The 60,948-nt window shown below is 33.5% G+C and overlaps 7 protein-coding genes across 10 annotated transcripts; 3 read left to right on the top strand and 4 right to left on the bottom strand.

Annotated features, from left to right (window-relative positions):
• Positions 1–839: 839 nt before the first annotated feature.
• LOC133300060 (cytochrome P450 89A2-like) lies at positions 840–3,037 on the bottom strand. The gene has a single exon (XM_061499548.1). The coding sequence runs from the start codon at positions 2,807–2,809 to the stop codon at positions 1,244–1,246; it is 1,566 nt and encodes a 521-aa protein (XP_061355532.1). The 5' UTR covers positions 2,810–3,037; the 3' UTR covers positions 840–1,243.
• A 17,262-nt stretch (positions 3,038–20,299) lies between these two features.
• On the bottom strand, positions 20,300–24,098 carry LOC133300066 (uncharacterized). 2 transcript variants are annotated; one of them, XM_061499554.1, is made up of 5 exons: positions 23,875–24,098; positions 23,474–23,620; positions 20,836–21,089; positions 20,708–20,783; positions 20,300–20,589 (listed from the first exon to the last, which is right to left on the bottom strand). In XM_061499554.1, exons 1-5 carry the CDS (start codon positions 23,983–23,985, stop codon positions 20,485–20,487), a joined length of 693 nt encoding a protein of 230 aa, XP_061355538.1. In that variant the 5' UTR covers positions 23,986–24,098; the 3' UTR covers positions 20,300–20,484. The 2 variants fall into 2 exon arrangements, with proteins under 2 accessions (XP_061355538.1, XP_061355539.1); XM_061499555.1 differs by having other exon boundaries at positions 20,708–20,767; positions 20,850–21,089; positions 23,875–24,081.
• A 1,194-nt stretch (positions 24,099–25,292) lies between these two features.
• Positions 25,293–26,322, bottom strand: LOC133300064 (uncharacterized). The gene is made up of 4 exons (XM_061499551.1): positions 26,245–26,322; positions 25,867–26,054; positions 25,619–25,781; positions 25,293–25,520 (listed from the first exon to the last, which is right to left on the bottom strand). Exons 1-4 carry the CDS (start codon positions 26,320–26,322, stop codon positions 25,293–25,295), a joined length of 657 nt encoding a protein of 218 aa, XP_061355535.1.
• Positions 26,323–29,673: 3,351 nt separating this feature from the next.
• LOC133300070 (succinate dehydrogenase subunit 6, mitochondrial) lies at positions 29,674–33,801 on the top strand. Of its 2 annotated transcripts, none has more exons than XM_061499560.1 (4): positions 29,674–29,807; positions 30,123–30,337; positions 33,091–33,193; positions 33,440–33,801. In XM_061499560.1, exons 2-4 carry the CDS (start codon positions 30,152–30,154, stop codon positions 33,589–33,591), a joined length of 441 nt encoding a protein of 146 aa, XP_061355544.1. In that variant the 5' UTR covers positions 29,674–29,807; positions 30,123–30,151; the 3' UTR covers positions 33,592–33,801. The 2 variants fall into 2 exon arrangements, with proteins under 2 accessions (XP_061355544.1, XP_061355543.1); XM_061499559.1 differs by having other exon boundaries at positions 29,695–29,807; positions 30,114–30,337.
• Positions 33,802–39,128: 5,327 nt separating this feature from the next.
• Positions 39,129–40,600, bottom strand: LOC133300063 (glucan endo-1,3-beta-glucosidase 14-like). Its single transcript, XM_061499550.1, has 2 exons — positions 39,473–40,600; positions 39,129–39,209 (listed from the first exon to the last, which is right to left on the bottom strand). The coding sequence occupies exons 1-2, from the start codon at positions 40,598–40,600 to the stop codon at positions 39,129–39,131; spliced, it is 1,209 nt and encodes a 402-aa protein (XP_061355534.1).
• Positions 40,601–53,393: 12,793 nt separating this feature from the next.
• On the top strand, positions 53,394–55,345 carry LOC133300078 (protein C2-DOMAIN ABA-RELATED 7-like). Of its 2 annotated transcripts, none has more exons than XM_061499569.1 (3): positions 53,394–53,624; positions 54,476–54,575; positions 54,692–55,345. In XM_061499569.1, the coding sequence occupies exons 1-3, from the start codon at positions 53,514–53,516 to the stop codon at positions 54,991–54,993; spliced, it is 513 nt and encodes a 170-aa protein (XP_061355553.1). In that variant the 5' UTR covers positions 53,394–53,513; the 3' UTR covers positions 54,994–55,345. The 2 variants fall into 2 exon arrangements, with proteins under 2 accessions (XP_061355553.1, XP_061355552.1); XM_061499568.1 differs by having other exon boundaries at positions 53,395–53,624; positions 54,476–54,571; positions 54,688–55,288.
• A 317-nt stretch (positions 55,346–55,662) lies between these two features.
• LOC133300077 (uncharacterized) lies at positions 55,663–58,898 on the top strand. Its single transcript, XM_061499567.1, has 7 exons — positions 55,663–56,255; positions 56,556–56,819; positions 57,066–57,582; positions 57,707–57,906; positions 57,988–58,100; positions 58,379–58,519; positions 58,612–58,898. The coding sequence occupies exons 1-7, from the start codon at positions 55,713–55,715 to the stop codon at positions 58,691–58,693; spliced, it is 1,860 nt and encodes a 619-aa protein (XP_061355551.1). The 5' UTR covers positions 55,663–55,712; the 3' UTR covers positions 58,694–58,898.
• The last annotated feature ends 2,050 nt before the right edge of the window (positions 58,899–60,948 follow it).

Below are 60,948 nucleotides of genomic sequence, written 5' to 3'. Positions count from 1 at the left end.
ATCTTTTGGGAGAATTTTGAGAGAAATGGTTGCACAACACGATGTTCAAGTGGCCTTACCATCCTATTTATTAAATAAAAAGTTGATTTTAAACACAAATAATCAAAAATAAAAGACGAGTCTTTGCATTATTCATGTTTTGAACAAAAAGAAAAAAACTCTTACATGAGAGAACATGTTAAGATTTTATGAGGGTTGGTTGCATAGCAATAATATTTACGGAATGAATTATGATAAAAATAATAATCCAATTTTGAGTTTGTGACTATCAAAATTTCGGATTTAACTGAGTCATTACTACACCAATAACTATGGTCTACGGGGAATAATTCTTCAATTAACAGAAATACCTACCTCCCTATTCACACCACCTTTCCCACTTGAACTACAGCTACATCCACAGTGGCATACTTCTAGAGTCCTGAACAAAGATAAAAATTGATAGATTTGGGAAGTATTCTGTTGTTCTGTTCATTTATAAGAGAACGTCTTCATATAGATGAAACAGTACAAAATTGATTCAAGCATTCTTATCTAAAATAATCAATCCGGAATAACCCTACGTCTTTCTAGATGAATATATATGATCTTATCATGTGTCTGTCACTCTGTCGGTCTGTCCCATTATTAATTTGAAACTATAGATCGCTAATAGAATTTAAAAAATTCATAAATATTATATAACGTTCATGAGGTCCAAAAAGAAAACAGCTAACTTGTGAGTGGTCATGATGCGCTAACGCGCGTATTTGTACACATGCTGCTGGGCATCTATAGTATCTCGTTCGGCAGACAAGTGAGGATAACCAGCAGTAACACAGCATAGACGAATTCAGTTCCTTGCCTTTTGTTATTGGCTTTTATAGACACATTTCTATATATTAGAACATTATGGGAACAATATACAGATCTGATAAAGAGTGCAGAAGGGATAATACACTTATATAACTGTAACTTTAGCTTCAACTTCTTAACACCACAACCCAGCACACTTAACAAGTGAGTTCAAACTTAATAAACATATTTACATTGTGATCCTTAAATTCATAATTGACTACATAATTGTATATATGAACTTCACAAAATTATATCAAATTACATATTCATCCCATTTTTTAAATTCAAATACATTAATCCATAGAAGTTTAAATTCAAGAGAATTTTAACAACTAAAGCATCTATCTATCTCTGCCAACTATATGGATTTATTTTCCAACCTATTATCAACAGATAGTTTAGATAATCAGATCCTTGGAGAAATATGAACCTGCAAAGGATTTTTCATGACCACAGTGAATTCCTGTTTTTCAGTCAAATCAACATGACCTCCTTCCGAAACCTTCCAATCAAAACTCCAAACCAAATTGGCCACAAAGTATTCTAAATGGAGCATTGCTACATTATAGCCAGGACAAATCCTCCTCCCTGCTCCAAACGGCATCATCTTGATCTCTTTGCTTCCAGTAATATCAAAAGCCTCAACTTGAGCCTCGTTCTGGTTCAAGAATCTCTCTGGCTTAAACTCCATGGGATCTTCCCAAACCTCAGGGTCCCACCCCATCTCTGCCACCATAAAATTCACAGTCCCATTCTTAGGCACCAAATAACCATTCAAAACAACATCCTCAGTCACAGCATGTGGCAACACAAAGTGCCCCGGTGGGTGACGCCTCAACCCTTCCAAAATCACAGCTTTGAGATACCCCATCTTCTCCAAATCTTCCTCTGTCACTTCCTTATCCTCTCTATCACCCACCACCTCCTTAATCTCCTCCACAAGCTTCTGTTGAACATGAGGGTACTTCACCAAATTCGCCATAATCCACTGCAACGCAGTGGAAGTTGTGTCTGTGCCAGCATTCATAAACTCGGAACATACGGTAACAATTTCCCCTTCATGCAGCTTGCGTTTCTCCTCAGGCAATTCCAAATCCAACAAAGTATCCACATACGAAACGACAGAGTTTGAGTCATCGCTCACTCTACCCTCCTTAGCTTGCTTCCTCGCTCTTATCAACGGAACCAACACATCTTCTAGCTCCTTACGAACCCGAAACAACTCCTCCCAACGTTTGCGGAACAAAATCGCAGTGACTTTTGGCCAGAAATTTAGGATGTTGAATCTGCTAAAGCTGAGAAGTAGTTGGCGCAGGACACGCTCGATGTCTTTGACTTTCTCATCGTCAACTCTTTCACCGAAACACATGAACACGAGCAAGCAGAACATGGCGTATTGAAAGTGGTCGATGACCCGTATGGAATCGCTTGATTCCGAATCAAATTTTAATCGGGTGAGGAGGGTTTCCAGGACCCACTTGCGGGTACTGGAAAAGGATTTGACCCGAGAGTGGTGAAGTATCTCGGAGGTAAGGTTGCGGCGGAGGATGCGCCACGTGGGGCCGTAGGAGGCGGAGCTGATGTTATGTTGTTCGCTGGTGAAGACTTTAGCAGTGGGAAGAGCTTTGGGGCGGTCGGAGAAGAGAGAACCGTTTTGGATTAAAGCGTGGTGGGCGAGGGTTCGATCGCGGATGAATATGGATGGAAGAGAACCAATGCGGAGAGTGATGATGGGACCGTATTTAGCGTGAAGGCCTCGAAGAATAGGTTCTAGTTCTGAGAATGATTTTACGAGCCATGTGATGCTTGTGATGATGGGGATGTGACGAGGGCCAGGTGGGATTTTAATGCTCTTTGTTTTGTTAATGTTGTTGTTGTTGTTGGTGGTGGTGGTGGATGAGTAAAGGGAGAGGATGGCCCTGATGAGCACACAGAAACAGAGAGAGACTAGGATGAAGAACCAGGTTTCCATTTGATAATGTTAACAGATTGCGAGACTGAGCGTGCGATGATGCTCAACTTAGTGTCTTGTAAAAAAGGAAAGAGCAGGAAATAAAAGTAGTTATAAGAAATGGGCAATGAATGTGTCGGGTACAATGGGAAGGCAAAAGTTGACGTCATCGCATGCGAAATCAGGGAATTGGGATTGTGGTGGTGTTGCGGACTTGTGGCAGGGAATTGGGATTGATTGGCATGGAAAAAGAAAAACAACTCCTTCAAAATATCATGGGCGTGTTGACAAATTTGAGCAATACTTGTATTTTGTTACTTCGCCAGCACCACACTAATGAACCTCACCTTATCTTCATTATTTGCCGTTTATTGTAAGTCATTCAATTTGTATACTTTTTTGGGGGGTAATCAATTCTTCAGTTATAGAATTGTCCCGTTTCCTGCATATAGACTATAGAGTAATACGTGGGGCCCATCACCTTTTTTTAAAAAAATGTTAAATTTTTTTTATGTATCTTAGCGGAAGAATACTTTTCTTCTTGATAAAATTAGGAAAAATTATATGTTTTTTTTTTTTTGTAAATAAATTATATGTTATTTTAGAAGATGTAAAATTGTGTCATTCTAAGTAATAGAAAAAGATAGAGCATGAAGGAGGGAGAATAAACAAAAAAATAAAAGTGTAAATTTCACTTCTTTGTGAAAGTGAAATAATACAAATTATATAATTTAGAAAGACAAATATTTTTTCTATAAAATTATTCCCCTTTTTTGTACGAAGATAATTACTTTTTTGGAGTAAGTCTCCCTTATCTTCTCTCCACCTTTAACTCTTTAAGCTATTATTCCAGTTAAAGTTCTTTCTCGCTTTTCAAAAATATATTTGATGGTAGGAGTATTAAATGAAGGGTTTTTTTTTGGTAAATGAAGGGTCTGAACTTTAACTCTACTTGTGAAAGTCTGAATTTATATATTTAATATTAATTATTGAAATTAGATTTAAATTTATATAAAAATTCGTTTAATATAAATATTTTAGACTTTAATTCAAAAGTCCATCCTTAGAATATCTTAGATTTTTGACTTAATATACTAACTTTTATTTTAATTTTGTATTTTTTATATTAGTCATAATAGTTCTCTCTCTCCTTAACCTATTTCATTAGTTAAATAGATTTTTTGAATAATTTGTTCTATATTATGCTATTTGAATATATATTAAATTTATAAATCTTTGTAGAATTATTAGTGATGTTGATTGTATATTCTGTTTGAAAAGATTTTTGTTGTCTTATTTTTTATAAATAAATCAAGTCATATGCTGATAATTATATCACAATAGGTAACAGGTTAAGTCAGACTGATATATTTAAACACATACTTAATCCCTAAGGATAGCTCAGTTGGCAACTGAGCTTCCAAGAGTTTGCTTGAGTCAGGGGTTCAAACTTTGCCTCAAGCAAATTCTTGAAAAATCTTTGGGGCCCATAGGATGTGTCTTCCATTAGTCTCATCATTTCTCTGGTAGCGAGTGCACCAGCTGTTCCAATGAGGGGCTAGCCTTCAGGGTCGTACTTTGAAGACAAGGTGACCGGAGGAAGTTGTATGGAGATACTCCAGGTTATACAAAAAAAAACACAAACTTAACCTTTTAAGATCAAAATTATATGGCATTAACTCTCTTATTTGATATGAATCAAATTTAAATTCTCTCCCCACTTTATTTGACCTTGTTGCCAACTGAGTTTGTATCCTACTACCAAACAAATGTATTTATAAAGCTTATTAACATTGATGTCTCATATCAAATGATAATTATTTAAGTGATGCATGAGAGCTAAATGAGCATATAGCGATAAAAACATGTTTAATCCTCTCGAGTATTATTTTCGAGAGAGATTTAAATCTTAATCATAAATTCTCCTCGAACCAAATTATTTCCTTATGTCGTTTATAAAAAAAAAAAAACATTGACGCCTCACGCATCCTATCAGCGTTATTTTATTTAATACTAGTAATTTGCGTACGTAGTGTCCGTTCCAAATTTAATTCATTTAAGATGTTGCTATGATATCATTTTTTAATGTTACAAGTTACAACGTTACTTCCAAATTTAATTTGTTTATTATACTGTCATTTTTGTAATTTATGATAATAATCACTTTTTCGTTGAATCAAGTCAATCAACTCAAATAATGGAATTATTATTTGGGAGAATAGTTTATCTTCTCCCGCCGTTGACTCACCGAAATCTGTTTCTTATCTTTCGTTTTTTTTTTTTTTTAAATGGTGAGCCACAATTTGTTTTTGTCTGCAAAAAATTCAAAGTCTCTCACAGACATAAAGCCCATTATTTATGATGTAATATGTTTTACTCGGGCGACAGTGACACTCTTTCTTTACGTCATTTGATTCTTTAACTTAAAGACCACTCCTTTATTTTACGTCTCATTTGGCCATTTCTTCTCTTATCTTCTCCACGCTTTGCAAAAGCTCAACATTTATTACGGTGGCGTTTGGTAAAAGAAAAAAAACAAGAGTAAATATTATTTTTATCCTCAGCAAATCTTACGATGCCTATTTTAGTTCCTAACAAATAAAAATATTCATCGTGATTCTTAAGAAATTCAAGATAGACCCATTTAGTTGAAATTTTAGTACTTCACAAATTCAAAAAAGATCGATATTAGTCCCTAAAAAGACTAAAATGGATCCATTTTGAATTTTTTAGGAACCACGATGAACCTTTTTATTTGCTGGGGACTAAATCGGGCGTCGTGAAATTTGCTGAGGACCAAAAAAGATATTTACTCAAAAACATATTTAGAAATTATGATTTCTAAAAATAAAGTAAAAATAAATAAATTTTTTAAAGAATATTATTAAAAATATATATGATATGTAAAAATTATTCTAGAAATATTAGGTTAATTTCTTGATACTATATTTTATTGATTATAAGATATTACCGGTAACATGAATTGAGGTTAATTATATCTCAAAAAATTATCAAATATTTCCATTATATAAAATTTTCAAAATACCACATATTTGATGATATTTTAAGATAGAATTTTTCTTTGTAAATATGAATCAGGAACTTTCTCGAGAAATTTTTTACAATTTTGGTATCGATTGTGAGTAAATCGAATTTTCAATCACAATTTTAAAATCTGTTCTTCTACAAAACTCCACTAATGTCATCTACCTTGATCTTGTTGGGAAATTTGTTCCCTCAAACTCCAATGTCAAGCGGGTCCAGGGGAAGCCCGTGGCGGGGAACCACCACCAATGAGCTAAGGCTACACCAACCGTAGCAAGTGGATCCGACACCATGTCTCAACCCAAAACCTTAAGGCATTGGGTTCATGGGTCCTTTCACTTATATACTCTTCACTTAGCTCATTACCAACCAATGTGGGACTCATCACACTTGAATATCTCAACAATCTCCCCCTCAAGTGTGTAACCCACCATAGGTATGTTCCCCCTCAACCGAGTACCCGAAGCGCAAAGTACTCGACCCGCCTCCTAGCCAATCAATAGGCTAGCTCGAGCCCAATCCGGCTCTGATACCACTGTTGGGAAATTCGTTCTCTCAAACTCCAATGTCAAGCAGGTCCAGGGGAAGCCCGTGGCGGGGAACCACCATCAATGAGCTAAGGCTACACCAACCGTAGCAAGTGGATCCGACACCATGTCTCAACCCAAAATCTTAAGGCATTGGGTTCATGGGTCCTTTCACTTATATACTCTTCACTTAGCTCATTACCAACCAATGTGGGACTCATCACACTTAAATATCTCAACAGACCTTACCTCCACTTAGCGATTGAGACTTCTCAGGCTTAAGCAACGTTTCATCGAAAATCCTCGAGCAAGTATCACCAACAACTAATTGATGGGGTTCTAAAGAGAGTAGCAAAAGCGAGGGGAAAAATTAATTTATTGTATTTTTAATAAAAATTTATGAATTTATTGCTATTTTGAAATTGATTACGCATGTGTTGCAGTGTGTCACGCCCTGATTGGGCTGCAGGGGTCACGCCCAAACCAGGCATGACCAGTGACACCCAGACCAGGCATGATCCACTGCAACCTATAAATACCTCAAATTTTCCATTTTTACCATTTTACTCTCTCTCTTTAACTTCTCTCTAATACGCTTGTGCTATCTACCTTTTGTGGAAAATTGGTTAGCGAAGCTCTGTAAAAAAAGTAAGATTTTAATACCTGCTATCTATAAGTTTAAATTACAGTAATAGATTAGGAATATGTTAATGAATTACAAATTTATTAGTGACTTAGAAAACTGTTAGTGACCAAGAAATATCAAGTGACTTAGAAATTTTGTAGTGACTTAGGAATGTTGTAGTGACCTATGAATTAAGATTATTTACTTACGACCTTTGGACGACCTTTTGCACATAGCATAGAAGTGCCAGGTATAAGCATTGGACCTGCACTTGGTGGAATAGCTTCCTCATTACCAATTGGCTGCCATGGAAATGAATATGTCTGAACCAAGTTACTTGTCAAGAATACATCATCCACATATTGGAAAGGATCCTAACAAACACTTAAAGCAGCAGCTGCAGCGTGAATACACTGGTATTTGAAGGCCTTAAACTTTCCACATTGACAGAACCTCACTGGCAGATTGACAGAATAAGACCTATCCCATCCCTCGTCAACCTCAAATATTGTTTGATCAATGTTAAATGCACGCACATGGTGTCCTGTAGCTAGATGTTCATTGTGCTTCAGCAGTTCAACTACATTTTTTCAATGACAATGTGCAGATTGAAGTTGTGAAGCAGCTGCTTGACCCCTACTAACAAAATAATGAACCAATTTGTTGTATGTGTGCTTAATCAGAGCAGTTATTGGCATATTTCTTGCCCTTTTTAACTCCATGTTTACAGATTCTGCTAAGTTAGTTGCCATATGCCCATATTTGCGTCCTTCAACATCATATGCACGCGTCCACTTTTCCTTAGGGATGACATCAATCCACTCTGCAACCTGAGGACTAGCTTCACGGAATCGTGCAAAACCTCTTTCAAAATCCACCATTGACGGGGTATAACCTGAACAGAATGTTAAATATATAAATTTGAAGTACTGTATGCATAAAAAATGAATTTAAGATTGAGGCAAAAATACCTAAATTCTTTAATATCCTCTTCAACCTCTCATTCCTGAACTTTTGATTAAAATTGCTAGTAATACGACGAAGGCAAAACACGTGATGTGCATTTGGTGGCTGCCAATTACGGTTATTCTCCACAACAGATATTATGCTACGATGTGATCTGAAATGAGGCATATATTTGACATTTGTGTAACATGAGCACGAATTTTAACAAGAAAATAGTCATAGGCCTCACCTTCAATGATGGCAAACGCAAGTGGTAAACATTCGTCATTTCCATCTTGAGCCGTGGCAACCAAATATTTTCTTGTGTACTTGCCATATAAGTGAGTGCCATCAATCTGTATCACTGCTTTGGAAAAATTGAAAGCCTTGCAACACTGTCTAAACATCCAGAAGATACGATGAAATATGCAATTTTCAGGAACAATTTCATGCTCCATATAATAATCATTTGTTTGAATATGATAAAAAGAACCTGGTAAAAAGCGAAACAAGTATTCTCACCACATGGGCAAAAAAGCATACGATTCCTCCCATCATTATACATAATTGCAATTGCTTTCTGTTTCGCATACCGTGCCTTTCTATACGAAACTTTGAATCCATAGTTAGAGGTGATCCTTTCTTGAATTAGTGCAATTGAGACAGATGGTTCTTCCTTTATCATCCCTAGCAACGAAGTCGTGACGTACACATTAAGACTAACATAAGTAGCATTAACATGATTTTTCATCGCACAATAACGTAAAAGCGTACCTAGGACGAGCTTCGCAAAGACTGATACATTTTATACTACTATTCAAGGAAACACGAACACTTGTAAAAACAGGGAGAGTCGTGTCTGACACGCTCCGACACGGTGTCGGACACGCGGTTAACTTTTTCCGACACGTTGGCCATTCCGACACGCGAATTTGACTGTGTCCGACACGGTCAAATGGCATTTTCGTGGTGGAAGCTTTATTAATATATTTTAAATTTTTTTTTAAAAAATTTAAAATATATTAATAAAGCTTCCACCTGATCATATCAATTTTATTTTTTTTGTCTTTTTCCCCTTAAGTAGATAAGAGATCATCTCAGCATCATTATTGTCAATTCCTATCACGCTCTTGTTGTATCTCCTTGTCTCTGATCTCTCTCTAATATGATTTGATCTCTCTATCTGATATTATATCTCTATCTCATCCCAGTTCTTATTTTTTTATTAAAGCTTCCATCTTTATAACGTGTTTATGGGTATTATTAATTTAGTTTCATTTTTTTGTTAAATTATTAAATTTTAAATGAAATATACACTATATAAATTAAAAATATTATTTAATATTAAAACGTGTCCCAACGTGTTGAAATCCATAATTTTTTAGGATTGACATGTCGGAGTGTCGTGTCGTGTCGTGTCATGTGTCGCGTGTCGTATCGGTGCTACATAGCTACTATTTAATTAAAAATGTTATCCGACGATCAAGATAATTCCCGCGAACTCTTTTATTTCATAGAAGTTTATTCTTCTTTCTTACAAAGAAAATAACATTTCATTTGGATTTGTCCCATATCCTATAGAGCTGGAACTATTCTGATTCTGAATTATCCGTCGCTACGCTATTCCCAAGGACTAGCAAAATTGAAATAGCAAAATTCTTCGCCACTTGGATCAAGGACCTCCATATGGCGAATGATATTCACCTTGACTTCGAAGCGGTGTTGTGCATCAAGATGGGCCAAGTTAGTGGCTTGGTCAGATGGTTCAGAGTTTGATGCTAAGAGGCGCTTTCGTATAGAGAGAACACTATCCCCCCTATGACCTCATTTTCTTGATAAGGATAGGGGACGAAAGGGGGAGCTACTTCATTTGGGGCAGGCGCAGGACGTGCCCCTTGTTGGTTAACAGAGGAGGACGTGCCTGCGCTTTGCCCTTCGGAGGATCTCAGGAGCTTCGTCCAAAGAAATGTGGTCATTCAAACAATTGTGATCTCCACCCCATCTGGTAACCTTCTAATTTCCACCAAACACTGATTTTATTGCCCTAACTCGCCACGGGCAACCCTTATCATGGCACAACATTTCATGCTTAACTTTGTAGGCGTGCTCTCAATTACAATTGCATCTTGATGCTCCCTCATGAGGTTGATCTTTAGTGCCATTTGAACCTCCTTTTTGGTTGCAAATTTCTGGTTCACAAATAACTTGTCACCCAATTGCCATGGACCCTATATTGATCCCGATCCCGAAACTGAATCATTAGTACATGATTCTTGTTCGCTCCGATAACTCCAATCAATATGTGTGTAATGTGGAATTCCTTTCCAAAAAGGAATAACAACATCATCACCTGGATATATGAACTAAAACTTGTAAATACATTATTTAAACACCCTAAATCACATACGAGTTATTCATTAAAATACCTTCATGATGTTCTGCTAATTGTGCAGAGCCCATGTCATTAAGTTGCGGGATTTGAGACTCCACCGGGTCATGGTATACTGGGATTTGAGACGCAGGCTTATTACCATCGTCATCTCCTTCTGAAGCACTAGCATCCTCGGCCAAAAGACGTTCTTCCATTGCGATATTTTCATCATCGTAATCGTCATGCATAACCCAAATATGATCATTTTCATCTCCTCCAGAAATGTTAACAACTGGAGAAGCATGAGCAGCAGTTGTTGATGCACGACGTGGATAATTTAAAGCAACTTCCTCACCGGTAAAACAACATCCTCTGCTCCGGCAAAATCCATATACAACTCCAAAAAATATTTCCATGACTAATTGAAATTTTTTTCCATTATCACTCGACTCCTTCATCATCCACCACTTGCAAACTAATATATTGTTCAAGGTGAAGGATCTGTTTACAAAATTTTTTTTATAAATTTTTGAAAATTATACTATGTACTCCCGGGAGAACATAGTGTAACCTAGTGTTCTTTCAGGAGTACATAGTGTAGTTTGTAAATAAAAAGTTTATAAATATAATCCTCCCCGTTGTTCAGATTGCCATATCCTTGTGGTGATACGAGTGATAGATTGGTTACCTTGAAGAGTTAACTTTTGACGAATTCTCTGATACAGTTCATCAATTGTTGAGTTGTGTTTGATACGTGTTGGCCTTTTTTCACCTTCAAAAATTACACATCGTCGGTCTTCCACTTTTCTACCATTGTAATATAACACAACATGAACAGAATCAGAACGTGAACTCATTTTAAAATATAATAACAAATAAAATAAAAAGACTATGAATAAGATAATAATTTTGTATGTAAAAGTAAAAATTGATGGTAGAGAAGAGTTGTGAAGAGTGTGTGAAGTGATAAGGGTTTAAATAGATATATTTTTTACCATTCAAGCCCCAGGCGGGCATCATTTGTGCTTGTGTTACGCCCAAATTGGGCATCACAAGTCACACTCCATTTAAACGTGACCCACGTGAAGGTGGCGTTTACATGGGATGTGATATGTGACGTCCAATTTGAAAGTTAATAAATGTGTAAATAATTTTAAAACAGTAGCAAATTCATAATTTTTTATTTAAATTATAATAAATTAATTTTTTTTTTTGCCCAAAAACGAATATTCATAGCGAGTCATCAAATCAGTGATCGTCGTATCGTATCTACTTTACCATCAATATTTTTTCTTTTTGGAGACACTTTACCATCAAATAGTACTCTTCCCCGTCACCCTCAAAATGTACGACGCTGCTTGCCTTTGTCACACCATTGATGTTTATGTGCACAAAACAAAACTTGGCAAATAAGCATTGGTTTTAAATTTGAACCCTGAATGTTGCATTATGAAACTGCTATTTACAATATTCACATACCACATTAAATCCCCATATTTACTGATGTTGGGTAATTCATTCTACTCTTAATACTAGGCCATAATTGGATGTCTGTCTTGTGAAACCGAAGGAAACTAGAATAGAGAAAATATATCAGTTGTCACACCTTCAAATTTTTAACTTTTGTTTTTGAAACATATATATATATATATATATTTTGGAGTTACCCAACCCTAATTATCTCTTTGAGGCGAGTTGGCTCCCTCCGGTAACCCCACAAGCTTCGACTCTTTTGAGCCGGCTATGAGACTAATCTGGAGTGCGGGGGTCAGTGATGGCTAAAGGTTCAGACCTCTCCCAAGAATGCATTCAGCGGGAATCGAACACATGTCCAACCTCACTAATTAAGCGCCAAGGAACCAACTGAGCTGCACCATTGGTTAAACATATATATTGTTTTACAAAAAATTTCAAATTTTGTTTCTCCACCTTGTTATCTTTTCACTCCTTTCCCTCAAATTCTTATTATTTTTTTAATTGAATACTGTAACGACATTAAATAATGTTAACCAAGATTCTTTTTATTCTGAACAGTGAAGATTCTCTCCCTTTAGAAAAAGAGAACATCAGGGCCGGTCACACACGGTAAAAGTAAGTCTACTGAGGTTAAGGGTGGACTTGAGTGCTTGACTCATGATGCAATATTTTGGTAGATTCAAGGTTAAAGACTTAAAACAGTGAACTTTCTCTTGAGAAACTCAAACAGTCTTATCACAAAGCAATGAATTATTTTAGTTTTTAGTTTTTTTTTATAGAATAAACACCCTTTTTAGTCTCTGTCAATATCTACGAAGTCCTTTTTAGTCCCTGACAATAAAAAAGGACCAAATTGGTCCCTGAAATTACAAAAAAGGGTCATGTTAGTCCTATGTCAACTCCCAAATATGTAGAGTAGCCCTTTTCTTGTACTTTCAGGGACCAATTTGGTGCTTTTTTTATTGCCAGGGACTGAAAAGGATTTCGTAGATATTGCCAGGGACTAAAAATGTATTTACTTTTTTATATCAATTATACTTTTTAATTTTATGATTATGGGCTTATACGAATTTGTTGATTATATTTGAATTTTGAAATTTCAGCGGCAGTGTGCCCAAGAAAGTGTTAGAAAAGGAAATTTTGTTAATGCGACGAAAATACCGAAATCGATATTCTTTTTATTATTTTTGTCCATACTTTTTTTTATAACTTTTTTTAAGTCCAACAAACTTTCCTCGCTGTTGCATCGACAGTTTTATCGTTGGAAAGATGCTTTCTCACGAGGCGTGCATCGGTAATTACTACGAAGCAGCAAGAGGAAAAAGTGAGAAAGAATTAAAAAAAAGAGAATAAATGGGATAATAAAATTGGATTGGAAGGTTTTACCAAAAAAAAAAAAAAATAGATTGGAAGGTTCTTTCTTTCTGACTATCTATAGGAATTTTAGGGTAATGATCTATCTATCATAATCTTATATTATTTGATGGTTTGCTATATATATATATATATATATATATATATATATATATATATATATATATATAGAAAAATTACTCTTATGTTACATGTGATAATTTTCTCTTTTACACATTCTTCGATAACTGTGCCACATTTTTTCTTTTCTTTTTATTTTTCAGATGGTGGAGCCCACAAATTTATCTCTATGACATAAGATAACTTATCTTCTTTAACATAAGATTAATAAAACTCTATATATATATGATATTATCAATTAGATGATTATATTACGCAGTTTTATTTTGAATTTTATATATTTAGCATTTCATTTTATATAATACATCTTTTTATTAAAATATTATTTATATTTATTTGATTCATGTGATACAATGCTTGGAAGTTGATTCACATATTAAACCAGTGATAATTTAGGTTTGCGACTGAATCGATAATCAAGCTGAATTTTGTAACATTGGTTTCTTCATATTCCTCAAAAAACATGTGAATGTGAATACTTGTCAAACACTCCAAGGTGCTGTTTGCATCAAGTGAAGATTTTAGTTGACTCGGAAAATGTAATTATAAGGGATCTACAAGAAAAGTGAATTTGATAAAAGAGTAAAAATAAAGTCGTTTGGTTGGGCAAAATATTACCAAACAAATTGTTTAAAATTTTTGAAACCTATGTTAGGTTGAGAAAAAAATATTGATGGATAAATGGTATAAAATTACTAATATAACTCCATAAAGAAAATGAAACATTCGCGCTTTAGATGAGGGTATTTAGGTCTGCTAGTGGGTTGCCCTTTTGCCATTTAGCCGGCTAAATGCAAAACACCACCCGCAAGTTGTCCCTAAGAAATTCAAAATGGACCAATTTAGTTGAAATCGTGGTTCCTCACAATTTCAAAAAAGGCCCATATTAGTACTCAAAAGGACTAAAATGGATTCATTTTGTATTTCTTAGGACCACGATGGGCCTTTTTATTTGCTAGGGACTAAAACGGACATCATAAAATTTGCTGAGGACCAAAAATAGTTTTTACTCTTTAATTATTTTGCTGTGACAATCTTGTAAATATGAGAATTCATTAATGGCATTTTTGTAAATAACTACATCTTCTTTATAACTTTAAAACTAATCATATTCAAACAAGTTTTATTATTTTTTTACTCTCAAAATCAGTTTTCAAACTTCATTCTCAAAATAGTTTTTAAAAACAAAAAAACAAAAAAAACATTCAAACACACCCTTAAACTCTGGACTAAATGAAATTCCAATGTCAGTGCCATCCCGTGAAGTGGATTTGAGTCAAAATGAACATGTGATACCTTGGTTGGATTATACAATGGATGCCTCTTTACAACATGAATATAGTTCTCATTTTTTACATGAACTATCTGGGGTCATGGAAAATGACCTTCATCTCTCAAATAATTTTACTCTATTTGATAAAAGAAGTAATGGCAATCGGGTGTATACCAATCCAAGACTGATTTGACTTTGTTGCCAAAATTTCTTGAACAAAATGTTGTAGTTTCTAAACAGTTGGAATTTTCTTGCAAAGAGAGTGCCATTAAGATTGAACAATCTTCCAATCAAGTTCCTGATGAAAGTGGTGCTAAAGGACAGATAGTTGCTGAAAAAAATATGGAGCCACCACTAGCCTCTTCCTCTGTTTGCTCTGGCAATAATGCATATAGAGCTTCGGATAATCCTAAAAGTCTAAAACAATAGTTATTGGATGTCACAATCAAGAGTAAAAAAATAGTTATCTCTTGCACAGCTCAGTTTTTCTTTCAAAAGCATCTAGTGCTTTTCATAGCCAGAAATCAAAGAATTCCATGATACAACATGCCTTCACTTTTAAATCGAGAATGTTAGTTGCCTTTTGTAGGCCATGAACATATAAGGAAGAAAAAAAATAAAAATAAAATAAAAAAATTTGTGCGGAAGAAGCAACCTTTATCTACCCTCAATCGTGTTCAACCCATAAATCATACAATAGACAGGTTACAATAGACATGTTACGGGTTTAAAGTCCCTGATCAGATGCATTCTTGATCAATACTTTAGACTTAAAGAACACGAGTCTTCCGATGAAAATGGTTATATATATGTGGCGCCTTATTAATCTAAGATTAAGTCAAATTAGCGCCCTCATCAAATTTCAATCTTATTGGGTAATTTTCTTAATTTTATCCAATCAATCCAATTGATTGGTTTCCCCAATTATAGTCAATTAATCTAATTAATTGGTTTCCTTAATTTTATCCCATCAATCCAATTGATTGGTTTCTCAAATTTCAACTAATTAATCTAATTCATTGTTTCCTTAATTTTAGTCAATCAATCTAATTGATTGTTTTTCAATCAATCTAATTGATTGTTTTCCTTTATTTTCTCCATCTTAATTAAATCTAATTTAATGACTATATTTAAATTCAAATTTTAAATCCAAAATTCAAAATTAGAATTTAAATTAATTTTATTTAAATTTTAATTTTCAATTTTCAATTTTCAAATTCGAAATTCGAATTCAAATTATTTAAATTTAAAATTCAAAATTCAAAATTAGAATTCAAATTAATTTTATAAATTTAACATTTAAATTAATTAAGTTACATCATGGATCAAGTCCAACTTGGCGCATGATGCCACTTACCCTTTCTTGGCGCAATATGTGGGCTTTACCACATATGCTAGAATTCAAGACAATGCTTTGTTATCCCAGAGCTAGTTGAGTTCATTGAATGATCATACTGCTATACCTATTTGGTTACCGTGTGAATTGTCTTTTCATCTCAGTTATCCGTCCCATTGACCTAGGTCAAGGAAAACGTATCAACCCATGTGGTCTAAAGTTAGCTTTTGCTGAAACATGGAATCTTCATTTACGGACTCTAAAGAGAGGGCCATCTCATGACTTCTTTATTATGCATAGATTCTCGAGTCTCGTAAATATCATCCTGATTTCACTGGTCTACGGATAACCTAATCTCTCACAAAGATTGACGAATTCTTTCAGCTTGTCACACTAGCCCTAAGTCCTTAGGGTATGCTCAATAGTATACCTACGAGTCTCCATGTTTTAGGTAGACAAGGTATACAATCAAAGCAAGCCTTCCAAAGCATAGGTCTATATAACAATGTTAGGTCTAAGGAAAGACACACCCAAATAATAAGAGACATTACCTATTGATACTATTTGTGAGATTTCCTTGTAGTGTCTCTTTGTGGGTCAATTCAGTGCGAGCTATTCTCCAATAGGTTCACCCACGAGTCAGCTAAGACATCTCCATATCCATAGCTCACGAGGACTCTACCTTGCATCTCCATGCAAGTAGCTGAATAGTGCTAGTCTTACCCTAGATCACCAATGCCCATTATTGGTATCTCTAGACTAGGAACATATTTCTGGCAATGGGCATGTGGTATCATTAAGCCCTCATGATCGTGATCCCTATCACAGATCCTCAATGTGACACTTGTTCCATTCCAACAGCTTTATCCAATTACTCATATTCAATATTTAAGACATGCAATATGAAACAAGATAAAGAATGTTTTTATTCATAAAATTTATTCAGGACAATAAAGAAGTACATGGGTCCATCTGACTCTCAAATTGTCTGTAGGACACCTATGTACTAACACATAATATCACCACAAGCAAAAAGGGCAAGTATATGATGATGTGGCCATGGAGTTATTGGGCTCGTGTGATGAATTGGTATTGGTGAGTGACTACAACAAGATTCCACATTGTAGGGAAGGGAGTGAGAGTGGAAGTGTAAGGGTAAGACCTTTTTGTGCCACGTGAGGGATGATGGTGTAAGAAGGGCTCGGATCTTGGACGAGGGAGGAAGAGAAATCATGGCAGAAGGCATGGCGGAGAAGGACAGGGGTAGCAGGATTTGGTTGCAGTTTGGGCTATGGATCAATTATTCGAGCGATGCCATAGTTGTTGATGCAAGGGTTGCACGGTGATGTGCAGGTACAAGGTACAAACTTTTTCTGGTCTTTTTCCTTACGGGGAAGATGACCAATTTAGATTTGGGTGTGTTGGGTTATTGGATTTTCAGAAATAAACATACTGAAGAGAAGAAGACAACAACTTAAGTTATATTGTCATGGAAAACTAATACGACGTCGTTTTATATCCTACATGGAATGTGAGTCAAACACTTAATGTTACACGTGAGCATCGAAACTGACGCCGCTCGAGCTCCACTAATAGAAGGACTAACACGAGCCTACTTTGAATTTACGAGGGACCACGAATGGTCTTTTTTTTTTAAGGATTAAAATAGGCATCGTGAAATTTATTAAAGACCCAAAAAGGTATTTACTCTATTTATTAATACTGAAACCATGGTCTCACATGGCTTATGGAAATTCATGAAAGAAAATATACTATATTACTAGCTAGGGTTTTATAAGAGTTATGTTGTAGGAAAAATGAAGTGGTCATGTTATAGAGATTCGTATTTCGTTCCTTAGGTTGTTTTTTTTTTTTTTTTACTTCAAAAAATGTGACGCCCACAAAATATTGTATGTGTAAGAAACTCTCTCTTTTTTCTATTGCATGATAGATACAAACCCCAATATTACTATTACAAAACCAATTGGGAATAATGTTTATTGAAAGACTTACAACCTTTAACATTGTCATGGTTGAGGCACGTCCTTATGCCCGTCTAAATTGAAAATTTCTTTAATATAACGAGAGTATCAAATTCGGTATTTCTTTTTATTAAAAAAAGGAAAAAAATTCTATTTTAACCCGTCCTTTCTTTTATAATTATTTTTAGGGGCCGTTTGGTATACGGATAAATCCGGGAAACTAAAATTTTTAAAATTTTAAATTTACAGATATTATCGTAATAAAAATCATATTTTTAAAAATTGAGATTTTGACGCTGTATTCCCAGTGGGGGAGGATGTAATGTCCCACATCGGTTGGAGAGAGGAACGAAGGATGCCTTATAAGGGTGTGGATACCTCTTCTAGTGTGAGACCTTTTGTGGGGTGTCACAAGAAACAAAATCGTGAGCTCGACGGTGCTTGTGCGCGGGGCAAAGCGGACAATATCATGCTACAGGGTTTGAGGCTGTTACATTTGGTATCAGAGCCTGGCCCTGAACCGATGTGTACAACGGGGACGCTGTATTTCCAGTGGGGAGGATGTAATGTCCCACATCGGTTGGAGAGGGGAACGAAGCATGCCTTATAAGGGTGTGTAGATACCTCTTCTAGTGTGAGGTCTTTTGTGGGGTGTCCCAAGAAACAAAACCGTGAGCTCGACGGTGCTTGTGCGCGGGGCAAAGCGGACAATACCATGCTACAAGGTTTGAGACTGTTACATTATTTTCGAACAAATAAAAAAAAATTTCTCATAGACCAAACGCTCCGATTAAGTCCTAAAATCTTTCCCACTTTAGTATGGATATACCTATAACGCGAGGACCGACTCGATTGCCAAAGCTGCTATCAACCTCCAGGAACCTTTTATCTGTTTGTCTGTGGCTCCTGTTGGTTTAGAATCTCTCTCAGAGATCGACACTACCCTTTTGTAGTTTGTTTTTTTGTGTTTTCTGGGCTTGAGCCCCTTTTAATTACTAAAAAAAACAAAAGGTTTTCTCGTTTAAAGCTAGTTATTATGTATATTATACCGAGGGAAAAGTCATTGGAGATAACTTTAGAGATAAAGTTATCTTCAGTGAGCACAAAACGACGTTGTTTTGAATTTATATGATTAAAAAATTATAATGATAAAGACTAAAATAACACTGCAATATATAATTACAAAAACACCTTGATTTCTGTTCTAAAATGATGTCGTTTTGGGCTCACTGGAGATAACTTATCTCCATTGACCGGAAAAATCCTTTACCTTTATACTAAATGAGAAAATCTTTGGTACAACACACATATATATATATATATATATATTGAAAAGGAAAATTTTAAAACTTAAAATGAATTATACAAAACAAAAGATATGGGTTAAAATGAAATTTTTTTTTTCTCTCTTTTTTATAGAAGAGAGTACCGAGAAGACATACACGTGATTCATATGCTTGCTTAGATTTTGATAAATAAAAGGTGTAGGGCATTTTTGTTTATTTATATTTGCCTAATACTCCTTAATATAAAATGTTTAAATTTCTAATAGAATCATTAAGCTAGTTACTTTGTTTTACTTTTACTGGTAATGGTGCAATTCCTTTCAATTAGGTTTGTTTGGGTAGCTTAATCCGGTTGAGTTGAACAGAATTACAGTGACAGCAAAATTCTTTCTATCAAATTGTTTAATCAAATATATATTTAAGACTTGAAATTGATTATCAGTTAATCCACACACAGTCGTATTTGGATAGTATTTAATTCTAGATTTGGCAGTGCATTTTTTACACTTTTCACATGTAAAAGAAAAAAAAAATACAATTTTAATATTATAAATATATACTCTTAAAATACATAATTATAAAAAAATAAAAAAATAAAAAAATAAAACTTAAGTCTAAATTAGAGCTAAAATTTATGTTTATCTATTAAAAAAACTAAAATTTATGTTCTATTTTTCCTTTTTCCAACATTTCGAAAAGGATAGACAAAATAAAACCTTACGCCGGACGAATGGCTACATGAGTTCAGACCATGAAGAAACCTTTAATTCCATACCCAAAGCAAATGCATATTTAACATTCTGATTCATAAGATCCAAGGGACAAAAACGAGTTTAATAGTTGCTTTAACCTTAAACAATGTATTTATAGTTTCCAGCACTATGCCTTCAGGATCCCTTTTATTACCCCCGATATACTATATAACTAATTACTTCACTTTTATATTTAATCATTAAAACAATATGTGCAAATCACTCATACCGTCTAGCTACATCTAGAGGACCGCCTATATACATTAAGAGTAATTAATTAATAGGTGTTGGTCCAACGTTTGGACAGTCACTTATTGACCTTCTTTTTAGCCTAGTGCGGTTCTTCTACATAAATTCAAAGCAATAAAAAAAAAACCACGCAACAAACAAGCGAAGCACTCAAGCAAAAATCACCCCATTCTATGACGAAGTAAAACACTTTAGCAACAATAACTGCACCCCTCTTCCACAAGTGCCATGAACATAGGCCAAGTTTTCATTTTAAACCATGAAATCATGCAATCCAATGGAATAAACCATTCTCTACAAAACAGAAATTGAACATCAGAACCACTGTTCTTCGCTCAACGATAGCTACCTAAAGGGTCAGCTGTTTTCCCAGATCTAGCATCAGTCCATGCTTTCGCAATTGTTTTCTTCATCTCCTCATCTCCATCATCATACATATTCTGCAATTCATTACATGCATGGCAAAGGTCAAATTGAATGTTCTCAAGTGTACACAAGTAAATGCATAAAATTAAAACAAAGTAGCTTCATCCAACTATTGATAAAACATAATCTGACCTTCATTAGGTCCATGATTCCTGCCATCGGGTCTTTCTCTTTATCCAAATTTGGCTTCAGCTGTAACATCAACAAAAAAGTTACTATTCATCACATGGATTAACAGGGAAAGAAGCTGTCATTTTACTCAGAATTTCACTACCTTGTCTTCTTTGAAGTGCAAATCTAGCCAGTTTCCTTTGGAAGCCTTGACCAATGTGATGATCGCCCTTGTAGGCTTGATCATAACCTTACATTTCTCTGGCACTATCTCCTTGTGCAATTTTGGTATTGCACATCGGTAGTTCTTCCCTTGAATATCATGGAACTTAACATCAAACGACATTGGTTTAAACTCAGATTCAATTTTATTTTCATCAACTCCCTCTAGAGACACGTATATCTGCAAAAGCAACATGAAACACAGTCAACAAGAGAAATTTGCTGCGGTTGACAAAAAAAGTAACTATTAGATGCCATTGTTTGAATTGTTTAAAATAAGATGAAATAAAATAGAACCCAATACCTCCATTTTTCTTTCTTCAATTTAATAGATATGAGACTGAACAACTTGTTTACTAATATCCCAGCTATTCTATCCAGTTCCCAACCAATGAAATGAGAAACCTCCTCTATTCCATCATAAAATATCCAAATAATGGTATAACAATTTATTCCATTCCATTCCATGGAACTCATTTTCATTACCTTCCACTTTCATTAATCATCCAACCTTAAGGGGACCCCAATCCAACCTCGAGTGAAGTGATACTGATATGCATCTAACATATGGAGATTTCTAAGTAAAAGAAGCAAGGAATTAATCATAAATGTGTGAAAATAAGCTCATAAATGCAAGAAATATTGATTATTCCTTCTCAATCATTCTCTCACTCAATTTATGCATTTTGATAGCAGGAAACACCAAAAAGAAGTGAAAGAGAGAAGTTAAAATTGCATAGTCTCGCGGAAAAAATGGCGCGATCCGCGCGGATTTGGCGCTGATCGCGCAGGCGTCATGAATGCAGTCCTTGATTTGTGGAGTCGCGAATTTGGCACTGATCGCGCGGGCGTCATGGATGCATTCCTTGATTTGTGGAGTTTGATTAAAAGTGAAATTTAATCAAATTAATGAGAGGATTATGACCTGATTGATTGGTGGAATTATGAGAAAAATGAAAATTTAATCAGAATTAATTCAAGGATTATGACCTGATTGAGTAGCTGGCTATATAAAGGAAGCAGAAACTCTAAAACAACATCTTTAGCTGGAGAGAATTCTTAAGGCTCATGTTGGAGATCCTTCATCTTCTTCTTCTTTTTCTTTATTGCTTTTATGAATTCTTTTTATTTTAAATTGTCAGACATGAATATGTCTGGCTAGTTTTTTATATTGTGGTAAGGTCACAACCCTTGATGTGAACCCCTTGTATTTTGGTTAAGTTTATGGTTAATTATTCAATTGAATTTATTTTACTCTGTTCTTCATTCCATAATTCTTTTAGAATTCGCGACTCTACTAGGATTGCGAGGGTTAGGGTTCACAATAGGGATATTGGGATTCTAATTCCTGACAAAGGGTAAGATAACTGTTCATGTATGCACTAGGGATAGGCTACATGAACTGCAAATGTGAAAAATTCACTGGGCTTAAAAGATTAACTTGAAAAGAGATTTCTAAGGGATTAGGATTCTAATAGGGTTAATAAGGTTAAGATCACTAAGGGATTAGGGCTTAACTCATTAATTATAGATGGTGAATTATTTGGTCAATTGGGTAATTAAATATAAATATTAATCAATATTACAAGGTGGGGATCGGAAAGGTGTTGGCGTCCTTTACTGCAATAGTTTTTCTTTTAATATTTTTCTCAAATCTCAATCTTTGATTTTAATTTCTTCAAATTTCTCTCTGAATTGTTCACGAAATATTGAACGGTTCACAATTGTCACGATACAATTACTTTAAAAACCTCTTTTGTTCATCCAATTAAGAAAGGGATAGTTAAAATTAAATTTGGTGCCTCAATCCTCGTGGGAAGATATCTTACTCACTTTTTATTACTTGGTACGATCGGTGCACTTGCCGATTTTACGCAACAGATACGCGGAATGATTAGTTCAGTTTTACAAGTGATTAACTACATTAGTTTTACACGACACAAAAAACCTCACCCCGAACACGACCCGATTAATTATTCGTGTCAAAATTCTCAACCCAAACACGACCCGCTTTTTTTTCGGGTTGACACGACACGACACGAATAATCTTATAATGTAACTATGACCCATTATTACACGTGTTAACACGACTCGACCCGACACGAATTTTGGAATACTCACATTCAAAACTTGTATTTAGGCACTGATTTTACATCCAATAAAAGCATATACATCCAATAAGAGTGAAAAGGGTTGTTTGAAACCCTAAGTATATGTTATTTCTTTTATACCACTCACAAAAATGACTATAATAACCTTATACAAAAACTATTTGTGGGTCAGAGCGGGTTAACGGATTGACCCGAACCCGACACGAATTTTTTCGGGTCATTTTTCTTCAACCCGAAGAGTAAACGGGTTGACCCAAATACGAAAATTTCGTGTCGGGTCCGGGTCGGGTTAGTGGGTCGTATCAAGAATTGCCACCCCTAATGAGCTGATGATTAATTGAAACAGAACCAATCGAAATTTGAACTTAGGTAGAGAATACCATGCTGTTTATCAACACTCAGATATCTACTTCTACACCATGACAAGTATCTCCAAGAATTATGTGCTCTTTACCTTTACTTTGTCGTTATCCTGATCCCAACTGAAAGATGCAAGTGTAGAATAATTCCGTGCAGGTGCAGGTGCAGGTGACACCCTAGTTCCAGTTGAAATTGGTGCTGGAATCTGTGACGCTCGTGCAGAGGATGCCTCTGTTGATAACTGCAAAACAAAAAGCAGATAATAATTACTAATAAGCAATTATACAACACAATTGACAAGTAAATAAAACCGCAATAATCCTCTCGTGAAGGAATTAGAAAGCAATAAAAATTCACAAGAAACAAAGCAGATAAGGTTATCAAAAAAGAAAAAGGTAAATTAACAAGAAGTGCTAAAACGAAATAATGCTAAACAAGCCCAGAAATAGTGAAATTTAAAAAACAAAAAGGAAATGAAGAGTGATAACTGAAAACCTTCTCCAAGTTGCGAATCTCAGAGGTGAGGAGAGAGAGTGTTCGAGGTCTTTTCGCGATTCCGTGCAAGTGACGAAGCTCTTCCAAATCCAAAGCCAATTCTTCCGCCATTTTTCACCAAATGAAATCGAAGCGACGATAAGAGGAAAATTTGCTCTTCAACTATGTTTTATATGGCGTTTGGAATATGCTAGAGGAAGCTTTACATTACAGCCTACAGGGGCAATTTGGGGCTCTCACTTTTTTTTTATTAGGGTTTTCCTCTCAACTCATCAGTCATCACAGAAGAATCTGGAGAATACGAGGATAGAAACAATAGGACTTGTTTGAATAGAATGTTGGGCCCAGTATTGGGCTTTGGTTATAGTGTTGAAAAATTCAAGTATTTACATTTTGATTTCCAGCCATTTAACAAATTTTAAAATTGTTACCACCTGCTCCTGATTACTAATGTGTTTTATTCTCAAGATATACGCACATCGTATTTTAGAAAAAATCAAATTCAGAAGTAAATACTAATATATACATAGTGTTCGGTCCGGAGACACAGATATTTAGTCAAAGCTTAGTATATTAATATTGGATTTAACGAAACTCTCAGGTACCCATGAAAGAGATAACTTTGAGGTAAACAGATTACGAGTGGTGTGTGTGCAGTAGAGAGTGTGTTAGGAGTCTCACATTACATTGATTGTGTAAACAACTAATGTGAGATTTATAAGGTCTTGAGTACTTCCACCATTTGAGCTAGCTTTTCGGGTGGTGATCTTATAGATCCCTATCATTTGGTGCTCTATTTAAGAGTCGGGCCGCGAAAAGAGCTAACTAATAGGTGAGTGAAGCCGCCCAAAAGGAAAAAGAGCTACCATCGGGTCAGAGTAAAGGTCATCGTGGATGTCGGCCTTAAAGAGGATGACAATGTTAGAAGTCTCATATTAATTGTGTAGGGGACGAATGTAGAATTTATGACCTTAAGTACTCCTATCCTTTAAACTAATTTTTTGGATGGTGATCCATGGATCCCTATTTATAGGATTTATACCTATGGGTGGTGGAATTTTGAACTTTTGTTAGCTCTTCTGAGGCCCATATCCAAATTCGTAGTTGCTTATTAGGATTCGAAGCAATTAATGACTCTTTTCTTCATTTGCCTTAATTTTCTTTTTCTGCACACTTTTCTTGGGCTTTAGATAATATAATATGATTTGCTCTAATTAATAGCAGATAGTTAAGAGTGTAAAATTTTCATCCCTTCTAGGAAGATGTACGCCCAATTCTGTGATGTAAATTGCTTCTCTTGAGCATGTGTCATCAGAATATTCCAAAAAAAATTCTCTATTTTTTAATACAAATGAAGGGCTAAGCCCCTAAGAAACAGAAACTAAGGAACTGTAAAGGAAGCCCCAGAAGGAGCAAAATTAGCTAGGTAGTGTCTTCAATTCCGTTCCATTATCTTGAGTTTGCGTGATAAGAATATTCTGAAGCTGCTTTTGCAACTGTGCTTTTATTTGGTGGTTAGAAGCAACGTTTCTACACACTCTTTCCTTCTCAGCCAAGAGTTCCAACCTTCTCATCTCAGCAGCAACTATCTCCGAATTACAAGAATTCCTGTTGTTGCTTTTAAGTTCCATGAAAGAGGACCTCAGCTGAAAGCAAGAAAGATAACTCAATTCAAACACCTTGCAATCACCGCATTAACTCGCATTGTTATTCATTTCATGCAAATCAACAAATTTCCAATAACCTTATTTACACCATTCCTCAAACTCTCAACTTCCCTTTCACATTTCACAACAAACTTCTCAGCAATTTCCTTGAACTCCTTCATTTCCATCATCTTCGCTTCGTAAAAGCTATCTCTCCTCTTGCGCAACTCCTCAATCTCCTCCACCTCGTTCTGCAACGACCTAAACAGGCTCAAATCCAACGCCAATCAAACGGTTACACTCAAACAAATAGAACATTCCAGTTTAACACGCTGGTGGTGGATACCTCAATTCTTGCCAAACGGATTCATATTTCACTTCGAGGTTCTCGATTTGAGACTTGAGAGCCAGAATCTTGAAATTTTGCGATGCGATTTTTCGATCGAGCAACGAGCACCTCTGTTCCATGGCCCTGATGTTTGCAAGCTTTGAAGCCAGAATCTGAGACTTATTGGCTTGCAACTCTTTCTCGGCCTGCAAATTGATAACGGAAATTTCATCCGTTTGGTTCCATAGAAAAATGAGGATACGGATCTTAAACTTGTGTGCTCAGAATTTAATGCTAAGAGGAAATTCAAGACCAAATATTAGTTTGTTTTTCATGGTCTTGACTTTGAATTTCTTTGGAGGTAAAGAGGAAGTTAGAGGTTGGATTGAATTGAACCTGGAGTTGAGAGAGACGTTGAATTCGAGTGCGGTCCATATGCTCGAGTCGTTCATGGAATGCTGAGGAAAGAGCCATTGTTGCTGCACACAATCACAGAGCGTATATTTTATTTTTATAGTTTTATGCAATGAATCACCATAATTAAAAGTCAAGATCCTTTCAAAATAAAGGAATATGTTTCCATAATTTTGTCTCGTGTGATACATAAAAATATTGGTATAATTTATCTAATATAATACATAAAAAAGCAAATGGAATGCACTATGAAAAAAAGAGAAAAAAATAAAATAAAACTCACATATTTTTTTTTTATTAACCAACCATATGTATCTTTCACATAAGATAATTCTATTTGGGACGAATTTAAAATTAAGGCTTTAAATCTCTTCCAAAGATAACACGAGTAGAATTGAATAGATACTCTCACCCCTACCTATTCAGTTCTCATGTACCAACACCAACTAAGTTATCTTTATTTGATAAACTCATCCATTTTTTATGTGTACATGAGATAAATTGTAATAGGGAGATATTATAAAATATTAACCGTTGATTTTCACCAATCTAAATAATTAATAAGTATGACCCAATAAGTTATAACCGTTAGATTGACGAAAATTAACAATTAAGATTTGATAGTAAAAGATAATAAGAAAAGAGAGGTAGTAATTAGTAAGTATAAACTCTTTCTTTGTAATATGAAAAATATATTTTTCCTTGAAAATAGCAAAAAGTTCATTAATAGACTTGTGATTTATTCTAGAATCACTTATATTTTTGTGATTTCTTTTATCATTTATATATCTGTAGTTTACAAAAGGTTATATTTTTTTGTCACATGTGTACCTGTGATTTTTTACTTTTCACAAATCATATTGGTATATATGATAAAAAAAACCACACGACATAGATACTGAAACAAACCCCAAAAGCAAACTTTTTCCTTAAAAATAATAACATAAAATGCTAAATGATAATATAAAAGTCTTTTAAACTTAGTTATTTTATTTTAATTGGTCAAAAGCTAGTTACTCCTTATTGTGAATTCATCCTCTAAAATAAAGCTCAAATAGTTCATGAATAGTGCAATTTATTTATAAGCATGTGTAACATCTCTCCTCTCATTGATTGCCATTTGGTAGTTTTACGTGTCTTTATGCAAAGTGTTCATTCAGTCATTGAATATATAAAATCAATTTATGATTCATAATTATAATAATCATACATAAGTATTCATAGTAGCAGCAGCTCTTGATAATAAAAAAATAACAAAAAAATTATAATTCACGATGCCCTTAAATAGGTAATGACAAAAAAATAAAAAATAAAATCAATGAAACCGACTTCGAAAGCTCAACGGGTGCTCATTGCAAAATATGAGTCTTGATTATAAGAGTGATTCTAAGGACTAGGTCAAATTTGAGGGAAAAAAAAATTAAAATATTATTATTTTAATAAATAATTATAAATACGTAGCTGTTTCAAAACTATTTACGAATCTATTGCACTTATTCATGTCCAAATTAAGCGTGACTATTCACGCTCAAATTAAGTGTGACTCCCAAGGCATTCATGCCTAATTTAGGCGTGAATAGTCAAGCCTAATTTGGCCATGACTCGTCTGGTATTGACACGTGACACAAAAAAATCAACTTACGAACCGTAAAATTTTGGAAAGCCATAACTTATGACTTAAGTATTCAAATCAGGTAATTTTTTTTTATTCCACAAAACTTTTTGAGATCTACGCAATGACACCTCATTTGACATATTTTATCTCTCACCAAAACAATTCAAATTTGCAATAATGATATTATAAGAATGCTTAAACCATAAGCCTTCGAATTCCGCGTCTGAGATTTAATATAAAAAAAATAAAGATTCGATTTATGATTTAAATTAAAAAATCATTTTTTTTATTTTTTAATATAAAAAATAAATAAAGATTTGGTTTGTAATTTAAATTAAAAAATTAAAAATATTATTAATAAGGAAAATAAAATAAAAATTTGATTTGTGATTTAAACTCAAAAACCAATTTGAAAGATCCGTATTAATAAAAGAAATAATTAAATAAATATTCTAAATCTTTAAGTAAGAAAAATTTTATTTTTGAAAACCATTTATAAGCTTCCAACGAATCTAGCTATAAAGACTCACCTTTGTTTTGTATCACAGATTTTTTCAAACTTTAGATGGACTAATCTACTTTGGTGCCATCTTTATACTACCTTTATTGCAAATTTGAACTTTGTTTGTGAGAGATAAAATATATCAAATGAGATGTCATTGCATAGATCTCAAAATATTATGTAGAATAAAAAAAATTACCTGATTTAGATACCCGAGTCAAAAGTTATGGCCTTATGAAGTTTTACGGTTAAACTATTAACTTTTTGTACCACGTGTCAACACAAGACGATTCACGCCTAATTTAGGTGTGAATAATCACACCTAATTTGGGCATAAATAAATACAATAGATCCGTAAATAAGTTTGAAACAACAACTCATTTATAATTATTTATTAAAAATGCAATATCTTAATTTTTTTCCCCCAAATTTGAGTCCATTTCAATTTGATCATCTCAAGTTATTACCAATTCGGTTACTGGCTCAATTGTAAATTGTATATTACACAGTCTATCACATTTAATGCCACGTGACAAGCTTTCATAAATTGCTCCAAATTGATGCCACCTAATTGCATTTCTATTTGGGTGCTACTGATTGCATTTGTTAGGCAAAATAATTAAAGAGGATATTAATTTTATAATTTATTATTTAAATCTTAATTTTTAATTTTTTTGGCCCAATATAAATAGGGGTAGAATATTGTAATAATCAATTAGTGTGATTATCAATATTACTACCAATCAATTTCATCGTTAGATTGATTATAGTGATCCAACAAGTATATTTATTTCCATCTTTGTATAATTATGATTCCCCATATTTAATGTGAAAATATTAAAATAAAAAATCATAATTATACTCCTGAAGTATACGAAGGAGTGCGGCTCGTTCGATAAATTCCTACCTCTCTATCTATTTATGAGATGTTTGGATTTTTCAAAACTCCATGGACATGCAGAAGAGAAATGCAAATAAATATTAAATATTATATAAAAGAAATCATAATTATATAAAGATAAAAATAAATATAACTATTAGATCAACATAATCAATCTAACATTAAAATTAATTGATAATAACATTGATAACATGACCTAATTAATTGTCAGAGTATCATTTTTCATATAAATAATACAAATCGCACATCATCCCAAATACGCGTGTTGAACACATTCATGTGTGTCATGCAATACACATGTTTTCATGCACATGGCGCAATTATAATTGCATTGCTTTGTTAAATTATTATGACACAATTTTGTTTAAAAAAAAAAAAATATATGACAAAATTAGTGGATCTGAACCAAAGCATATTGATTGCGGTTTAATTTTCCAAACCTAGGCAGTGTGACACACACTAGTTTCAGAAAACGACTCTGCCAGCCACCGTTCGTCTTCGTCAGCGTTACTTTTCCTGCTCGTTTGGTAACCCATTCTTCTTCTTCTTCTTCAAATTGCTATTAGGAGTTTTCTCAATTGAAGATGTGATCCGTCAATCTGATCGATTTTGTTAAGATATCTGCTATGTGTTCGCTGAATGATTCGAATTCCAAATTATGGACGAATACGGAAGTGGATGTATTATTTATTTTTACAAAGAGTTCAAATTTCAGACAAATGATTTTTATGAGGAAACTATGAAAACCCAGCGTTTTTTTTATTATTGATTGATTTTAATGCTTGATTCAGTGAGTTATGTTTTCTAAGGAATTGAGTTTGATTGGTCACTAGTGACTGCAGAGGGAAACAAGTGAAAGTGGGGGAGGGTGATGGCAGATAACACACAAGGTTCATCATCCCAGTCCTTCTTGGAAGGCTACAAACAATTTTGGTCAGAGAGGTTTTCCTTTTTGGGCAACTATTCAAGGTTCATCAACCGTGATAAGCCTATCCCATCCTGGTCTAGCACTGATGTCGAGGAGTTCATTGCTTCTGATCCTGTTCATGGACCCGTGGTAATAATTCTTTCACTTCGTCGTCTCCATTTGTGTCCTTTGATGTCGTTTTGATTTAAGTTATCATACTTTTGTCATCGGAGAGACGGAGACTGCTGCTATTGTTCATGTTTTATTGCTTTTGTCCTCACATCTATGTAGTGAATCTGGTCCCCTTCTAATGTTTGCAACGTATCCCGAACTTGCACATAAACTATGCTTCCTATAACATTTATGTTTTTAGTGTGGGATGCTCATTTGGGTGTTATTTGCTATAGTTATTATTGTTGTTGATTGGAAGAAAGGCTCTCTCATGTGTGCTTGGTTAATTTTAGATTTAGAGTACATGAACGGCTAGGAGCATTCCACTACTGACTGAGTTTCCCTTTTTTTTTTTTTTCATTTCATAGTGTTAAATGTCTTGCTGCTAGTAATTAGGATAGTATTTGCGTTTCTTAAATTATGGTGATTTCAGAGAGGTCATATTTCCTTCTATATCAAAATTTGATTTAGATCATATGAGGACTGACTATTTTATGATGAAAGAGTACTATCTTTTCCTTCATGAATTCCGCTTCAGGAAATTTTTGGTTTTCAACGAGACTTTTACTTTGTCTGCAGAGTTCAAACTTCAAAGTAGAAGACATACTGTCTCTTCCTTGTATTGGCCCACAATATGATTCCGCTTTCGCTTTGTATCATGCGTCCAATTTTTATGTAATTCTAGATGTCCTTTAGGATTTATGTATCAGTGTGGGATGCTCATTTGGGTATTACTTTGTATTATTATTGTTATTGTGTGTATCTCCTTTGTTGTTTAATCGGCATGTCCTCTTATGTGTGCTTGTTATTTTTAGATTGGAAATTTTCCATCTGGTGCACTTTATCTTTGGATCTGGATCCTAATGTTAGATTTCTTAGTGTTGGGCAATCTTTGTTTTGGTAAAACGGTGTTATTTTAAAGAGGTAATTGGTATGTCCTCTGTCATAATTTATTTGGATTATGAGGTCTGTTGTTTGACAAACACGTTCATGGAGAGTAAATCTTCAAGGAGACTCCTCCTTTGCTCACAAAGTCAGAAGTAGAAGACAGCTTGTTCTTTACATGTATAGGCAAGTCCATAAGAAGATGGTGTAGACTTCTCACTACTTGTGCTTTTGTTGACGAAAAAAATGTCAAATGTAAAACTGAAAAAGCTATTTCCTTTTACCGTTAGTACTCTGTTGCATAGTTAGTTAGGAGGTTGTTTCAGTGCAACTAGTGTAGGAGGGAAGCCATCCGCTATTATATAAGGGGATACACCCTTGTGTTAGGACATCTTTTGGAAAGTTTGTAGTAACTGAGACATTCTCATGTGAACTGGGAAGGGAGCATCTCCCATCTGAAGAGGTTCACCTCTTGTATTCATTCTTTAATAAAGTGTTTCCTTTTCCTTCATTTCCTGTATCTTTCCCTTTTTCCATGTCGTCCATTGTTGTAGCTTTCATCTCCTGAAATCCGGAGCCATAACATAAACTTTGTCAAAAAATTAGTGGGACTAGTTAAGGCGCAAATGCATTAAGATACATGTTTGTTCTTTGCACCATTAGTTGGAAACTTCAGCAATATTTTTCATTCATCAATCCTGGCAATGTTGCTGCATTTTGTTTAGTTTATTTACACCAAGACTGCTCAATAGATGGAAAACATTATTTTTTTCTTGCTTACTGTAGATGTGCTGTTTAGGATATCTTTGGTAGATCTGCTGATATAGTTCAAAATTCCTTATAGAAGCTCTCCCTCGACCTTGGGCGGATGAACTAGGCCATCATACTCACCTAAAATGTGGTGGTAGTCCATATGTCTGTGTATTTTTTTTTAGTACAGTATGTCTGTGTATTTTTGCATTCTCAGCCATGTTATGTCAGGTTGGCCAAGCTGCATGTCTCTTCAGTTGGTTTTGCATCATTGTCTCTGTAATCTTCTGTGTTACTTGCATGAATTTTTAAGTATTTAAAGTCTTTGATGACTTGTAGTGTGGCATCACTGACAATCAATGACAGTGGCAATTTTAGGTATAGACTGATTTAATGGTTTACCACCGTATGAAGCAGAGTTAATGATTTCTGACCTCCTTTGAAGCAGATTTATTAGGATGCTCTATTTTTAATCTGCTCACCTTGATTGGAATTAGTACATGTTTATCAAAAGTTTAGTCCTACTCCTTTCAGTGTAATAGGATTTCTTACATCAACAGAATGTCCTTCGGACGTCATTATAGCTGTTTTCTCTTTTCATCATTCATCAGTTTCGCTAATACGAATTATTGTCATCACTCACTAGACATGACAACAGTTATCTATCTATGGATGGTTGTGATTCTTATAATCCAAAGGGATCAATGAACTGAACATGTTTCCAACACCAATGATGATTGGTGATCCCCCTTGAAAAATCCCCTGATTCTACCCCAAAGAGAAAAAGGAATATTGTATAAAACAAAAATCATAGTGGACAAACTATACTTTTTTTGTTTCATGTGTTATTGTTCTTGCTGGAGCCCAGTCTCTTAATAAATAGCAAATGACAGCAAGTCTAAGTTGCTAACCCTTTCTATATCAATGACTGTTTTTGTAGCTGTCAAATTTTAAGATATTATTTTCACCATCTTTTTGTGAATTTTTTGTAATATAAATAGTTCACCTGCTAGAACATATAGTTGGTCTTGTGTTTTTACTTCAAATTAACTGTCATCTGAAGTGCTGCTTGGGTAATTTCCTGTTTCCCATTTCAGCTGAAAACTGCTAGAGAAGCAGTGCAATTTGGTCTCGCAGGAAGTGCTTTGGGAGCTGCATTTACTGCAGGTTTCGCCTGGAAATATTCAAGAAGTTTACATGGTAATCTAGTGTATTTCATACTATTGAAGCCTTTTTCTACAGCAGTTTGCTTTTGGATAGATCTTAACTTGATTATCATATTGTAAGCAAAAGCAGGCAGTACTCTTTGCTCTTTTTGCCACCTAAATTGTTTTAAACTCTAAAGTAGTGTTATAATATTTTCTATATGTTTTTATATAGGTTTTTTTGTATGAAAGTATTTCATGTACGTTGTTAAGTACTTCATGTTTTTATCGTATTGAACAGGTGCTGGACTGTCTTTTTTAGCTGGAGGTGTATTTGGGTGGACATTTGGGCATGAAATAGCAAATCATGCACTTCAACTTTACAGGGTGGACACATTGGCTGCTGAGGCTAAGTTTCTGGAGTGGTGGAAAAAGAAGACTGTCGGGTATTAAAGTTGTTGGCTTGTGGGAGTTAGTGCTACATTTGTTGTCGTTTCTGAAAAATAAACAATATTTTTCGATGTTGTCAGTGCGATTTATGTTCATTGAATAAGTACTTTGTTGTGACATGGGCCGAAATTTAAACTCATGCATCCCGCAAAACAAATTGCGACTTCATGTTAATGCCATTTTTTTCTCCTTGTATTGTGCTGCTCTTCATTAGTTTGTGATTTTTTAACGGTTGGGCTAGAGATCATAAGAGCTGTCATTTTCATATTGTTCCACCGCTAGGACAATGAAGACGAGATCTTCACTACCATATGACTTCTTCCTCCGAAGTGCATGTGTTTGCTAAATCGGTGCCTCCTACTATATTTTCTTTTGATGTTTAGGGGAGAGGGAATTTATAGGGCGTTCGGTAGGATTTCCGAAAAACTGAATTCTTTTAATTTTCGGATATTATCGTAAATTAAATATTTTCATCATATTTTTTAAAATTGAGACTTCCGGATAAAAAAAATTTCTCCTCTACCAAATGTCCGGTGAGGGTAAATATTATTAGTTCACAAAAGCTGATCATAAGCGATCATATAGTGGTGAAATGAAATTTGTACTGTAGACTGAACGCAGGGAAGCTTACTTGGTTTCTGTTTTATGGTTTCTTCGTTCTCTCTGTCTTTCTGTCTCCGTTAGGAGGCTGCTTTGGTGAATGAAGTGTAATTTTCTTTTTTTTTTGGATACAGAAGTGTAATTTATTCACATGTGATTTTGATAGTTTTATTTCATCCTATTTTATCATACTTCAGATATCATTTTTTATTCATTTTTACCGCTATTTTTATTTTATCAAATTAAAGAAAGTGGATGCGCATAAAATGGCAATAAAATAAAAAATATTTAAATATCAAGTGAAAAAAAATAAAATTTACTGAAACCACGTGTGAGTAACGTGTAATGTAACTGTTTCCTCATTTTTTAATTTTATTTTTTGCTGTAATTCGGATTTTAATTAAAAAGGTTATGGAGATAAATGTAATAGTTTACTGAATTCCTTAGCACTTCTACATCTTTTGTGGAGTTTATACATCTCTATTGATTGCATAAACAAAATTTTACGGATCTATAAATGGACAATGAACCGAGATTTTTTTTAAAATTAAACTGTTTCCCCTGAAACTTAGTGGAGACTTTTCCCTTTTATATGGCTAGCTGAATGATTATAACATCATTAGGGATTATTTCTAGGGATGTTATTTAATTATTCTTGGTAATTTTAAAATGATACCTAGTCCCCGGGGAAGATTTCAAAATATTCATCAGAAACTTGTTTGTGGAGAACTTCCTGTAGAGACAATGCCTAAGATGTATATTGCCTGAATAAGTTTCATAGAAAGAAAGGTGAAGGTTTATAGTTTGAGCAATCTTGATTTCTTATTTTAATCATCTAATCCCATGAAACACATTTCAAGGTGTTTGAATACGATGTATAATACAAAAAAAAGAGTTGGTTTAAGTGGTACATGTTTGATTTCGTTTAAACAAGATCTTGAGTTCAAATTTTGTGAATGCAAAAAATCTCCTTTTGGAAGAGATAATTCAACCATGATGTGGATGTTCTTTCTCGAACATAATTGCCTTCCCTGAAAAATATTTGTGGTTTATAAAAAAAAGAAAAAAGAAAAGAGATGAAAGAGTAAGTTGGTCCCATTTTAAAGAGATGAAAGAAAAAATTAATCGGACTCACTCACTTTTATATAAATGTGACACACAAATTTTTTCTGCACCAAAATAGAAATATTAAACTTATTATTTAAACTGAAATCTTAGTACTTAATCCTTAATATACAATGATCTTGTAACATAAATTCCATGAAAAATAATATGAAAGAACATTTCATGGCGTCCCCATTACGATTCATTTTTTCTTCCTTAATATACAATGATCTTGCAACATAAGTTCCACGAAAATTATGCTTCATTTTTTCTTCCTTTAATATACAATGATCTTGCAACATAAATTCCATGAAAATCACTATGAAAGAACATTTCATGACGACCCCATTACGCTTCATTTTTTCTTCCTTAATATGCAATGATCTTGCAACATAAATTCCATGAAAAACACTAGGAAAGAACATTTCATGGTGTCCCCATTATGCTTCATATTTTCTTCCTTAATATGCAATGATGTTGCAACATAAATTCCATGAAAAACACTATGAAAGAACATTTTATGGCGTCCCCATTATGCTTCATTTTTTCTCTCTTAATATACAATGATCTTGCAACATAAATTCCATGAAAAACACTATGAAAAGAACATTTCATGGCGTCCCATTATGCTTCATTTTTTCTTTATATAATCAGGTTGCATCATGACGTCCGGGGAAAGCCAAATCGACACGTGGAGACCTCCTAGTGATCCACCTAAATCTGGAGAAATACTTTTCAAGACCATCAATATTCATCGAAAGGTTCAAATGAAAGGTAAAATTGAAATACCAAAAACAGGTTAACATCTTAAGGTACGAAACGAAAGAAAAATTCCTACAAATTATGCAGCTGTTTTTAATCAAAGTTTGAAAGGTACTGGACACAAGCTTTTAATGATCATGACATTTTTTTTTTCACCATTGCCCCCCAAAATTCAGCAGGGCCATGTTGAAGTTCGTGCAGGGTGGTGGATTTTGACCTAATGATCTGACTGGTGAGTGGTGACTACAACTCGAGAGACAAAGCACAAATAAGAGAGTAACATATCATAAGCCATTAAGATTGATCCGGATTTTTGGTAGTTTGCATAATGTTATAAGTTCAAATATAAGTGCCACTGTTTGCATATATAAAAAAAAAGTAACATATCATGAGCATGACAATATAACTCACGACACTAAAGGGTCTCTTTTGGAGCAAAGAAGATATGATAGGATAACTTATCATATTTTATTTTTATCTCTTATTTGGTGGCTCAATAGTATATGATTAGCTTATCCTATTATCTCATTTTATCCTATCCAATATGTAACGCCCGGATACTTGCAAGAATTAATGACTGTCCCCACACACTAACACGAGACTTTTCAGTGTGCTTTGTCCTCACTCGCACACTTCCCGGGAAAACTTCCCAGGAGGTCACCCATCCCATAATTGCTCCAAGTCAAGCACGCTTAACTGTGGAGTTCTTCCGATCCGGGCTACCGAAAAGTAGATGCATCTTGTTTGTATAGATAGTACCAATTAATTCTTATAAGCCATTCCTAACTGTGCCGTCCCATACCGGCACAGTCTCTAGAATCTCTCTCTTTCGGGTGTTGATTCGATTCATTCATGACCCCCAAGCTGCAAGATTTGGCATGAGCCGCTCATTGTCCGTGCCCTTTCGCACCGGCGATCACTCCCTGCCCCTTGCCAGCTCTTGGGATATTACATGCCCACCAGCTTCCGCCTGGTTCGTCCTCGAACCACACCATACTGGAAGAGAGGCTATGCTCTGATACCACTTGTAACGCCCGGCCACTTGCAAGAATTAATGACTGTCCCCACACACTAACACGAGACTTTTCAGTGTGCTTTGTCCTCACTCGCACACTTCCCGGGAAAACTTCCCAGGAGGTCACCCATCCCAGAATTGCTCCAAGTCAAGCACGCTTAACTGTGGAGTTTTTCCGATCCGGGCTACCGAAAAGTAGATGCATCTTGTTTGTATAGATAGTACCAATTAATTCTTATAAGCCATTCCTAACTGTACCGTCCCATACCGGCACAGTCTCTGGAATCCCTCTCTTTCGGGTGTTGATTCGATTCATTCATGAACCCCCAAGCTGCAAGATTTGGCATGAGCCGCTCATTGTCCGTGCCCTTTCGCACCGGCGATCACTCCCTGCCCCTTGCCAGCTCTTGGGATGTTACACAATACATGATTTCTTATCCTATGGGGTAGCTGGGTTAGAATTCAATAGGATAGGATACCAATATTAGATACCCAATATATCCTCACATTACCTAATATATCCCCACGCTACCCAATATATTTGTATTTATTGCATTATATTTTGTTTTTTCTTTTTCCTTTCTCCTTCTACATAATCTTATCAGATTGCTAATCAGATACTCATCGAACACAAACATGATATAAGCTTATCAGCCTCATATCATATTTTACCCTTATCAGTTCCATATCATATCCTACCCTTATTCTATTATGTCCACCCAAAGTATCCCTAAATGTATAATAGAGCTATGAATGGATGCGTTAACAATTTAGCAAATGAAATGAGACCCCTTACACTTGGAGTCTAACTTAGGATAGCACTTGTTGAAATCATGAAAAACTCATGGTTGGGACCCTTTATTTGTGATATTTCATATTGGACTTGTAACCAAAATGATTGAAGGCCAAAATGCTGCCACAGCACTTGTCTGAAGGAAGCAGTTTCAAATCAGAAGGTTCAGTTCCACAAGGCTATGATGACAAAAGAAATCTTGGTGGGATTCATTTGCAAATTGCCCTTGTATATATTTTATGCCCCTAAAGAAAAAGAATTAATTTTTATGTCGGGTGGGTCAGCTTGAGAATTTGAGGGGCTCATGTGCACCACCACGTTCATTGATGTCAAAGAGCTAGGCCAATCCCATCAGATTCTGATAAGGCTGAAGTTTAATTGTCTCCTTTAAAATAGAAGGAAAATTAAAATTGATAAAGGCACCTTTGGAAAAGGCACTATGCTGACGGTTATTTGGCCAGAGAATAAAGCAGGACCGTCCTATTGTCCGCTTGAGGATAATAAAAGAAGCAAACAAAGCCTTAACTTTGTGGACTTTAATTTGATTTTCATTATATCATATTTTTATTCAACTTTGTACTATAATAAAATAACTCAAGTTGAGAAAAGCGGCTAACGAGAGAAAGAATGGTAATATCAGGAAATGTATTTTATATACAAATAACAACAGTTATGGATTCCACGTCCCATATTAGAGGGCTTTTCATATCATCCAATAAGGTGAGGCATAAGGCAGACAAGGTTAGCCTCATTACTTTTTGCTCAAGCAGCAACATTTTTTTTTTTTCTAGTCTTCTTTGGATGAATGAAATTAATACTACAAAATCAGCAATGTACAAAACATATTTCCTATTTGACAATTCAGGTATTTAAACAGAAACTAGAATATAATCTTCTGCAACATCTTGTAATAAAAGAATGAGGTGGCTTTCCGTCCTTATCTACCTAAAATAAGCTCAATCTCACGTCATGCCACATGCTTGTTTTGCTGGAATGTGACTAATGGTGGGGTTAGTGAGGTGAAAGTGTAACCACTCAATGAAAGGTGATCTTCTCATTGAATTGCCTTGTCCCTTCGCCGTTTTGCTGATTTTGTTGCCCCATCGTTTGGAAAGTGTGTTGGTCCTAATTTCTGCAAAATAGGGTGCCTTTAATATATCCTCATACTTTAAGGGGTCTCCGTTTAGCAACTTGAAGAATGTAAAATCCCAACAGTTTTGTTTCGTATGTACACATGAATCACTCCACATGATTATAATATTCTTCTCAAACAATGCCACAAAGGATTGAAGTCAGCAAACACACAAACATCCAGTACAACAAGCTTTTGTATTCCTTTGGTGCTGCCTGTTTTTGATTTTAAGAAAAGTAACAAAAAGTATAAAAGAAGATAATTAGATTGACATTGATCAAAGTGTACCACCTACCTACGTAAGAATAGCTAGTATACTTGAACTTTTTTTTGATAAAATATATAATAACAAATGGGACGATTTGTAAATTTTTAAACCAACCCCTTTTAACATTTGATGTATAAGTTCTGCTATAAGGTAATTAACTCCTATAGAGGTGAACAAATGAATAAATAAAGATTATGGTTTTACTTTTACCTTTGTCTTAGTGGCAGAGGAGGTAAGAGAAATTGAAGTAGATGTGGTTGCAAAAGTAGAGAGCCCTACATTGTAAGTCATAGTTTCATCAGGTTGAAAGAGGCCATAGTTCCTTTCTGAGGTTGGTCCAGGTTTCATATCTTCATTAAACAACGCAAAAAGGTATGCTTCCAACCTCATTCTAGGTCTTAGAGGTGTCCCTTCATTTGCCATTTGCCTTCTCAACAAATTCTTGTTATAAGTTGCAGCATTCTGAACTGTGGCACCAACCTCATCAGGGTCTCCTTTAGATGGCCAACCAGTCTCAGAGACCCTAACCTCTATCCCTTTAAAACCCATTCTAGCAATGGCAAATAAAACAGCATCTACCTGAGCATAAAGCATATTATCATAGTGTAAATTGGTATTGGGGTCAACCATTCCTTCACTAGGATTAAACAATGCATAATCCAAAGAAATCCCATTAGGGTCACTCTTGTAAGCAAAATAAGTGTAGGCATTGATCCAAAAGGGTGCATTAGTGCTAGACAAGAAGTTCAAAAACTGGTACATGATCCCAGAGATCTCACTTTTGAAACTACCAGCTGAAGGAGGGTAAGATTCTTCAAGCACTGCTAAGGAACTAGGTGTTGAAACATCGATTTTTGAGTTTAAGCCTAACTGAACTAGAGCATTATGAATGTTAACCACTGCTGGCACAAGATACTGAATAAGAGTGGTGTCATCATCAGTGAACACCTCGTTCCCTACTTGAATCCCAGTGATCTTTGTGTCTGGAAGATACGGTTTGATATGGTCGCTTACCCATTGTAGTGCTTGTTGGGGATCATTTAACTGACTCAGTATTTGGTTTTCAACTGTCACAATGACCTCAACATTTGAATTGGCAAAAGCACTCAGAATCTGCGGATTGGTGTCATAAATTCTAGTTTTTGTTATCTTATAGTTGCTGAAGAGTTCGAGGACCTTGTCTGGTGTCGGCAAATTGTTAGCTACTTGGCCATAGTTGATTCCAAGCGATGCAACACGTCCAAAAAATGCAATATCTGTGATTGCAGAATCAGTGAAATCTGTTAGTACTACCCAGAATGATTCAATGGGAATCACACTTCTTTTTACATTTACCATATCAAGGTATCAAGAAGAAAATGCAGCAACAATATCATGCATAAAAATAAAAATTCACTCCCATTAAACTCTGATTAACAAGGATAAGATAGTACAATCTTAATACGCAGTCTTACCATTGACTGTTTCTCAGATTTAAATTAATGCAGTCTCAAAATATCATAGGAAGAGTTTTATCACTATTCCAATTCTATTAACAATAACACATGCATAAATAGCACACAAAAAAAAGAAAGAAAAACTGAACAAATTGGGCACCTGAAGAGAGAAAAATTGTAAGAAAAATATAGGTGATTGCCCTTCTTATGGTAAATGTTGCCATTGTGACACACTTGAGATTGTATAGTTCAAAAATGGGAGAGAGAGAGAGAGAGAGAGAGGGTGTGTGAGGATAGATATAGAGCTAGTCTATGCAGGGGAATTCCTTTCTTTATTTTGGTTGAAAATTTTGGAGGCAGAGTGAGAGAAGGAAATATGAGAGAGGATTTATGAATAAGTGCTTTGAATTGTCCTAGCAGTGATGGCTTTTTAAATGGCTTGGGTTGTCCTTGTATTTATATTCTTTTGGACTTGGTTGTCTCTTTCCAACCCACGCCAACTTCCAATTTTTCTATTGACTTAAAGTGAGTCACTTTCTTAGAACAAAAGCAAAGAGATATCTTAGTTGGTAAAATACTAGAGGCAAGCCATTGCAATTTGTAGGATCCCAAATTTGAGGTTAGGTGTAATTTAGTTGACCCTTATGAGTAATGACGCGTGATTCTGGATATTACTGATAACGATTTATGCTTATTGTTTATGTTTATGTCATGTTTAAGATAAGATATGTGCACAGAAGAGTTGAACACTTTCTAATATAATACGTATAAAAAATAGTAATTGATTGAGAAATTAGCTTATATGATATTACTGATTACTCTAATGAACTTAATTAGCTTAAGAGCCTCTATACATAAATTCAACTCTCTCATTCAACAAACTTTCTTCTCTTATTCATGTCTTCACTTTTGTCTTCCCCTTGACACGTACGTTTTTCAAGAAGCTTATTTTGAATTATAACAGAATTCAGTCATCCCCCACATTAACCCCTGCAACGGACTCTGACCCAGTGTTTTCAACACGTTTCCAATATGTTCTCGATACAACGATTAATTTACCGATACGATACAATACGTTTTCGATATACGTATTTGATATGTTGAAAAAAAAAAATCGGAGTATCTGTATTTCGTAGGAGTCTAAGTCTACTAACAGAATATTCATGCGTATTCTTGTTTTCACTTTATATCTATCCATTCATCGATCAGCCGGATGCAAATAAGGATTACTAAGAGGAATAGTTATTCCATATATTTTGATATTGAAAATAAAATTTTGGAAATTGACAATCATCATTCTTTTAAAATTTGTACATCAATAATTGAGTTAGATAGCAAATGGAATGTTGAAACCCTCAATGTGGCAGAATCTGAGTGATTTGGAAGACAGAGAGACATAAAAAGAATCCGAACGCTAATTTTCTAAAGAAGTAGAGAAGAGGAAGAAAAATATTGAAATTCTTAGAATAAAACAACCATTTTTTGACGGGTCTAGCAAAAGGACACAATGACTTAGATAAAATATGACTGGTCATACTTTATGTAATTATGAAAAATTACTTTTTTTTTTTTCACTTTACACGTATGAGACTGAGGAGAAAGAAAAAAAAGTAGCTTTTCAAATTTACACAAACTTTGACCAATTATACTTTGTGTAAATCATCTAAAAAGTCACAATTTATATCCTTTTAAATGATAGTCTTTTTTCCTTCTTTTTTTTTTGACAACATTAATGGAGCAAACCGAGTTGTCCTTCTTCGCTACAGGAGACTAGGGCTGTGCATGGGTCAGGTCGGATCAGGTTTTTGTCCGACTCGACCCAACTTGGTTTTTATAGGTCAGGTATTTTGACCTGACCCGCTTTAATTTGATCCAAGTCAGGTCTGACTTGGATTGAATTTTGTTGAACTAGTTCAGAATCAGTTTGGATCTGACCTGACTTGGTTTCTGAAGTGGGTCAAATCTGACCTGACCCGTTTTTGACTTGGTTTTCTCACAAAATTTTGTCGAAATTTTTACGTTGCAAAAGACAAAAATTTCGTCACAAAATAATTTTTTCATCGAAATTTTCACAAAATTTTTTTTTCTATTGAAATTTAGTTTCCGTCAACAGTTTTGACGAAAATGATTTCTTCCATCAAATGTTTTAAACGAAAAAAGAATTTTGTCAAAAAAATTGACGGAATGTTTTTCGTTCAAAATTTCGAAGGGAATGTGTTCTGACCAAAATTTTGACGGAAATTATTTCGAGGGAAATGTTTCATTTGAAACTTTCGACGAAATTTAGATTCTCTAAAGAATTTTGACAGAATATTTTTTTCGTCAAAATGTTTTTTTTGTCAAAAATATTTACAGAATTTTTTTTATAGAAATGTGTTTCGTTGAAAATTTTGATGGAAATTTTTTATCAAAAAACTTGACGAAAATATTTATTTGAAAATTTTCGATGGAAATGTGTTTCGCTCAAAATTTCGATGAAATTTTTTTTTTGTCAAAAAATTTAACGAAAATTTTTTCGTCGAAAACTTTCACCGAAATTTGAAATCTGTAAAGAATTTTGATGAATTTTTTGCCGTCGAAATTTTTTGCAGTCAAAATTTTTTGATGACGAAACTGTTTCCGTCGAAAACTTTCGCCAAAATTTGAAATCTGTAAAGAATTTTGATGAAATTTTTTGCCGTCCAAATTTTTTGATGACGAAAATATTTCCGTCGAAATCTTTTGCTGAAATTTGAAATCTGTAAAGAATTTTGATGAAATTTTTTGTCGTCGATATTTTTTGCCGTCTAAATTTTTTTGATGACGAAAATGTTTCCGTCGAAAACTTTAGCCAAAATTTGAAATCTGTAAAGAATTTTGATGAAATTTTTTGATGACGAAAATATTTCCGTCGAAAACTTTCGCCGAAATTTGAAATATGTAAAGAATTTTAATGAAATTTTTTGCCGTCGAAATTTTTTGATAGAAATGTGTTTCGTCGAAATTTTCAATGAAAACTGTTTTGAGGAAAATGTTTCATTTGAAACTTTCGACGAAATTTAGATTATGTAAAGAATTTAGACAAAATATTTTTTCTGTCAAAATTTCTTATCAAAATATTTTTGTCAAAAAATTTTACGAATTTTTTTTACTGAAATGTGTTCCGTTGAAAATTTTGATGGATATATTCTTTATCAAAAAACTTGAGAAAATATTTAGTCGAAAATTTTTGATAGAAATGTGTTTCGCTAAAAATTTCGACGAAATTTTTTTTTGTCAAAAAGTTTAACGAAAATGTTTCCGTCGAAAACTCTCGCCAAAATTTGAAATCTGTAAAGAATTTTGATGAAATTTTTTTCCGTCAAAGAATTTCGATGAAAATGTGTTTCGTCGAAAGTTTTTATGAATATATTTTTTTGTGAAATATTTTGACGAAATTTAGATTCCGTAAAAATTTTTGACAAAAAAAATATTCCGTCAAATTTTTTTACCGATATATTTTTAGTCACAAATTTTGATGAAAATATTTTTCGTCAAAAATTTTTATGAAAATATTTTCCATAAAAAATTTTGACGTAATTGTTTTACGTTAAATTTTTTTTTAATGCAATTGTGATTTTTTTTTCACATAATGGGTATGGGTCAAGTTTTGGGTCAGTGGGTCAATATTAAAACGAGTCAGGTCTAAAACTGACCCAAATAAAAGTGGGTCAGTATTTAAACCAGTTCAAAAAATATGGATTTTTATGAGTCGGGTCAAGGTCGGATCAAGGGCAGAGCAAGTGAATCAGTTTTTTTGCACACCCTACAGGAGTATGCGTGAGTATTTGACTGGGTTTATATTTGATATTATGCCTATTGATATTTATAAAATTATTGTTTACAGGCTTATATTTGAATTACGCCTATCGATTTTTAAATTTAATATACATAGCAGTTATGAGTTTTTTTTTTAATATTGGAGATTTTAATTTCTACAAAATTTAATATATTGTTTAGACATATTGATCGATGAATTTTTATAAAAATTGATATCATATGACATATTTGGAAGAATTCTATAAATTCTTTATTAAAAGGTATTTTTGTCAAAAATATTTATTTTTATCATATCTAGTATTATACAGTGTATTGCTAAATACTGGATAATATTATCTTATACAATACATTATCTTATATAATATTATACCAAACGTTGGATAATATTAAAATTTAATTAGACCTTATACAATCAGACCTTATACATACTGTCATATCGTATATTATCATACTTTATCCTATCTTGTACACCAAATATGTCCTAACATACAAAATAGTAAAAGATTGAACCTTACATTTCTCTTCTTCAATGAAGAATTAGGTTTCTATTGAAACAAAACTATAGTGGCAAAATAATTGTTGCCGCCTTAATTTGTTAGAAAATTAATTAAATCAAAATCAAATCAATGATTATAAAATAACATCAACTAAGAACCGTTGATTTGATTTTGATCCAATGATAACAAAATAAATAGTAAAAGAAGAAAAGAAAAAATGGTAGTACGTGTAACATCCCCTTAAATTTATCCCATATATATTTATAATTGAACTAATAAATCACAGTTATTGGTTCAATTAGTAGTAAGAAATTTATTTATTTTAATTAAAAGTCTTGAATTTGAGTCTTAAGAACGAAAAATAGTCTTGAAAACCATCTTTCTACGAGTCTATGAGATCAAATCAGGGTAGTCAAATTTTCAATAAATCAATGAAAAAAAATTGAACTAATAAAAAGTATTATTATTTTATGATTTTTTATGTTATCTGAATTTGAACTTTATGATTCTAAACAACATGCAATAGAATTGAAATTAAAGTTACAATTTCAAATCTTAATTAAATGAATTCTGCTATTTATCGTAAAAACTTTCAAATTTTAAGTGAAGCAGATTGAAACATATATGAACCATACATTTAATGCTTTCATCCTTTGTATGGTTATGATTTCCTGCATTTAATATTTTCAAATATATATATGGCAAATATTTGATTGTTGCACGTACAACAGCTGCAGAAATGTAAACTCCTATATATATATATATATATATATATATATATATATATATATATATGGGGAGGGTTCTTTTGATTCCAGAGTAAGACTTTTAAGTCTTACTCCAAATCCCAGCCGTTGATGGACGGAAATCAACGGTTGTCATTAATAGTATAATTAAAAATTAATTAATTAATATAACTTCCTAAATTATAACCGTCGGATGGACGAAAATCAACGGTTAGGATGGAGAGTAAGACTTATAAGTCTTACTCTTGAGTCAAATGATCTCTCTCCTATATATATATATATATATATATATATATATATATATATATACACACACGAGGTAGGATCATTTGACACCAGTGTTAAATTTGAAATTTGACATCTCATCTGAGAGTCATTAGATCAAAAAAGATCAACGACTCTGATTCGTAAGCATGTGTACCATTGATCTTTTTTTGATCTATCGGCTATCAGATGAGTGTCAAAAGATCCTACCTCTCTCACTATATATATATATATATATATATATATATATATATATATATATATATATATATATATATATATATATATCATTCTCTTTTTCTAATGAGATATAGCCATCTTCTTCCTTATTATTACTTCTTTGTTTTTTAGCCTTTCTCAAACAAATAATTTTGTTTAGAGATTATATACGACATATGAAATAAGTTTATAACTTCCTACTTTATTTTAACGGAATATAATCGTGTTATTTACTTCTTAGAGACGTTGTTATAATTGTAATTTGACATTATACTGGTAGCTAATTCAGTGGGGAAAGGGATGGAAAAGAAAACGAGTCATAAAGTTACAGTAGAATAAAGTTATGAGAGCACTTTTGAGAAGAAGACAAACAAAATGTGATACATTGGCAATTAGTTTCTGAATGTTGGAGGATAATTGCTTATGTAATATGACCTAAGAGAGGCACCAAAAGCAGTGTTTGGTGAACGGATAAGGAATAGAGTTCAAGTGAGGGTGATGAGATGTACGTGTTCTTATCTTATATCTTATGCTTTTATTGATGTCTTTATGTTTTGCACAAACAGGAAGGGTTGAACCACATAAAATCTTGTTTAGACTTCATGTCTTGGCAATAAAAGTAAGAGAATAGACTCTTAAACTTTTATTTTTTAAACTTAAGCAGGCCATACACGACTTGTGCTGTCTTTGATCTTATCTACTATATATATTTTTTTAAAAGCAAAACAGATGACAGAACTACTTACATGTGAATTTCTACTTCTTAGTATAAAAATAAAAAAGAAATGTGTTGCCGATTTGTAAGACCTAAATCTTTTTCTTTTTACTACGATAATTTCCCCCCTTCTTTTGAAATGTTATCTTATACGTGAAATCCTCAAATTCCCCCTTAAGTCCTATCGTTCATTAATTTGAATATGCGTAAAAATAAAAACTAAATCATTTAATTTGGAAAGAAATACTTAAAACACTAATTAAGAATAGATTAACACTTCAACTACGCCAATGTTTTAGATTGACTCATAACTTGAATTCAAAGTATATAATTGTAAAAAGTCTAGAATGTAATGCAGCAAGAACATTAAGGGCGTAATATTTAATAATATCAGCCACTCATTTAAAATGAGTTAATATTACCCAATTAAGTATTCTCAATCCACCCATCATAGTCAAGTCGGCAAATATCTTAAAAGAAAAAAAGGGACATTTTTTTTCCTTATTTGGTATCAACTTATGGTGGAGAGGAAGGGTTTTTTTTTTTTTTTTTTTCATTTTTCTTTGTGGGGGCCCTATATTATTCTTTCTCTCATTTTTGGAGGGATTGGGATTGAAAAAAAATCTTTGTCTAGTCATTTTATTGATTTTATTTTTCACTTCATTCTTTTTATATACTTTATTCATTTTATTAGATGAAGGATGATAATAAAATAATTTGATATTTATTTATTTATATTTTCTTTCTTTTTCATTGAATTATACTATATAAGGTAAGTGAAAACATATATATATCTTCTTCTTTATCATTCATATACTTTCATTAAATTCATATTATTTATGAATTATATAAGGTCCCCTTTAAGATCAAACTTAATATTAGAGCTGAAAAGCAAGGAAGAATGAGAAGTGTCCACCTGTGTCTGAGTTGGAACTTGGAAGGTACATTTTCTGGTTGAAATGTCTTAAAATGTTAGATTTTGCATCAGCAGAAAGTAGTGCGATACATGCGTGTCATTGGTAAGAATCCTTGTGTGTTTGGCGGCTTGTTATAACTTTTCTGGGTTCATCTCACAGTTCACTGCATGTATATGCTTTCGGGTCAAGGCCAGAAGCTTCCTATTTCTGGTTTTCTTTGAATGAGTCTTGTTTGGCTTTGGTCCAAAAATATTGCAAGTCAATATGGATCAATACTAAGTATTGATTTTTCTATTCTACGAGAATCTTGTTTTTGTATCAGACAAATCACCCTAACAGAAAGCTATTTGTCTCCGGTTAGCTATTGGCAATAAGGTTGTGGATATGATTGATTTTTCAAAGTACAAACGGATGTGTCAATTCCATGCAAACGAAAGGATTCATAAAGTAAATAAAAAGATATAGTGAATTCCCACAGTACTTTAAAGAATAATTATTTTATAATGTAGTTGTAGAATCGTGCACAATTATATTTCTATCCGAGTTTTAACAAGAACAAATTTGAGTGGAGTTATCTAAATTAATATTTAATCATTTGAGTAGTCGTGTAAAACTCATTTCTTATTCCACTATTTGGTTGTATTTTAGAGTGAAATTAAAATTGTTATTTTTTTTGTTTAGTACTCTTCATAAAATGAAATTAGAAATGTAATCAAATGACATAATTAAATACTCTTCATTAAACATAAACGTTACACTTATAAAAGGTATGCAAATAAGATGAAAGGAAAATCAACATCAAAAGATTTACATTAGTATTTTAATATAATAAAATAGTTATAATTTTGTATATTGTTTAATATATTTTTTTGGATACATATTGTTTAATATTAAATTAGATAAATCGAAGAAAGTTTACATTTTTTATGAAGATATAAATATATTTATTGAATAAAATAACGGAAAAGTGTTTCTCGAAAATTAATTAAGTTATCTAGTAACTCCAAAACGAGTCATTTGGGACTTATTACGAATTATGAATTTTATTAAAATAATCTGTATTTTTTTTTCTCAAAACCCAAATTAGATAACTTTATTTTCTGTTACAAGAAAAATGTTAATACCATAAAACAAAAGTATTTAATTTTTTTAATTGCAACTGCCAATAATGACTATTCTTTCAAAGGAAGAATGGGTGTCTCATGTTTCTATTAATAGAATGAAATAGTGATCATAATAAAATGCAATGGTCATTCCTTGAGGTTTTTCATATCAAAAGGAAATTAATGACTATTCCATGATTTATTTATTTGTCTTCGCTTCTACGTGTAGCTAGATACATATTGCTCTCATAAATATTTTGTCATCTTCAAATTAAGTGCACCCCGAATCTGATTTTGATTAATTTGTATATAAGATTTTTTTTTTTTATTTCTTGTGAAATATAGGATTTTTTTTTAATCTTAAGCTGTGTTTGATAGAAGATTTTTTTTAGGATTCTCGGAAAACTGACGGTGATAATCTTATTTACTCACGTTTGGTACGAGATTTTTAAATTTTTTTCAAAAATCTGATTTTCCTAAAATTTTATTTTTTGTGTAAAATTTTCTGAAAATACCATCCAAGAATACGACTCAGATATTCTAGGATTTCCATTATAAGGAAAAATTTAACACAGTCAAATATAATATCAAAAAAATTAATCAAACATTTCCAAAAATATTTTAACCTATCAAACACTTTCTTGATAACATTTTTGAAATTTTTTTTATCATCTTCTTAAAAATCATAATTTCTGGATAAAAACAAATTTGTATTGTACCAAACACAAAGATAATAATGTTAGCATTACTTACAGTCCCATCTAAAATTCTTCATTGCTTTATGTTATTAAAGTTCAAACGTCATATTGCTAGTAATATATGTATGTTCATCACTCTCGATATGTTGCACGTCTAATCAGATCAAGCTGTTCTTGTCTTGTCAATGCATTTGACACCATAAATGTTGAGATAACCAAGAGTTATCAGCTATCTTGCTAGCTGTTTATCACAAGAGATTGTTTGCTAGTATGGGGGGTGTTTTGCCCAACTTATATGATCTGCCATGTGCTTTATTTTGGAGTTCACTTTTGATTCCATGATCCTGAAGAGATTTTCACTTTAGCTCTAGCATGTGATCTCATTGCAAAAGAGATTTTAAAAAAAAAAAAGGAAAAAAAAAAAAAAGCTTAGGTTTCAAAAGGGTCTTTGACTCGAATACAAATCAATTGATCTAAGGGGATAATTGAATAGCTTGGTAGTAGATCCTTCACTTACAAGTTTTAAGAATTAAATTCTAATCATAATAAAATTATTTGTAGGAAAATTATGCTACTCTTTCTATTGCTTCATCTTTGATTATTTAAAATACAAATGAATATGAGTAAATTCTAGTTTCCAGTTTCTCCACCACCACCCCAAAAAAAATAAAATATAATAAAATTCTAGGTATATATTTTATGGGGTAGATTATTCTATTTTTTTATGTCTACTTTATCTATAATTTTTAATACCGTTAGATTAAAATTGCTAGAAGAGAGAGAAATGCTAAAGATTTATTGAAATTCTGATTTAACGGTGTTGAAAAGTGATAAAAAAATAGATAAAATAACATATCTCATATTTTATAAAGAAAGCGAAATCTTCAAGCTTATTCGTATGAATATATTAGGGGAACCACTTCAGATGTCTTTTGTTAGATTGTCAATGCTATTTTTTTCTCTCCCTCTCCTTTATGCATCCAATGGGATATGAATCTGTGTGAGAGAGAAATTTCATAAAGAGGTTTTTGTGAAAAAAGCATGCTTTTATTAAAGGAAGCGTCGGTGAAGAGTGTGGGAGAGGTGTGCATGACATGCACTAAAGAGGATGTTAAATGGTACAATCAAATCATAATAGTTTAATTGATGTATGAGAGCTGAATAAGTGAGGGTGGAAGTATTTGTTCTATTATTTCTGAAATTATTTTTGGAGGATTTAAAGCTTTAATTTTGAACTATTTCCAAACAAAATTGTCTTCCATAAAGGATATATAAATTTATTGAAAAAAGAAGAAGAACAGCACATGTATATTTTCGCTCAAAGACATTATTCTTTTCAAGATATATCTCAAATCATGAACACCGGGTTTAGAAGTTAGTGTAACCTTTAAAACCAATTGTAGAAGTAGGTCATGTCGGAGCCCTTAGTGTGTGAGTTTACCATTGAAAATGGAGTTTACGAGAAGGAAAAAATGTTTATCTTTTTAAATGACACAACTTATATTCTTTCACTCTTACAAAGTAGGACCCACATTTTTATTTTTTTTGTCAACTCTCTCTTTTCTTTTATCTATCTCTTTCTTTCTCTTAAAATGACACAACTTTACATATTTTAAAATGACACACATCTTTTTTTTTTAGAATGTCTAAAAACTGGTGTTTTCATGATAAGGCATTGGAAATAGATGAAAGCCAAAGATGGTTATTAAGGGCTAAGCAAAAAGTAATGAGTTTGTTTATAAGATTTTTTTTTCATTGTTTTAGTTTGAAAAGCTTAATACCCAACAACAATCCAACATCATATATATCGTAAGTAGGATTTTATTTTAGGTGTTGCATCTTGTACCACTACCAATTACTTGATATTTATATCTCCACTGCACAAAAGTTTTACTCTGTTCACAAGAACCATCATAAGCTCATAGCATCACAAGAACCTTGCCCTTGACTTGGAGATCTAAAAGAATGAATTCAGGGAAGTCATAATGTTGCAGAATTACTTAACTAGGTAATGACTGAGCCAATATAATTTCTCATGTTGCACAGAATAATTTTGTGCACAAAAAAAGAGAGAGTGAAATACACTTATTTTATTTCTCATTTTTTTTTAATGAATCCTATCAACTTTTTAATGGGATAATTTTAATTCATACAATATGAGAAATTATATTTTCAATAATTAATTATCTCTGAGATTTCCAAGCAAGAATATGGGTAACAATACTCTTTGTCGTACCATTCAAATATCAATAATCAACGGTATCCTCTAACAAAATGTTCACTACTTCAATGTCATATGTTTTGTTGGGAAGTAGCTCGTAACACAATTAACATCCCTTGAATTAGACTAGGATTAATGGCATTTGTCCTTGTTCTGTGGGCAACAAAAGAATGAAAGTTGAAAGCGAACATTGGGCTAAGAAGCTACATGGGTAGTCCCCAAAGGCTGGGCCTCACTGTTTGTGATTTGCCGACCCATGTTCTAATCCATTATCCTAGTTGTTTTCTGATGGACCGAAAATGTCCCGCTCACTTTGATCAAAATTTAAAATAAAGTTAAAAACAGGAGGTAAGATCTTTTGATATCAGTGTCAAATTTTAAATTTGACACCTCATTTGAGAGCCGTTAGATTAAAAAAGATTAATGACTCTGATTTGCAAACATGTGACACCATTGATCTTTTTTAATCTAACGGCTCTCAGATGAGGTGTCAAATTTAAAATTTGACACCGGTGTCAAAGGATACTATTTCTAAAAACAGTTATACAAAAATTTGAACGCCTATACACTTCATCTGGATTTTCTGAATGATTTTCGTTGACTTAACACGCATCTGGATTGTCAACCCTTAACTGCTTAGTTTTTTTTTTGCATTCTAGATTATTACATGCTGTAGTTGTTAGCATTTATTTTGCTTATTCTATAGTATATTGCATTTAAATTCACTAGTATAAACCATTTATTCAATAGTATATTACGATGTTTAACATTTGACAAATAAAAAAGAAAAATATGAGATACTTGGTGTAATAAGCTGGAGAAACCGACAAATTAAGCTAAAGTGTATTTGATTGCCTTCATTGGTTTTGTCCTCTTGAAAGTAAGAATAATAATATTAAATAAAGATTTTATAAAAGTTATCTTGTAGGAAAAATGATTGTGTAATGTTATAGAGATTCGTTTTGCGTGTCGTAGTTTTTTATTTTTTTTTGCTTCAAAAAATGTGAATCCCACAAAATATTGTATGTGTAAAAAACTTTTTGGTGTCATGTTAAATGATAAATATAAACTTTGTTTAAGAATTGTTTTTTTTTTTTTTTATATTAAGGGGAATTGTTTTCGATAATACAATTTTTCTATACAGATGTTGAGTGTGGGATTCATTTATACTTTTTTTTCTCTCTCTCTATTCTCTCTTTTCTCTTCTATATATATGAATGTAGAAAAATAAATGAGATAAACAATTTCCATTAAATAAAGAAACAACAATTTTTTTGGATATTTTGCGATCGTGCAAACTTGTAGGGTAGCAGAGGAGGAGAGAAGAGCGGTGATCCACACAAATTCTAGTGCCTGTCAAAAAATGACTATTTTCTCCCTCTTCTGTTTTTTTTTTTCTTTGTGATTTTGAATCAGTAAAACTCATTGAGTAGGGGACCAGTGTTTGCTTTTTACTTTTGTTTCTTTCCATTTAAAACGATGTAAATGTCCAACTTGTATTTAATATAGTACCAACTACCAACACATCAAAGTGTGTACTTTCTTTTTGTAGGTAACTACGTTAGTTACTTTTCTTCTCCATCACCATTCTTCGCGTGATTTGTAAGCCACTCTGCAATCACAAGGTTGGTTTTTCAATGGAGAACATTCTGGGTCTGATCAAACTTCGTATCAAAAGAGGCACTAATCTCACAGCTCGCGATTCTCGTACCAGTGACCCTTATGTCTTTGTCACCATGGGCGAACAGGTTACGAGTTATCACCTTGCTCTTTGGGTTTGAATCTTTTTTTTTTTCGGTTCGTGCACCTTTGAGAGCTAGTTTTCAATTGAAAGAATTTTGGTTCCATTTCTCGACGTTAATTACAGAAGATTTAACATTTAAGAATAAGCACTGAAAAAGACACATGATGTGTCAATTTTGTTTTTGTTCTTATTTTACTTTATCTTTTTCTTTCCCCCGAGTGTTTTTGCCATGAGGGTTTCCATATAAACCATGTTTATTTCCTATAGCAGGAAAATGCACATCACATTACTTTGACATTCAAACTAGGAGCCTCCTCTTCAGAGAAAATATAATGATATATTGCTTTTTTCTAGTATAAAGCTTTGGCAGAATTTTGCAAAACAGTTAGAATGACTCCTAGTGGGAAAGTATGTTATCTGAGGGAGCTATACCCTGAGGAAACACAAGAAAATATGCTTATATTCTATGCCATACGAGTCACTGCAACTTGAGTTATAATTCTTTACAAGGAGCTATTATTTGCAATAACAAAATGAACTTATGAGCAAACCCTGTGAAAGAAGAGCTTGAGGATCTGTCTGGGCTCTTTATTTAAAGGGGTGCAGTGGATATGATTTTTGTATGATCTGTTTTTTTAATCTCTTATTGTTTAAGTAAATCACTATTTCATTTTGAATTTTAAGGAGTGATTGAAAAAGGGATTATTTGCTAACATAACCACATCAAGTTGAATCCAAAATCTTGCTTTTTTATTGGTACTAAATGTTTATCAATGATTAAATTAACTTTTTTCGCAACTACTATCTGTTGCTCTAAATTACTTGGTCTGAAGATTTTATCTCATTTCGATGCAGAAACTGAAAACTGGTGTTGTGAAAGATAACTGTAATCCTGAGTGGAATGAAGAATTGACACTTTATGTTAGGGATGTTAACATTCCGGTACATCTGGTGAGTTCTGAAAGAGTCTATATAATGTCATCAGTAATGTTGCAGGTTTATCGTTATCAGAATAGACTAATGTTAAATTGTTGATGGCTTTGATTTTTATTTTTATTTTTCTTCAGACAGTTTGTGACAAAGACACTTTCACTGTGGACGACCAAATGGGAGATGCAGATATAGATATAAAACCATATCTTCAGTGTGTGAAGATGGGGTTGAACGAAGTCCCAGATGGCCATGTAATCAAGAAGGTTCAACCAGACAGGACTAACTGCCTTGCTGAAGAGAGCAGCTGCATATGGAAAAATGGAAAAATCATCCAAGAGATGAATTTAAGGTTGAGAAATGTTAAGTCTGGCGAAGTAACTGTGGAAATTGAGTGGATTAATGTTCCAGACTCCAAGGGCTTATCAGAGGTTGAGTTTTAGGTGTAACTAGCTGCCCTTCTTAACTTCATGCAGCACTACTTGTATTATATTATCATAAGCAAAGGTTACTATGTATCTTCTCTTATGGAGAGAAAACTAAAAGAATGGAGACAAGAATCCCTCCCTTAATTTTAGCTCATCATCTTGAGAATATGACTACTATATGTTTAAAAAACTGCATCATTATGTATTTTCTATTTTTTGTATGGTTTGTCTTGATTGAAAAATATATTTTAAATATATATATTATGGAATTAAAATTTATGTATAAAAATAATAAAATGAGTTTGTGTTTGTATGGATAGTTGATTCTCTCAGTCTTTGCTCCAAATCTTGTAAAGAGAAGACTTCAGAAGCTACTAGCTCCACTTACAGTGAGAAGTTGTTTTGGTGCTTCAATTGATACTAGCCACAAACATGGTCAATTCTGATTAATAAATCCAAATGAGCAATGTTTTTGATACACGGAAGTAATATGCAAGAATATACCAGGTAAACATTTTTCTCTGAAAATATCACTTGGAATTAATGACAAAATAATTGGCATATAGACAAAAACAACAACAAAAATCTTGGGCGTTTGTAAGCTTACTGAAGATATTTTTTAGTTCCTGTGATATCGGATTTGTAAGGTTATGGTTTAATGCTACTGTGTTTGCCTTATCTCCCAAAACTAGCTCTTCATTCAAACAAAACAAGAGCGCCAAATAAAATAAACAATGGCTGCTTCTACTTCTCCAAGTTTCTCAACACCTTTGCACAAGAATACCCGGAAAACAAACTTCCCTTCTTCGCCTGGAAATAAATCTTTGCACATCAAACTTGGTTTCTCATTTTCTTTGCCATTCAATAAATCTATATGTGTGAAATCCTTTGGAACTGCAAAGTATGATGAAGTTGCGGTGGATGAAGAAATGGACAAGATTAGGAGGCTTCAGAATGGTTCAGATGTTAGAGGAGTGGCATTGGAAGGTGAAAAAGGCAGAACGGTTGACCTTACTCCACCTGCTGTAGAGGCAATAACACACAGTTTTGGAGAGTGGGTCATCAATGGTTTAGAGAAGGAGCAAGGACATCCTGTAGAAAATGTGAGAGTGTCTCTTGGCCGTGACCCTCGAATTTCAGGGTCAAAATTGAGTGTGGCAGTCTTTGCAGGTCTTGCTCGTGCTGGTTGCATGGTGTTTGATATGGGACTAGCTACTACACCAGCTTGTTTCATGAGCACATTGTTGCCTCCATTTAACTATAATGCTTCAATCATGGTAGGTCACATCAAACTTTGGATATTCACTTTGGTTCTTTCACCCTTTTTTTATTATCTTGTTTGACAAGTAGCTCTCATAGTACCACTAAGAAACAGGAATTAAGATACCAAACTTGATACCATGAATAACTGCTACTTTAAAAGTATGCTATATGTTGGAATTATAAATCTATCATTGCAAAACAATATGAAAACCATAGGCTTATTAGATAAGAGGCATATAAAATAGATGTCATGGTTCTGTCACAGTTAGGCTTAGCACAAACGCTTTGAATGAATTATGCATGTTTTGCTGCAGATGACAGCTTCTCACTTACCTTACACTCGTAATGGCCTGAAATTTTTTACAAGGAGAGGGGGATTAACTTCTCCGGAGGTAGAGGAAATATGTGATAAAGCTGCTCGTAAGTATGCAAATAGGCTGGCCAAAGTGTCTACCTTGCTTAACGTTCTTCCTACAAGAGTTGATTTCATGAGCACTTATGCGAAGCACCTAAGAGAAATCATCAAGGAGAGAATCAATCATCCTTTGCATTATGACACTCCACTCGAGGGATTTCAGGTTTGACTAATACAGATATATATTTGTAGTTTGTTTGTTACACATGCCTCTCTTGGCTATATTCTAACTCACCATTGTTTTATCATTATTCACTATATTGGGCCCTTATTCAATACCATCCATTTACCATTTATGTTTTCCTCGAAATCTAGTTCATCCTATTTAAAACTTGATTTATGCTGCATTGTAGTTGAAAATTATGCCTGAAAATTTTACTCTTCATTTGCAATGAAACACAATGTACAGATAATAGTAAATGCTGGAAACGGTTCAGGAGGGTTCTTCACATGGGATGTCTTAGACAAGCTTGGTGCAGATACGTTTGGCTCTCTGTATCTTAACCCTGATGGGATGTTTCCCAATCACATTCCCAACCCTGAAGACAAAACTGCCATGGCACTTACAAGAGCAGCAGTGTTAGAAAACTCAGCTGATCTTGGAATAGTTTTTGATACTGATGTGGACAGAAGTGGGGTGGTTGATAACAAAGGGAACCCAATAAATGGTGATAAGCTTATTGCTCTCATGTCAGCCATTGTATTGAAGGAAAATCCAGGATCAACTGTAGTGACTGATGCTCGTACAAGTATGGCACTCACTAGATTTATAACTGATAAAGGGGGTCAGCATTGCCTATATCGTGTTGGTTACAGAAATGTCATTGACAAGGGTGTTCAGCTTAACAAGGATGGAATTGAAACCCATCTTATGATGGAAACATCTGGTCATGGTGCTCTTAAAGAAAATCATTTCCTTGATGATGGTTCGTTAAAATTAATCTTTTTATGCATGTTTTGTTTCATTATTTTAATTTTCTATGTTGAGTCTCAAATGTGGTATATTTTATAGACCATGTCACTGATGATGTTACTGCCTTTATGATAAAGGGGCCTATATGGTGGTGAAAATCATAATTGAAATGGTACGTATGAAGCTTGCGGGATCAAATGAAGGGATTGGTAGTCTTATAGAAGATCTTGAAGAACCATATGAATCAATAGAACTAAGAATAAATATCATCTCTGAACCTCGACATGCTAAAGCAAAAGGGTCTGAGGCCATTGAAACATTTCGAAGCTACATTGAGGTATATATCTTAAAACCAAAGAAAACTCACCTCCATATTCTGAAAGTATTAATATGTATGAAGTTTCTCGTTTCTGTACAGGAAGGGAGGCTTAAAGGGTGGGAGTTAGACTCGTGTGGTGATTGCTGGGTGAGTGATGGGTGCCTTGTAGATACAAATGATGCCCCAGCTTCAATTGATGCTAGCATGTATAGGTAGAAACATGATAAAGAAAATTCTAGCAGTTCACAAATCTGATTTTATATTTCTTTTTTTGTTCAACAAAGTGAGGGCGAGCCTTAGCACATTAATAAGGTTGCTCCTTGTGATCGAAAGGTCACAGGTTTGTTTATGAAAAATAATCTCTTTGCAAAAATATAAGAGTAAGGTTGAGTATAATAGATGCTCACCTCACCCTCGCAAGTTCGAGAGTCTTGTGTACCGGTGCCCTTCTTCTATTCATCAAAACTGACTTTATTTGTGGTAAATTCAGGGCAAAAGTATCAAACGATGAGCATGGACAACATGGTTGGGTTCACATGAGACAGAGTATTCACAACCCAAACATTGCTGTGAACCTGCAATCATCTGTTCAGGGAGGTTGCTGGTCTATGGCAAGAGCTTTTCGAGATGAGTATGTCATATTAATTGCCACTCGAATGACTTTTAAAGCATTTATTAGAGCTATAATTTGGTTAGTTAATTTCGTTTTTTCAATCATTGCAGGTTTCTCATAGCAAGTGGAGTTAACAAATTCCTTGACATTACTCGAGTTGATAAGTTCGTTGAAAATGGCCACGTAGCATAATTTGCAATTATTTATTCTAAATTATGGGAGTCTTCGGGTGGTCCTATTTAACACAGATCAAACTTTTATAGCTTTTTAATGTCATATTAGTTTACACTGAATTATTGTTCATACCATAACCTTAACAAAAAGAGAGACGAAAGTATAAACAGCAATTGAGTACATATTATAGAGTTTTTATTTTTTTGAATAAATTATAACATTATGAGAGTAAGTATAATTGGTGATTTGGTGTTATGAAAGCACACCAGCATTACATTTAGAATGATTGATCCTCTTTATCAGCTTATTTATACTTTTTATCTACTCAAACTCGGCTATTCAGAGAGAATTTGTATTGTGTGTATCTTGTGAAAGATTTTAGTAAGATCTGCTAGTTAAAGGGATAGCATTGCCATCATGAGACGAAGTAAGTGTCACTAGGTGTATGATACTGAATGTTGAGAACAAAGAAAAGAACAAAAGCATAATCTAAGTGTTGTACAAAAGAACATGTTGTGACAGATAGCAAAAAATCAAGAATGAATACATTAGAGAGAAAATTTCCAGTCCGCACACACTATCACAATTGGTCGGCACTCACTAGCTTACTTGTCAGCCAACACAGCAAACAAACTAGGACTTCTATTAATCAGAAATGCAGCAAAACGCAGAAAGCGAAATTGCAGAAACAAAGATGACATGAAGAAGAAGAACACAACAGTTTTAACGTGAAAAACCTTCTCCAATGTGAATAAGTAAAAATCACATGACACTAGTCTAGAATAAACTTCAACTATGAAAATAGTAAGATACAAGAAATCAAACTTCTTTAGTATCACTAGAGCTACACTCAAACTTTACCAACAATGGTGGTACTCTCAAACTTCTCTTAAGAGGTCTCTCTCTGTCTCTCAAACTTCTCTCTAGAGGAAATCTCTCAAACTTGTCTCTAGAGGAAACTCAAAAGGTTCAACTATCAAAAAGTCCTATACAAATATTCTTATCAGGATTTTATAAATGAGGGGAAGCCATACTTGTAACACCCTGTATGCATCCGGTATGTTATTATTACGTATGATATTAAGCATAGTTACAATCACAATAGTTGAATTAAAATACGGTAAAACTTTTTTCTTTTTCATTACTAAATGTTTTCATATTTAACACAATTTAAACCTGTAATTATAACTCAAATACAATTGCAAAATAATTAAATCTAGCTCATACATTGTCTATTAATGATTGCCATGTGGTTTCCATAAACCAACAAGGCTAAATTCACAGTTTTACAATTTTCAACATAAACAATTTTCACGTTTTCCTAAACTTGGAATGATCTACCTAACCATAAATTCTCATCTTTTAGTATGTTAAACTAGACCTCTTGAACTTTCCAACAACATATTACAAGCCCTAATTGGATATGTACTACTCAAGATATCTCTTTTTGCAAACTGTCTGCAACAAACTGATTTATCAGACTAAGACAGCGAACAGAAACAAAAAAAGAGGAATGTTCCTCCGCCCAGTTTATTCTTAAATTTTTATACAAGAAACTAGCAATCTAGGGCTTTAATTTGTCATACAATACGCCTCATTTCGTTAAGGAACAAAGGAGTTACGCGTTATCAAAGCTACTGTCCATAAATTGGTAGCAAGTCTACGGTTCTTAGTAGTGATTATTCAACCAAAACCTGGGGATGATTATGTACCTAGTTTAATCCCATAATTTTGGAAGAAATAGTAAATATCCCAAGCTTAATTTTGGTACCTCACACGTCCCATTTGGCTAAGAAATGAGTGAGTTATGATTTTCCAAAGATGAACGTAAATCTTAGGTTCTATAGAAAAACATCATTTTATATTTTGAATCTAAGGATTATCTAATCCATTCTTGGTACCTAATTGACATAAAATGGCAAAACCTAGGTGCACTTACATCTATAAACAATTAGGGATAAAGTAGCCTTATGTCATAGGAAAGAAAACAATCTCCAGCTGATAGTTCGATTTTTGTGCCAAACATTTTTTCTTATTTCTTTTTTGTCATATGTGGACCCCACAAAAATTCTCTCTCACCGACAGAAGACAAAAACTCTTCTGTAACAATAGAGTCACTTTCCCCAAACAATTATCATATTATGTTATTTTCTTGGATTACAAGTTAACATCATTTTGTTACTTTAACCTCAAGTTATCTAACATGTTCACTTGGCATACTTGACCACTTTCATTCCATGCATAAACCAAATACAACAGCCCCAATCATGCAT

This window comes from Gastrolobium bilobum, unplaced genomic scaffold, assembly GCF_033153095.1.
Source record: "Gastrolobium bilobum isolate Gb01-03AN ecotype WA unplaced genomic scaffold, APGP_CSIRO_Gbil_v1 utg14654, whole genome shotgun sequence".
Lineage (NCBI taxonomy): Eukaryota > Viridiplantae > Streptophyta > Magnoliopsida > Fabales > Fabaceae > Gastrolobium > Gastrolobium bilobum.
This window is presented reverse-complemented; position numbering and strand designations above follow the sequence as displayed.

Excerpts from the sequence above, each read along its gene's own strand:
- LOC133300077 (XM_061499567.1), top strand. The coding sequence starts at position 55,713 with ATGGCTGCTTCTACTTCTCCAAGTTTCTCAACACCTTTGCACAAGAAT. Across the intron at positions 57,583-57,706 it reads AAATCATTTCCTTGATGATG|GGGCCTATATGGTGGTGAAA; the intron begins GTTCGTTAAAAT and ends TTTATGATAAAG. Across the intron at positions 58,520-58,611 it reads GCAAGAGCTTTTCGAGATGA|GTTTCTCATAGCAAGTGGAG; the intron begins GTATGTCATATT and ends CAATCATTGCAG.
- LOC133300070 (XM_061499560.1), top strand. The coding sequence starts at position 30,152 with ATGGCAGATAACACACAAGGTTCATCATCCCAGTCCTTCTTGGAAGGC. Across the intron at positions 30,338-33,090 it reads ATCCTGTTCATGGACCCGTG|CTGAAAACTGCTAGAGAAGC; the intron begins GTAATAATTCTT and ends TTCCCATTTCAG. Across the intron at positions 33,194-33,439 it reads ATATTCAAGAAGTTTACATG|GTGCTGGACTGTCTTTTTTA; the intron begins GTAATCTAGTGT and ends CGTATTGAACAG.
- LOC133300078 (XM_061499569.1), top strand. The coding sequence starts at position 53,514 with ATGGAGAACATTCTGGGTCTGATCAAACTTCGTATCAAAAGAGGCACT. Across the intron at positions 53,625-54,475 it reads TTGTCACCATGGGCGAACAG|AAACTGAAAACTGGTGTTGT; the intron begins GTTACGAGTTAT and ends ATTTCGATGCAG. Across the intron at positions 54,576-54,691 it reads CATTCCGGTACATCTGGTGA|TTTGTGACAAAGACACTTTC; the intron begins GTTCTGAAAGAG and ends TTCTTCAGACAG.
- LOC133300063 (XM_061499550.1), bottom strand. The coding sequence starts at position 40,600 with ATGGTAAATGTAAAAAGAAGTGTGATTCCCATTGAATCATTCTGGGTA. Across the intron at positions 39,210-39,472 it reads CCTCTGCCACTAAGACAAAG|GCAGCACCAAAGGAATACAA; the intron begins GTAAAAGTAAAA and ends AATCAAAAACAG.
- LOC133300066 (XM_061499554.1), bottom strand. The coding sequence starts at position 23,985 with ATGGCGGAAGAATTGGCTTTGGATTTGGAAGAGCTTCGTCACTTGCAC. Across the intron at positions 23,621-23,874 it reads AGATTCGCAACTTGGAGAAG|TTATCAACAGAGGCATCCTC; the intron begins GTTTTCAGTTAT and ends TTTGTTTTGCAG. Across the intron at positions 20,784-20,835 it reads GACAAGGTAGTGAAATTCTG|TTTGTTGATGTTACAGCTGA; the intron begins AGTAAAATGACA and ends AATAGTAACTTT.
- LOC133300060 (XM_061499548.1), bottom strand. The coding sequence starts at position 2,809 with ATGGAAACCTGGTTCTTCATCCTAGTCTCTCTCTGTTTCTGTGTGCTC.
- LOC133300064 (XM_061499551.1), bottom strand. The coding sequence starts at position 26,322 with ATGGCTCTTTCCTCAGCATTCCATGAACGACTCGAGCATATGGACCGC. Across the intron at positions 26,055-26,244 it reads AACGTCTCTCTCAACTCCAG|GCCGAGAAAGAGTTGCAAGC; the intron begins GTTCAATTCAAT and ends ATCAATTTGCAG. Across the intron at positions 25,521-25,618 it reads TGAGGAATGGTGTAAATAAG|CTGAGGTCCTCTTTCATGGA; the intron begins GTTATTGGAAAT and ends TCTTGCTTTCAG.